At 34.7% G+C, this 72,089-nt stretch overlaps 2 protein-coding genes, 1 long non-coding RNA gene and 1 pseudogene across 3 annotated transcripts in view; 3 read left to right on the top strand and 1 right to left on the bottom strand.

The window, feature by feature from the left end:
• Positions 1 to 17,298: 17,298 nt before the first annotated feature.
• Positions 17,299 to 21,185, top strand: LOC112748539 (pentatricopeptide repeat-containing protein At2g02980, chloroplastic-like; annotated as a pseudogene).
• Positions 21,186 to 21,746: 561 nt separating this feature from the next.
• Positions 21,747 to 23,903, top strand: LOC140178927 (uncharacterized). The gene is made up of 2 exons (XR_011871976.1): positions 21,747 to 22,165; positions 22,608 to 23,903. It is a non-coding gene; the product is annotated as an uncharacterized lncRNA (long non-coding RNA).
• Positions 23,904 to 37,571: 13,668 nt separating this feature from the next.
• LOC112748540 (uncharacterized) lies at positions 37,572 to 40,155 on the bottom strand. Its single transcript, XM_029292945.1, has 4 exons — positions 39,860 to 40,155; positions 38,679 to 39,596; positions 38,085 to 38,481; positions 37,572 to 37,973 (listed from the first exon to the last, which is right to left on the bottom strand). Exons 1-4 carry the CDS (start codon positions 40,153 to 40,155, stop codon positions 37,572 to 37,574), a joined length of 2,013 nt encoding a protein of 670 aa, XP_029148778.1.
• A 30,866-nt stretch (positions 40,156 to 71,021) lies between these two features.
• The window catches only part of LOC112750373 (ribonuclease 1), a 2,834-nt gene continuing 1,766 nt past the window's right edge, over positions 71,022 to 72,089 (top strand). Inside the window, exons 1-2 of the mRNA XM_025799078.3 lie at positions 71,022 to 71,447; positions 71,600 to 71,755. Of these exons, the coding sequence (XP_025654863.1) occupies positions 71,340 to 71,447; positions 71,600 to 71,755 (264 nt within the window). The 5' untranslated portion in view covers positions 71,022 to 71,339. The remainder of the gene's footprint in view (positions 71,448 to 71,599; positions 71,756 to 72,089) is intronic.

Genomic DNA, 72,089 nt, shown 5'->3' with positions numbered 1-72,089 from the left:
TTTTTAGTGAATTTTGGCCCAAGTGCACCTCCCAGGGACGGCTCAGTTGGAAAACCAAACTGAGCACCCAACTTGCCTTGCTTGCCAAATTTTGTGTGCGCGTCCCAGCCTTGGCTGTGTCAATTGCACTAGAGCTCAGTTGAAATTTTGAACTGAGCTCTATGTCTTGGCCATGTCAACCTTGCGCAAGGCTTGCTCCTTGTTGCTTTTTGTTGCGTGTCACAGCCCCTTGGTGCACTTCTTGTTGCGCCAAAATGTGGGGAGATGGGGGGTGTAGTGCTCAGTTGGAAAAACCAACTGAGCTTCCCAATTGTAGCGCCTAGCTTTGCACTCCAAGCTCCCAGGTTCGAATCCTGGTGGAGGAAAGTGGAGGCTATTTTTCTTGGAAGAGTTGGATGCTCCTTCCTTGCTTTTCATAGAGTTCCCTAGTTCGATCCTCTTGGAGTGCATCTTGGCTCATTTTCTTGCAAGCTAAGTAGCGCTCCTCCCTTATGTTCCAAAGAGTTCCCAGGTTCGAAACTTGGCCCAAGCATCTTTTGTTATTTTCCTTGCAAGCTTGGTAGTGTGTGGTTCCATGTTCGAACCTTGGAGGAAGCATTTTGGCTAATTCTTCTTGATTTTCCTTGCAAGGAGCATTCCTTGCCTCCCTTGGGTCATTGGTTCAAAACTTGGTGGCTTCCTCCCTTGGAATTTCATCTTGAATTAATTTTGAGAAGTCCCCGATAAAGCTCACTTAGTAAACTGAGCTTCATGTTGTTTCCTTGCTTTTTATAGTGCTCAGTTGACTAAGTGAACTGAGCTTGGTGCTTTGCTCTTTCCCATTTGTCCTTGTGAAGCTCAGTTTGCTTTTTCAACTTAGCTTTCACTCTTCTTTGATTTTTGCTACGCTTTTTCTTCCCTTGGGCACGCTTTTTGCTTCCTTTGGACACGCTCCCTAAGCCACGCTTTTCTTATTTTCTTCTTTCTTCACCTACAAGTAATCAAATCAACCAATCAAAGTATCACAAAATTCACAAGGTTTATAAATCAATTAATTATCAATTAAATCTAGCTTAAACCTCATAATTTTGTATCAATTAAAGGGTGGTTGATTGATTCTAAGAAACCATGCAATTCCACTCCAAATTACTTACTTACAATGCAAGAAAGTGCATAAAACCTAATAAAAACAAAGAAAAAGACTAGTAAAACTAGGCTAAGATGACTTGTCATCACAACACCAAACTTAAAACTTGCTTGTCCCCAAGCAAGAATCAAACATAAGAAAGATAGAATGAAGTAGATAACTAAGCATGTCCTTATTAAGCATATAGTTGAACTTGGTTTATGGGGTTTTATGCAGATCAATAGTAGCTTATTTATTACTTGCTGTTTAACAAACAATGCTTCTTCAAAGATTCACTATGGTTACTGCTACAATGCCTTACTTTTTGCTTACTTCCCTTGTTATCTTTTTCCTTCTTTCTCTTGCATTAGATCTTATTATTCATTGAAGCTTGGTGGCAAATGTTGTAGCAGCCTTTGGCTTTGTTTTGCTCAACATTTCTTCACCACAGACACATGACTCATATTCTCTTCCTAGGATCATTGATGCCCAGCATCTCTTTGGATTACTAAATGTTTTGTAGCTAGGTTGCTCTTTATTGTGGACTTTCAGTTGGCCATCCCAAATCAGTTGATCTAAGTGGCCAAGTTTTGAAATACTCCTTAGAACTTACTTGTCCAAGCATATCCCAGTACAAAAACACCACAGGCATGTGTCCTAGGGTCCAAACTATTGGTGTCTAGCCTTATTGTTTGTTTCTTTGCCATTTTCTTTGGCTTTTTCTATTTCTTTTTCTTTCTATTTTGATTCATTTTCAAGGGATTTTCATTGATTTAAGGATCATAGCAGCAAACTAGCTTAGGCTTCAAATAACATGTCATTATGCAGCAATTATTGTATGAGCTAACAATTGAATCAAACACACACCACCAGTAACTTCCATTCTAACTTTTGCAACATTGAACAATGAACTTTTCTAATTAAAACATCTCTCTTTTATTCAAACAGCAAGATGAACAAAGCAAAGTACTCAAGTTAATGAAGGATGACATTTATTATGCAAATAATTTTTAAGCTAAAGAGAAATTGCAGATAGCCTTCTTCAGCATGTACTTCCACTTGCAACTAAATGATCATTCCAGCCAGACATAAAGGAGTCTCTGAATTAAATCATTACATAACAACAAGAATCAAGTATAGATACAACCTGTGGGTTGCAGCTTCTCATTCTTCCTTCTGTTTGCTCCTTTTGAGTCATAATGCAAGTGTTCTTTGAATTTGTTGGCTATTTTCCTGCATAATCCTCAAAAGTGGCTTGCTTCTCAAGCCCTTAAGGTATCGGGTTAATTTGTAAAGCTTATTTGTGGGCTTTTGAACTTACTTTGGTGTATGAACACCAAACTTAGTTCCTTGCCAATGCCTCTTATGCAGCAAATTTATTGCCTGTGAAATCCTTTTTCCATGCTAAAGGTAATAAAACTAAAAACTCTGAGACAACAAACAGTTAACTAGTTTATCTAAATGTTTGAAGCTAGTATTATGCAGAAAGTGAGAATGCATTTTATGATAGTATTTTGGTGGAACACCAAACTTAGAATACTTCATTCTCCCTTATATTGTTTTGGTGTGCAACACCAAACTTAGCTTCTTGCAATATAGATAAAGCTAATTAACCTTTTTTTTTAAATAGTTATGAAAAGAAAACTACCTCAGGTTGGGTTGCCTCCCAACAAGCGCTTCTTTATTGTCATTAGCTTGACATCCTCTATGCTTACTTAGCTCAGATTCTGGACTTCCTTTTCCTTGTCCCATTGTCCTCCTAGGTAAGGCTTTGCCCTGTGACCATTTGCTATGAAATGACTCTTTGTTGCTTCATCTTGCAATTCAAGGCTTCCATAAGGAAAAACCTTTGTCACCAAATATGGGCCAGTCCACTTAGACTTAAGTTTTCCAGGGAAGATCTTAAGCCTTGAGTTATACAGGAGCACTTGTTGTCCTGGCTTGAACTCCTTCTTTATGATCTTCTTATCATGCCACCTCTTAGCTCTTTTCTTGTATATCTTAGCACTCTCATAGGCTTCTAGCCTGAATTCATCCAACTCATTTAGTTGTAACAACCTTTTCTCTCCTGCAACTTAGGAATCAAGGTTGAGGAGTTTAGTGGCCCAAAAAGCTCTATGTTCAAGCTCTACAGGGAGGTGGCAGGATTTGCCATACAATAGCTGAAAAGGTGACCTGCCAATGGGGGTTTTAAAAGCTGTCCTGTATGCCCATAGTGCATCTTCTAGCTTCCTAGCCCAATCTTTTCTTATGCTTCCCACTATTTTCTCTAGGATCTTCTTTAACTCCCTATTTGCTAATTCAGCCTCGCCATTAGTCTGAGGGTGGTATGGTGTGGCTACTTTATGGATTACTCCATATTTGTGGAAGAGTTTCTCCATCTGTTTGTTGCATAAATGACCACCACCATCACTAACAAGACCCTTGGGCACTCCATATCTTGTGAAAATGTGTTTCTTAAGGAATTGGAGGACAATCTGTGCATCACAGGTTGTTGTGGCTATGGCTTCCACCCACTTTGAGACATACTCTACTACCACCAAGATGTATCTAAAAGAGTAGGAAGGGGGAAAGGGTCCCATGAAATCAATGCCCCATAAGTCAAACAGTTCCACTTCCAGGATGAAATTTTGAGGCATCTCATTCCTTCTTGTCAATCCTCCATTTTTTTGACATTCATTACATTGGTGAACAAACTCTCTGGCATCCTTGAAGATAGTTGGCCAATAGAAGCCACTCTATAGTACCTTTGCAGCTGTTCTTTCTGGTCCAAAGTGTCCACCATAGGCTGAACCATGGCAATGCCACAATATATCTCTCATTTCGTTTTCAGGGACACACCTCCTAATTACCCCATCCGAACATCTCTTGAATAAGAAAGGTTCATCCCACAAGAACCTTCTTGCTTCATTGATTAGCTTCTTTACTTGTTGCTTGGAAAATTCTTGAGGTATTTTCCTTCCCACTTTGTAGTTTGCTATGTCAGCAAACCAAGGTGCTTGTTGAATCTGCAATATGTGTTCATCCGGAAAGCTTTCATTCACTGGATGAGATGCTTCACGAATTGTTTCCAATGGCAACCTTGATAAGTGATCAGCAACTTGATTTTCACTACCCTTCCTGTCTTTTATTTCAATATCAAATTTTTGTAGGAGCAATATCCACCTAATAAGTCTTGGTTTAGCATCCTGTTTTGACATCAAATACTTAAGGGTAGCATGGTCAGTATAAACTATAGTTTTGGACCCTATCAAGTATGATCTAAACTTATCAAATGCATAAACCACAGCCAATAACTCTTTCTCTGTAGTGGTGTAATTCTTTTGAGCTTCATTCAACACCTTACTTGCATAATAGATGACATGATGCAGATTTCCCTTTTTTTGTCCCAACACAGCACCAATTGCAATGTCACTTGCATCACACATTAGTTCAAAAGGTAGTCTCCAATCTGGGGGTGTGATGATTGGTGCAGTTGTGAGTCTGTTTTTTAGATTTTCAAAAGCATGCTGACAGTTTTCATCAAAAACAAAAGGATTATTAACCATTAACAGATTGCTTAATGGTTTGGCTATTTTTGAAAAATCCTTAATAAACCTTCTATAAAATCCAGCATGTCATAAGAAACTTCTAACAAATTTCACATTAGTTGGTGGAGGGAGTTTCTCTATGATCTCCACCTTTGCCTTGTCGACTTCTATCCCTTTTCTTGAAACTTTGTGACCAAGAACAATTCCTTCAGGCACCATGAAATGGCACTTCTCCCAATTTAGAACTAAATTGGTTTCTTGGCACCGTTTCAAGACAAGGGTAAGATGATGCAAGCAGGTACTAAAAGTGTCACCAAAAACAGAGAAATCGTCCATGAAGACTTCAATGAATTTTTCTACCATATCTGAGAAGATTGAGAGCATGCATCTTTGAAATGTGGCTGGAGCATTACATAATCTGAATGGCATCCGTCTATATGCGAAAACTCCATAGGGACATATGAAAGATGTCTTCTCTTGATCCATGGGGTCAACTATTATTTGATTATAGCCAGAGTACCCATCAAGGAAGCAGTAATATGTATGACCAGCTAGCCTCTCAAGCATCTGGTCAATGAAAGGGAGAGGGAAATGATCTTTGCGTGTGGCATCATTCAGCCTCCTATAGTCAATACACATCTGCTATCCAGTCACAGTTCTTGTGGGAATAAATTCATTCTTTTCATTAACAACAACTGTCATCCCACCTTTCTTTCGTACCACTTGAACTGGGCTTATCCATGAACTGTCGGAGATAGGATAGATGATCCCTGCATTCCATAGCTTCATTACCTCCTTCTGGACAACTTCTTTCATTGCAGGATTTAGCCTTCTCTGAGGTTGAACCACTGGTTTGGAGTTATCTTCCAAGAGAATTTTATGCATGCATATTACAGGGCTGATGCCTTTCAGATCATCAATGGACCATCCTAATGCACCCTTGTGAGCTTTTAGTACACTAATGAGTTCTCCTTCTTTTTTTTTTGTTAAGGAAGAATTGATGATCACCGGGAAGCTCTCTGATGTGCCAAAAAATGCATACTTGAGATGAGTGGGTAGAGGCTTCAGTTCTTGTTTTGGTACTTCTTCTTTCTCTTCTTCTTTCACCTCTTTTCCCATGGAAATCCCAGCTACTTGTTCGTTGATTATCTCCCGATCACCTTCTTCTTCTAGCTCATGCTGATTGGTCTCCAATATTTCTTCCACTAAACTCTCTATCAAATCCACTCTCATGAAGTATTCTTGTTCAGGAGGGTGTTGCATTGACTTGAAAACATTTATGACCATTTGATCATTGTGCACCCTGAAAATCATTTCTCCTTTTTTCACATCGATGATAGCTCTTGCTGTAGCTAGGAAAGGCCTTCCCAGAATGATTGAATTGTTTCCTTCCTCTTCAGTATCCAAAATCACAAAGTCTGCTGGGAAGATAAACTCCCCAACCTTCACCAACAGGTTTTCCACAATTCCGTTGGGTGTCTTGATTGATCTATCAGCCATGACCAATGACATTTTGGTGGGTTTAAGTTCTTCTATGGCAAGCTTTCTCATCATTGAGAGGGGCATTAAGTTGATACTGGCACCAAGGTCACAGAGGGCTTTGTTAAGAACTATTTTGCCAATGGTGCATGAGACTACAAAACTCCCTGGATCTTTGAGCTTAGGTGGGATGCCCCTTTGGATCACGGCACTACATTCCTCAGTGAGCAACACAGTCTCCTTCTCAAGCCAACTTCTCTTCTTGTTGATAAGCTCCTTCAAAAATTTGGCATATAGGGGTATTTGCTCCAATGCCTCAGCTAAGGGAATATTTATCTCCAACTTCTTGAAAGTCTCAAGGAACTTATGAAAATGTTAATCATTTGCTTCTTTATTGAATCTCTGGGGATATGGCAGTGGAGGTATAAAACTTTTCTCTCCTTGCTGCTTTTGTTCCTTGGTTGGCTCTTCCTTTTCTTTGAGCTTCTCTGGAATATTCTTGCTTGCTGTTACCTCCTCATCATTGGCCTCTTTTTCAACCTGCTTCTTGTCATCATCCTTTGGCTTCTTGGTTGCTTCTTCCTTTTTCACCATGATCTTACCACTCCTTAGCTGTATGGCTTTGCATTGCTCTTTTGGATTCGGAATGGTATCACTTGGTAATGAACTCAAGGGTCTCTCAACAGTAAGTTGCTTGGAAATCTGTCCAATCTGCCTCTCCATATTTTTCATGGAAGCCTCCTGATTCTTTGTTGTCATCTCTTAGTGCTTCATCAGTTTATCCATTAAGATCTCTAAATTGGTAATCCTCTGAGAGTCTTGTGAGGTTGGTTGGTTATGGGGTGTTGAGGGTTGAGGGTATGTGTTTTGGTTGGTGGCTTGGTTATTGGATGGGTGATGGTTAGAGTTGGGGTAAGTGTTTTGTGATTTTCTGTATGTGTTTTGGTTATTGTTTTGCTGGTTGTTATGGTTTGTGTTTTTCCAACTGTTTTGGTTTGAGTTTCTTTGCCATGGTTGTTGAGTTTGATTTTGATTGTCTCCCCCATCTGAGGTTGGGGTGGTTCTTCCAAGAGGGGTTATAAGTGTCACCATAAACCTCATTTGTCCCAGCATTTTGATTATGCATATACTGGACTTGTTCTTGCTGTTGATCCTCTTGAGTTTCTTCATTTGTTCCCCATGTGGATGATGGTTGGCTTGTGTTAACTGCTGCAACTTGGAGGCTATCCATCCTTTTGGCCATTTGCTCAAATTGTTGTTGAATTTGCTGCTGCATCATTTTGTTTTGAGCTAGGATTGAGTCCACTCCTTCCAACTCCATCACTCCTTTCCTCTGTGATGGTTGGCGTTGCCTTTGGTGAGCAAAGAAATACTGGTTTTTAGCCACCATATCAATGAGATTTTGGGCTTCCTCTGCAGTTTTCATGAGTTACACAGAGCCTCCTGCTGAATGATCCAAAGCCTCTTGAGATTTCAATGTCAAGCCTTCATAGAAATTCTGCAATCTGTCCCACTCACTGAACATTCCAGGAGGACACTTCCTGATTAGAGCTTTGTATCGTTCCCATGCCTCATACAAAGGTTTAGCATCTATTTGTGTGAATGTTTGTACTTCAGTCTTCAATCTAATAACTCTTTGAGGTGGGTAAAACTTGGCAAGGAACTTGCTTACTAGATCATCCCAATTGTTGATGCTGTCTCTTGGGAAAGATTCCAACCATTGAGTAGCTTTGTCTCTGAGAGAAAATGGAAATAATAATAGCTTGTAGATGTCAGGATGCACTCCATTAGTTTTGACAGTGTCACAAATCCTCAAGAAAGTAGACAAGTGTTGGTTTAGATCTTCAAAGGGGCCTCCTCCATAAGAACAATTGTTTTGAACCAAGGTGATGAGTTGTGGCTTTAATTCAAAGTTATTTGCATTAACATTTGGGGTAAGAATGCTACTCCCACAATGTCTAGGATTTGCAAATGTGTAGGAAGCCAAAACTCTTCTCTGTGGTGGATTATTGTTGTTATTGGCTGCTCCTTCTGGTGGATTTGGTGGATTTGTTAAGTGTTCCTCCATATCTTGGAACTCCTCTTCTGAATCCTCTTCTCCAACAATGTTTTTCCCTCTTTTAGCTCTTCTTAATCTCCTGAGGGTTCTTTCATCTTGTTCGCAAAAAGTGGGTATAACTCTCCTTGTACCTGACATACAACCAAAGCATCAGAATCACACAACACCAGAAAGGCAATTACACTTCAATCCATTGCTGAAGTGAAATGCTAATTGGCTTAAGCAAAAATTCAAACAGTTAGTGTGTTAGACAAAAATTAAAGAAAAAAAAAGAAAAAGTGCTTGATCTAGATCTCCACTTCACTTAATCATTGTCAATCTAATTCAAACCCCGACAACGGCGCCAAACACTTGATGTGTGGAAAATGATCCAACACAAAACTCACCAGCAAGTGTACCGGGTCGCATCAAGTAATAATAACTCACATGAGTGAGGTCGATCCCACAGGGATTGAAGGATTGAGCAATTTTAGTTTATTGGTTGATTTAGTCAAGCGAATCAAGTATTGGTTGAGTGGTTTGTATTTGGCAGAAACTAAATTGCATAAATTGTAAAGGGAGAGGGAAGAATTGCAGTAAATTAAAGAGAACAAGAAGTAAAAGTGCTGAATCTTAAAGTGCAAGTAATGTAAATTGCAGAAACTTAGATTGCAAGAAATGTAAATGACTGAATCTTAAAGTGCAAGAAATGTAAATTGATTGAATTATAAAAGGGATTGGGAGCTGGGATTGCAGAATTTAAACAAGCAGAAGCAGATTGCAACAAATAGAAGAACTAAAGATGAATTGAATTGCAATAGATTTCAAACATAAAAGTAAAAATGCTTGAGGAACGAAAACAGAAAAACTGATGCTTAATTTGCAGCAATTAAAAGGATGTTGAAGATCTCAGGAGTGGAAGAGACTAGAAAACAAGTCTAGATCTCAAATCCTTCATTGATCTAACAAGAACAATTGCAAAATGAAAATATAAAAGTAAATTGCAGAAGAAAAGAAGTATGGAAGCAGTAAACAGAATCGAAATTTAAGTTCTAGAATTATGCAGAAAGTAAACAAGATCAAGGTGAGATTGAAACAGAAGCTCTTCAATTCTCCACCCAAGATCTAAGACAAGAAGTAAAGAATGCTCAAGCAAGAACAAGGAAGAAGAGAGATCAATCTCCTTCCCAATTCTCTAAGATCCAAATTCAAAGTAAAAGCTCAAAATTACAAAAATGGAAATCAAAAGAAAGCCAAAAGTGAAAGTAAAAAAATGCTAGATGTCAAAAGTCCTTCCTAAATCAAACTAACACCTATTTATACACTTCCTAATTTGGATCTAAGAATTTGGGTAGGCTCTAAAATTTGGTGAAGAAATGAATTAAATTGGATCTTTAGTGAATTTTGGCCCAAGTGCACCTCCCAGGGACGGCTCAGTTGGAAAACCAAACTGAGCACCCAACTTGCCTTGCTTGCCAAATTTTGTGTGCGCGTCCCAGCCTTGGCCGTGTCAATTGCACTAGAGCTCAGTTGGAATTTTGAACTGAGCTCTATCTCTTGGCCGTGTCAACCTTGCGCAAGGCTTGCTCCTTGTTGCTTTTTGTTGCGTGTCACAGCCCCTTGGTGCACTTCTTGTTGCGCCAAAATGTGGGGAGATGGGGGGTGTAGTGCTCAGTTGGAAAAACCAACTGAGCTTCCCAATTGTAGCGCCTAGCTTTGCACTCCAAGCTCCCAGGTTCGAATCCTGGTGGAGGAAAGTGGAGGCTATTTTTCTTGGAAGAGTTGGACGCTCCTCCCTTGCTTTTCATGGAGTTTCCTGGTTCGATCCTTTTAGAGTGCATCTTGGCTCATTTTCTTGCAAGCTAAATAGCGCTCCTCCCTTATGTTCCAAAGAGTTCCCATGTTCGAAACTTGGCCCAAGCATATTGTGTTATTTTCCTTGCAAGCTTGGTAGTGTGTGGTTCCATGTTCAAACCTTGGAGGAAGCATTTTGGCTAATTCTTCTTGATTTTCCTTGCAAGGAGCATTCCTTGCCTCCCTTGGGTCATTGGTTCGAAACTTGGTGGCTTCCTCCCTTGAAATTTCATCTTGAATTAATTTTGAGAAGTCCCCGATAAAGCTCACTTAGTAAACTGAGCTTCATGTTGTTTCCTTGCTTTCTATAGTGCTCAGTTGACTAAGTGAACTAAGCTTGGTGCTTTGCTCTTTCCCATTTGTCCTTGTGAAGCTCAGTTTGCTTTCTCAACTTAGCTTTCACTCTTCTTTGATTTTTGCTACGCTTTTTCTTCCCTTGGGCACGCTTTTTGCTTCCTTTGGACACGCTCCCTAAGCCACGCTTTTCTTATTTTCTTCTTTCTTCACCTACAAGTAATCAAATCAAGCAATCAAAGTATCACAAAATTCACAAGGTTTATAAATCAATTAATTATCAATTAAATCTATCTTAAACCTCATGATTTTGTATCAATTAAAGGGTGGTTGATTGATTCTAAGAAACCATGCAATTCCACTCCAAATTACTTACTTACAATGCAAGAAAGTGCATAAAACCTAATAAAAACAAAGAAAAAGACTAGTAAAACTAGGCTAAGATGACTTGTCATCATGAGGTTGGGTGTTTAAGGATTTTCCACTCCTCAGTTGAATAGCCTGGTATTCCTCTGTTATCTGCTTAGATAATGCTGCCTTGTTTAACTTAGCTGGGCTTCTACATTCCTGTTAGAAGCTTGAGTTTCTCGCAAAGCCTCTTGCAATTCCAGTAGTTGTTGGGCAAGGGCGTGTAGTTGCTGAGTCAATAGGCCATCCTGTTCTGGAGGGTTAGGTTCAGTAGATATTACCTTAACCTCTCGTTTTATAGATGTCTCAACAGATGAGTACAGATGCTGATTAGTGGCAACTGTCTCAATAAGCTCGCGAGCCTCTTCAATGGTCTTTCTCATATGTATGGATCCACCAGCAGAGTGGTCCAAAGACATTTTTGCTATGTCTGAAAGTCCATAGTAGAAGATGTCTAATTGTACCCATCCTAAAAACATTTCAGTGGGACATTTTCTTAGCATCCTTTTATATCTCTCCCAAGCATCATAAAGAGATTCACTATCTCCTTGTTTGAAGCCTTGGATGTCCAGCCTCAGCTAGGTCATCTTTCTTGGAGGAAAGTATTGATTTAAAAACTTGTCTACTAACTATTTCTAAGTTTTCAAGCTATCTTTGGGCTGGTTATCCAACCACCTCTTTGCTTGGCCCTTTACAGTAAAAGGGAAGAGTAATAGTGGTCTACTCCCTCATTGTATATTATGTCAGCAAATTTTAAGAAATCTACCAGGAACTCAGTTGGTTCTTTCTGTGGAAGTCCAGAGTACTGGCAGTTTTGCTGCACTATAGTAATGAGTTGAGGGTTTAGTTCAAATCTACTTGTTCTGATGTGTGGTATGCTAATACTTCTTCCATAGAAGTCAGCAGTGGGGTTTGTATAGGACCCCGGAGTTCTTCTGAACTCCTCATTCCCATTTGAGTCCATGATGAAGAAAGGTAGAAGAAGAGAAAGAAGAATGAAGATAGAAGAAGTAGAAGAAGAATTCGAATAAAGAAAGGTGAAGAATTAGAAGTAGAAAAGATAAACAAGAATTAAAATATTTTTTTGTTTTTATTTTATTTATTTATTTATTTCAAAAATTAAGGTTAATTAATTAAAAAGAATTGAAAATTAGTTAGTGAATTTCGAAAATAGAAGAGAGATAAGAAGAAGAAAATTTTTGAAAATTAGAAGAGAGAGGAAATAGTTAGGAAGTTTTGAAAAAGAAGAGAGAGAAGATAAGTAACTAAATTAGAAAGATTTGAAAACAAAATAAGATAGAAGATTAGAAAAGATTTGAATTTAAAATTTAAAATTTAAAAATTAAATTTTAAATTTTGAAATTTGAATTTGAAATTTGAATTTTGAAATTTGAATTTGAGATTTTTAAATTTTTAAATTTTAAATTTTGAATTTTGAAAAAGTCAACAAGATAAGATAAAGATTTGAAAAAGATTTGATTTTTGAAAAGGTTTAATTTTTAAAATTTGAATTTGAAATAAGATAAGATAAGATTTTTAAATTTTAAAGAAAAACAAAAACACTTTGAAGATTAAGAAGAACACCAAGAACAAAATTCAAAAAATTCAAAAAATACAAGAAAATGTAAAAGACACCAAACTTAAAATTTTCGAAAATTAGAAAAGAAAAACACAAGACACTAAATTTAAAGATTGACACAAAAATTAAATAAAAGAAACTATTTTTGAAAAGTTTTTAAAAGAAAGACTCAAAAATTCAAAAATTACCAATAAGAACAAAAACAAAAGACTCAAACCAAGAACAAAGATTAAATAAAGAAAAGAAATTTTTTTTTGAAAAAGGTTTTTGACTTTTTTTTCGAAAATAAAGAAGAAAATAAAAATAAAAGACTAAAACAAAATTAAAGACAATACCTGATCTAGGGAACAAGATAATCCGTCAATTGTCCAAACTCGAATAATTCCCGGCAACGGCGGCAAAAACTTGGTGCACGAATCCCCACGCTTCGTACAACTGAACTAGCAAGTGCACTGGGTCGTCCAAATAATACCTGAGCGAGTCAGGGTCGATCCCACGAGGATTGTGGTTTGAAGCAAGCTATGGTTATCTTGCAGATCTTAGTCAGGTGAGTAGGAATTTGTTGGATTTGTGAGATCTAAACTAGGTTAATATGTTTAATTGCATAAAAAGAAATAAAGAAAAAGGGTAACAGAACTCAGAAGTCGTGTAAACTATAATAAGAAGATGATTAAGGCTTGGAGTTGCTTTGTCCTTCTGGATTAACTCTTGTCTTACTGTCTTCTTCAATTGTGAATGATTTCTTCAATGGCAGCCTGTATGTGATTAACACTGGTTTGAGCAGCCGCCAATACTCCTCCAGATCTGAACACCAGGGTTAGTGCGCATCCAATCTGATTGAGGGTGAAGCTTCTGCAGTCCATTCTCTTTAATGATCCTACTCAAAACTCCACAAACAATGTCGAATCTTCCGTATCAGAGAATGCTGCGCCTTTGGGTTCTAGCCTCTACCACAAAGACCCTAATCTCCCTATACCTCGGCTAAACTAGTGTCTCAAGAAGTCCCCAACGAGGTCGTGGATTAGCCGTCTGAGAGATGTATAATCAAGCTGGTGGTTTGATGCTTTCCAGTCACGTATTCACACGAACCCAAGAAGACACGGATGGTTGTCAGGCATGCGGTCTTAGTATGAAGAACGGAGCTGATTGTCACGGATCATCCCATTCATCAAGTTGAAAAACGAATATACATCTTAGAATTAAATCACACATGGATTGAAGAGAAACAGTAATACTTTTATTAATTCATAGAACTCAGCATACGCTAGCAAAGAGGGTTTCAGATCAGAGATACCTACTCCAACAGGGAAGAACTGAGCCGAACAGCGGAACGAATCAGGATAGAAGTGACAGCAGTGGGATTGGCGGCTCCGATGGTGGCGCACGACAGAAAAACTCGCAGTGACCATATATCCTGACACTGACAACCTCAGCAACCACACTCACAAGAAAAAACAACTTAACAGACAAAGAAGCTGAAGCAAGCTTAGAGCTTACCACATAGATACAGGCTTCAGTGGTGGTTTCAGGCGGCAGTAGCAGCGGCGTCGAACTCCAGTGACGCAGCAGCAAGCATAAACAGTGGCGAGCAAATCGGCGAGGGCGACCTCCTTCCAGCAGTGGCGACGGGACACAAACGGCCATCCTCTCCCAACAAACTCTCTCCTCCTCTTCACCCATGGACGACAGCAGCAGTCAACGGCGGCGAGCTTCAACCACGACGAGGAACAGTGGAATGGTGTCGTTCTTCTTTTCCTCTGGCTCCTTCCTCCATGTCACACTAGCAACGATGGCGGCGAGTAGCTCGGCGGTGACGGCGAGGTCTATCGACGCTGGCTTGTCCCTCTCTTCCTCTCCCTTGGTTCCCCCTCTCCTCTCGTCCCTTTCTTCTTCCTTGAGCCCCCTTCCCCGATCCCCTTTTCTTTTTCTTTCTTTCTTTCTCTGACGGGTGTGTGCGTGTGTATTGGGTGTGTGTGTTTGAGTTTTGGGAATGGAGGTGGCAGCTAGGGTTTCATTTGGATGAAGGAAAAATTGTGATTTAATTTGGGTTAGGGTTTGTATTTGGAATAATGGATTTTAGGGTTTAATTTGAAAACTAATTGAATCCTTAGAATTACTTTGAAAATATTATTTGTTGTATCAAATTGCTATTTGATTTTCACTCAAATACTCTAATTGAAAATATAATACAATATAATTAATTTTCTTTATTAACAAAGCCTAAAGTATTTATTTATAAAAATATTATCATATAAAAATCTTATTATTTTACAACTATTAATTTTATAATTTAAATATGGGAAATAATTCAATAATTATAAAATTAGATAAAATTCTAATTTAAATAGCCAAACATAATTATTTTTGAATTTCTAAGACTTTAAATAGTAAATAGAAAAATAATCCAGAATTATAGAGTCTGGATAAAAACCTTAATTTATTTCAAATCCAATTAATCAAAACTACCTTTAATTATCTTTAATAAAATAATTTATGAACTTAAAACTATAAATAAATATATATATATAATTTAAAATTAGTTCATAATAACTTTTCAAAAGTTCCGAGTCTTACACTTATCCAGGTGGTGTTATAGTTCACAACCTGGAGCAAGCGGTTTCATAACTCAACCCTTGCATCTTACCAGGAGTCTCAAACTCTTATCCGGAGCAAGTGGATAACACCACTGCATCTTACCCGGCTTTCTCGCCTCTTACCCGGAGCAAGTGGATGACACCACTGCATCTTACCTGGAGGCATAACACAATCAATTTCAATCTCATTATCATTATAATTCATTTATAATCCTTCAATTTCACAATCAAATTCAGTTTTCATCATCCTGCCATATATCACTTTTCTTCAAAATCACTTTATTTTGAAACCAAAATCCTATCTCTTTATAACATTCTTTTCCACACAATCAAATTTTTCCCCAAACCAACTTCAAAATCATTTCATTCTTAAACCATCTACTTACCCACTTTAAATTAGGAGTTATTAATTAATTACCGCAACAAAGTCTCAAGATTTTGAGAGAGAAGCTACCAAATTTCAATTTCTTAAATTCATCAAAGATGCTTAGAAATCATTATTTTCCTAATTTGAATCAAAATCAAATAACAAGAATCAGAAGTCCTAAACAATTTTCAAAGCCGAATCACTTATAACAAAACCAGTCCATTGAAATCAAAACCACCTTCAAGTTCACTTTTAAAACCAAAATGTTTTCTTGGTTTGAATTAATCAAGTGAAATCCAAATAAAAACCAGATCATTTAAAACCAGAAACCAACCCGTTTGAACCAAAAACGTTTTTCAAATTTCATTCCTTAAAACCAATTCTTTGACTTTTCCAAAACATTGCGTACAGAGTCATTCGATCAAAGTCCATTTTCTTTCAAATTCACTAAAGCTCCTCTGAATGAAATTTTAATTCAAATTCAAAAACATGAGCCCTTCTCACAATTGAAACGGCCTCAAAACATAAGTCTTTTCTGAATTACTTTTACTCAACCAAACCATTTTGCAATCCTTTACAACGGGTTCAAAACCGAATCAGTTCAAAATCAAGCTGATTCCAAAAGTGCATATCATTTTCATATTTCAAGAAAACCGATTCAAACTCAAATCAATTTTTCAACGGATTAGACTCATTTTCAAAACTTTAAAGAAACACTTCAAGGACCATTCGTTTAACAAACCAAATAATAATCGAGTCAAACAGACATTCATATCCATCCAAGACAACCAAACAATACATAAGACTTATTCAATCACTAAAAGTACATTTCTCACATCAATATCTATTTATAACAATTCCAAATTATAAAGTTTAGTTTTCTGAAAAAAAAGCTCCTACCTCGACAAGTCGAAACCATAACCCAAACGCGTCAACCGAACTCTTTTCTCTCAGCCCGAAATCAACAGCAACTTCAATTACATCTCCGCACACTTTCACAATAGCATAAACAACTTTAAAACACAACATGCAACCTTGGTTACTAACTCCTAAAACCATTAATATCGCAAAAACTTTAATACACATAACAGAACACTAACGCGGGGGTTATTGAAACATAAATACTTAATGTAATAAGAAAATGGAGCAGCGGCAGTCTTTCAACTGGTTTGGCGGCAGCCCCGGCAACCATCCCAAGCGACGGTAGTGACTAGAACTCCCGTGACGACAACTGAAACCAATATGCAGTAATTGTAACATTTCCCCGAAAATTCAAAAGAACTGAAATCAACTCAAAACCCTTTACCGGCAGTGCGTTCTCCGGCGGCAGAGGCAGCTTCGTCCCCTCTCATCCGTAACCAACCTCGACGGAGATAGAAGCTGGCAGCCACGACGGCGGTTCAGATGAACAGCGACTGGGCGCGGCGGCGACAGCTCGGTGGCGTGGTCTCCCTGATGACGACACGACGGTGGCGGTGAGGCGCGGTGCAGCGGCGACACGACTTCTCTTCCTTTCCCCCTCTCGGACCTGGGACTCGAACCAGGAACCTTGTGCAAAAGCTTCAACACCCTTGCCACTAAGCCAGACATTTTTCTTTTATTATTATAGGCTAATAACAAAATATATAATAATAAAGTTCACATGAGAATGCTCTAAATTTACAACTATACACTAGTTCATATGTGCAAGATTAATTTTATTTATATGTAACTTTTTTTAAGCTTTTTTTTTTAAATTAGACCTATTAAATTAAAGGCTAATAATTTATATATATATATATATATATATATATATATATATATATATATGTATATATATATATATATATCATATTAAAGTAATAAATTGATGAAATTTATATATAATTTATTTAAATTTAAATAATATAAAATATTAAACACTCATTTTTATTTTTCAATAAATATTGTATTATAATTTTATATATTTATTTAATTATTACTGGGTTAAATGGTTCGATCACTGACCCATCGGTTGAACCATTAACCCAGTAATTTCACCGGGTCGATTGTTGGTTCGGTTTTGATAACTATGGCGGCGGCGATGGTGGCAGTGACACCCACCGCAGTAGCTTCCGTTCTCCCCCCTCTCCTTCCTTCTTCAGTTCCCTTCCTTCTTCCCCTTTCTTTCTTTTTCTTTCTTTCTTTGTGGGTGTGGGTGTTTGTGTGTGGGTGAAGGTGAACCGTGGGTGAGGGGTGGGGTGCGGCTGTTGTTTGTGTGTTAGAGGGTTAGGGTGGAAAATTAGGTTTAGATAAAATTAGGGTTAAATTAAGATTTTAGTTTAGAAAATTTTGGATATGATTTGAGTTGGTGTTAATTTTAATCAAATTAGAATCTAGAGTACTAATTTAAAATATAATTTAATCCTTAGAATTACTTTAAAATATTATTTGTTGTATAAAAATTCTAATTTGATTTTCAATCAAATACTCTAATTGAAAATATAAGATAATATAATTAATTTTTTTATTCCTAAAACTTAAAGTATTAATTATACACATATAAATTATTTAAATCAATTCAATATAAAATTCTTATTAATTCATAACTACCAATTTTATAATTTAAATAGCCAAACATCATTATTTTTTAATTTCTAGGATTTTAAATTGTAAATAGAAAAATAATCCATAATTATAGAGTTTTTATAAAAATCTTAATTTATTTCAAATCCAATTAATCAAAAATGCCCTTAATTATCTTTAATAAAATAATTTTTGAAATTAAAACTGTAAATAAATATATAATTTGAAATTAGTTCATAATAAGACTTTTTAAAAGTTCTGGGTCTTACCGCCTTTATGTTAACGATGTCGAACCTCTAGAGCGGCAGGAGGTGGTATCTGCAAAGACACTCTAATACTCAAGTTAAAATAGATCTAAGAGGCATAGGTAAGTGTTGAGAATGTGTGACGTATCTGAGTGAGCCTTTTGCTCTCTTTATATAGTATATATCTTATTGATCCATCACCTTATAACTCAGTCTTTATTATGCATTATGAGTTATAACTCGGCGTTAACTATCATTCATTCTTTTGCTTGTAATTGACACATTCATTACCGACTTAATGACCATCATTTCTATCTTAATGACCAAACGGTCATAACATCAATTCTATTCATCAATTTTATGCCTATAAAAAGAACCTTCTATATCTAATCTCAATAATACATTCTATATTCATAGAATTATTATAAACACAACATAACACATGATAACTTTCATTTCATATCTTACATTCTATATTCATAGAATTATTATATACCTCTTAAACACTTACTGACTTGAGCGTCGGAGTGTCTTTTGCAGGTATCCACCCCCTTGTTTTCTTATTGCCGACGTATAACTCATCTCGACGAGAAGCTTGAAGACATTCATCGACGGACGAGCTATACACCGGCCAAACTCAACAAGAACACTTATCTTATTTGCTAAGATAAGAGAAGTATTTGAATTTGAATATTAGTTAGGGATTTGTGGTTACCTAGCCAATTTGAGCTGTGGTGGTAGCCTGAGCCTGGATAATTGAATTGTTTTTGCTCCACTAGGGATTCGGAGATCGAGTCCGAAACAGTTAAATTATTTTTGAATAAATATTTAAAAAATATTAAAATTTTATTCATAATATAATATTTAAAAAAATAAGTAAGAAAAATTAAGAGAAGGTAACTCGACAACACTACTCAAGTACGCCAGTCGTTTCTGTTTGTTCCACTGCTCCACGTTGTCATGTCGCAGTTCCACAATTTTCGGATTCACTCGCAAACACCGAAACACTTCAATGCAAAACAAGCAGCGAAATTGGAAGATTCACAATAATAGAAATGGCATCTTCATCCTCCATTCTTGGACTCCCACCACAATTTCCCTCGTACAGAGACACACCAACAACAAAAAGGACTCACTGTCATCACCAAAATCATCAATTCATGCACCGCCAGACCTACACCAGCTTCATTGGTCCATGCACACCACCTGTTCGACCAAATTCCCCCACTAGATATTCTCCTTTTCAACACCATTGCACGTGGGGTCGTGCGCTCTGATGACCCCTTAAGAGCAATTCTGATGTTTTCCCAAGTGTTTCGTTACGGAATCCTTCCTGATGGTTACACATTTTCCTCGCTCTTCCAGGCTTGTGCAAAGGTTAAGGCTTTGCAGGAAGGTAAGCAATTGCATTGCCTTGCTATGAAGATTGAGGTAAGTGAGAATACTTATATGTGTCCAACATTGATAAACATGTACACTGTGTGTAATGAGGTTGATACTGCTAGGACAGTATTTGATAAGATTGATGAACCATGTGTGGTAGCTTATAGTGCTATCATTACTAGATATGCTAGGAATAGCAGGCCCAATGAGACGTTGGCTCTGTTCAGGGAATTGTAGGGGAGTGGCCTTAAGCCGAATGATGTCACCATGCTTCTCGTGCTATTGTGATGCACTTTGGTTGGATCATTGGACTTGGGAAAGTGAATACATGAGTATGTCAAGAAGCACGATTTTAATCGGTATGTAAAGGTGAACACAACACTTATTTATATGTTTGCCAGGTGTGGGAGCATGGACGATGCAATTTTGGTGTTTAGGCAAATGCGCAGGAGGGACACACAGACTTGGTCAGTGATGATTGTTGCGTATGCAATGCACGGACATGGTTCCCGTGCTGTATCAATGTTGGAAGAAATGAAGAAGGAGAAAGTGCAGCCTGATGAGATAACATTTGTAGCAGTATTGTCTGCTTGCAGTCACAATGGATTGGTAGAGGAAGGCTACATTTCCATAGTATGACTAATGAGTATGGGATTGTTCCTCATATGAAGCATTATGGTGGTATGGTAGATTTGCTAGGCCGAGCCGGATGCCTAGATGAAGCCTATAAATTCATAGACGAACTCCCAATCGAGCCCACGCTGATTCTCTGGAGGAGAATGCTATCTACTTGTAGCAGCCATGGCAATGTTGAAATGGAAAAGCAAGTAATTGAGAGAATCTTTTAGCTGGATGATTCACATGGTGGGGACTACGTTGTTCTGTCAAACTTGTGTGCAAGATATGGAAAATGGGAAGATGTGAATTTCTTAAGGAAAAATATGGTAGACAAAGGAGCGGTGAACATTCCTGGTTGCAGCTCTATAGAAGTCAACAATATTGTGCATGTATTCTTCTCTGGGGATGGTGTTCATTCAACTTCGACTGCATTGCACCATGCACTTGACAAATTGTTAAAGGAACTGAAGCTGGCTGGGTATGTACCTGACACCTCTCTAGTTTTTCATGCAGACATGGATGATGAAGAGAGAGAAATTATTCTCAGATATCACAGTGAGAAACTAGCTATTACTTTCAGGCTTCTAAATAGTAAATACACCTCCTGGAACTACTATTTGTTGTCATGAAGAACCTTCGGGTCTGTGGAGATTGCCACAATGCTGCTAAATTTATATCATTCATATTTGATAGGCAGATCATACTTAGAGACGTGCAGCAATTTCATCATTTCAAAGATGGGGAATGTTCCTGTGGGGATTACTGGTAATGGATTTTATTGATTCGTCTGCAATATTGAAATGATAGGTTGATTCATGACCAAAGAATTTAGTGCTATTATTTGTGCTTGGAATACCAACTCTATGCAGCCGAAAAGAAGAAAGAGTTGTTACTGTAACATTGTGAGAGGAATAGGAATAGGAATACTATCATCATCTTGGGCAAATTAGGTAATTAATCAACAGAGTTGTACACTTGTACACACGGATATTATAAATCACGTAATATAATGGACTTTGGATAGTTTAGAACCTCAGATTCATTCTAATCTAACTTATTGTTAGTATATTTTGACACTCGTGTTTATGTAAATGATGATTTTTGTATTTCAGCTTATGAGATATGATAGTTTTCATGGAATTAGTAATTTGAATTAGTGGAAACTAACATGACTAATTTTTAGTTGTGCAAAAAGTTAATTAGTATTTATACTCATAAATTTTGTAAGATCCTGGACAGTGGCACAAAGGTGGTGCTTGGCTACTGGCATTAGCTGACATATAGAAAATAACGATAACGGAAAGTAAAGAGAAAATATCAGGAAGATAAATAATACTATAATAGTGTTTGGATGAAATGCCTGTTGTATGATTTATGAGCATGTTTTAAGTTCACATTGGTATAAAAGAATAGTATAATATATTAGTTACCATGTAGTATAACATCTACCAAAAAAATCAGCGTCGAATATATACACGTAATAATTATAATTTATACAAATTAAATTTGGTTCTCTTATCGTTTTTGGCACAAGGAAAATCAACTTGTATATATATAATATAGGAAATTGTCTATGGTGGAAAAAGTACAAACGGATTCTTTAAGGTCATGGTGGAATATTCTATTTTGTGGTTGTTATTTATTTTTGGTACAACTTTATTAATTTATATTAATAACTAACCAAAGGGTTAAATTAAAATTTGTCAATTGCTAAATGATCCCGTCATTTAGACATAGACCCTCTTATTCTTCTATCCTCTGCATCTCATTTTGGTATTAGACCATCGCAGCAAAGATTCAACTTCATAGATCCGGATCATGAAACTCCATCCGTTCTTCGATTTTGGTGGTCTAGTCGCCACCACGCCACCGCTTGTGATCTATGAATGACGCCACGCCGGTGTTGGAGTAGCAGGGCCTTTGGAGTCAAGATAGACAATGTGGCAGACGTAGGCGAAGAGGAGGGTGGCGACATATTTGGGGTGCAGTTTCGGAGGAAGTCGAGGGCAGAGTGGATGGGGATGAGGCCAGCAATGGAGGCATAATGGAAGGATATGTTGTGTTGGATGGATCGTCTCTCTTGCGCACTCACCAACAGTGGCGAGCAAGTAGCCGAACGTGAACAAGGTGAGCAATGAGTAAGGGTTAAAGAAAATATAGGAGAATTTGATAAAAAGTAACTGATAGAAAATTCATTCATTAAAAGAATTGAACTATGCATGGCTTCACTAACTGAAATATATACTAGTTAAGGTAGTGACTCAGTCAAAAGCACCAAGAATCAAGAATTCTTCTAACAAACTTAGCCACTAAATCTTAACAACTACTACCACTGATATCTGACTAATCTTAGTTTATATTTTCCTTAACACAGCAAATTCAACAGTTATAATGAGATGCAAATTTTCAACGGAAAGAGTTATGGCTGTGATGCGTGAACATTTTGTACCTTTTTTCACAGTATTTTTATAGCGTTTTTGTTATATTTTATTAAGCTATAGTATGTTTTAGTGCAAAATTCACCTTTTGGATGCTAGTTTGAATTTTTGTATTATTTCTATAATTTTAGGTAATTTTTGGGCAAATTTGGCAGAATCTTGTTCAGAGACGAAAAAAGGATAGCAGATGTTGTCAATCCTGACCTCCGTGCATTCCAACAAGCATATCATGAGTTATAGAGGTCCAATTGACACAGTCTTAATGGCGTTGGAAAGCTAAATTCCAGAACTTTTTAGAAATATATGATAGTCTATACTTTTTTTCCAGAATGACTGCCAAAACTAGCGTTAAACGTCCACTTCTGATGTTTAACGCCCAAGAAGGACCAGACCCCAGCGTTGAATGCTCAAAACTAGCATTCAACGCCAGATAGGGAGCAGAAGACAATGAGCTCAACCCCTAATGGGCGTTCAACGCCCATATCCCAAGTTGAACGCTAGGCTTGACCGAAGCACATAACCAAAGTGGGACCAAAGTGGATTTTAGCACTCCTTATCTTATCAAGTCTTATCTTTGTAACTTTTAAATTTAAATTAACATCTTTTAGGGTTAGTATTTACTATTGATGAGCAGATAATTTATACGCTTTTCGGCATTATTTTTAGTATGTTTTTAGTAGAATCTGGTTACTTTTAAGGATGTTTTCATTAGTTTTTATGTTAAATTCACATTTCTGGACTTTACTATGAGTTTTGTGTTTTTCTGTGATTTCAGGTATTTTCTGGCTGAAATTGAGGAACTTGAGCAAAAATCAGATTCAGAGGTTGAAGAAGGACTGCTGATGTTGTTGGATTCTGACCTCCCTGCACTCAAAGTGGATTTTCTGGAGCTACAGAACTCAAAATGGCGCGCTTCCAATTGCGTTGGAAAGTAGACATCCAGGGCTTTCTAGCAATGTATAATAGTCCATACTTTGACCGATTTTAGACGACGTAAAAGGGCGTTGAACGCCAGTTCTACGCTGCTGTCTGGAGTTAAACGCCGGAAACACGTCACAAACCAGAGTTGAACGCCAGAAATACGTTACAACCTGGCGTTCAACTCTAGAAAGAGCCTCTGCACGTGTAACATTCAAGCTCATCCCAAGCACACACCAAGTGGGCCCCGGAAGTGGATTTATGCATCAATTACTTACTTCTGTAAACCCTAGTAACTAGTTTATTATAAATAGGACTTTTTACTATTGTATTAGACATCCTGGATTGTATTTTTGATCCTGTGATCTCGTTTTGGGGGCTGGTCATTCGGCCATGCCTGGACCTTTCACTTATGTATTTTCAAATGGTAGAGTTTCTGCACTCCATAGATTAAGGTGTGGAGCTCTGCTGTTCCTCAAAGATTAATGTAAAGTACTACTGTTTTTCTATTCAATTCATCTTACTTCGCTTCTAAGATATTCATTCGCACTTCAACCTGAATGTGATGAACGTGACAATCATCATCATTCCCTATGAACGCGTGCCTGACAACCACTTCCGTTCTACCTTCGATTGAATGAGTATCTCTTGGATCTCTTAATCAGAATCTTCGTGGTATAAGCTAGATTGATGGCGGCATTCATGAGAGTCCGGAAAGTCTAAACCTTGTCTGTGGTATTCCAAGTAGGACTCTAGGATTGAATGACTGTGACGAACTTCAAACTCGCGAGTGCTGGGCGTAGTGACAGACGCAAAAGGATAGTAAATCCTATTCCAGTATGATCGAGAACCTCCAGATGATTAGCCATGCAGTGACAGCGCATCGGACCATTTTCACAGAGAGGAATAGGACGCAGCCATCGACAAAGGTGATGCCTCCAGACGATTAGCCGTGCTGTGACAGAGTATTTGGACCATTTTCCAGAGAGGATTAAAAGTAGCCATTGACAACGGTGATGTCCTTACAAAAAGCCAGCCATGGAAAGGTGTAAGACTGATTGGATGAAGACAGCAGGAAAGCAGAGGTTCAGAGGAACGAAAGCATCTCTATGCGCTTATCTGAAATTCTCACCAATGATTTACATAAGTATTTTTATCCTTCTTTTATTATTTAATTTTCGAAAACTCCATAATTATTTTATATCCGCCTGACTGAGATTTACAAGGTGACCATAGCTTGCTTCATACCAACAATCTCCGTGGGATCGACCCTTACTCACGTAAGGTTTATTACTTGGACGACCCAATGCACTTGCTGGTTAGTTGTATCGAAGTTGTGATAAATTATGAATTGAGATTAGAGCACCAAGTTTTTGGAGCCATTACCAGAGATCACAATTTCGTGCACCAAGTTTTTGGCGCCGTTGTCGGGGATTGTTTGAGTTTGGACAACTGACGGTTCATCTTGTTGCTCAGATTAGGTAATTTTCTTTTTGTTTTATTTTCAAAAATTAAAAAAAAAACTTTTCAAAAATTTCTCCTTTGTTTTTGAAAAAAATTTTAAAATAAATGTTTTCAAAAATATATTTTTCTTCAGAATTTTTAAGAATGAATTCTAGTGTTTCATGAAGCATGTTGAAGCCTGGCTGGCTGTAAAGCCATGTCTAATTCTTCTAGGTAGGGCATGTCAGGCGTGTCATGTCTGAGTTACATACTAAAGCTTGGCTGGCTATTAAGCCATGCCTGACCCTTTGATTGGAGCTTTAGACTAAAGAGCATAAGATTCCTGGAATTCATATTAAAAATTTTGGAATCCTTATTTTTCTTTTTCAATTAATTTTCGAAAAATACAAAAAAAAATTAGAAAATCATAAAAATAAAAAATATTTTGTGTTTCTTGTTTGAGTCTTGAGTCAGATTTTAAGTTTGGTGTCAATTGCATGTTTTAAAGTTGCATAAAATTTTCGAAAAATTCATGCATTCATAGTGTTCTTCATGATCTTCAAGTTATTCTTGGTAAGTCTTCTTGTTGGATCTTGATGTTTTCTTGTTTTGCATCTTTTCTTGTTTTACATGTGCATTTTTGCATCCATAGAGTCTAAACATGAAAGATTTCTAAGTTTGGTGTCTTGCATGTTTTCTTTGCATATAAAATTTTCAAAAATAAGTTCTTGATGTTCATCTTGACATTCAAAGTACTCTTGGTGTTCATCTTGACATTCATAGCATTCTTGCATGCATTTATTGTTTTGATCTAAAATTTCCATGCATTGAGCATTTTTAGTGTTTTTCTCTCTCATCATAAAAATTCAAAAAAATAAAAAAAAAATATCTTTTCCTTTTTCTTCTCTTAAAATTTCGAAAATTAGATTTGACTTTTTCAAAAAATTTTTAAATCTAGTTGTTTTCATGAGTCAAATCAAATTTTCAATTTAAAAATCTTATCTTTTTCAAATCTTTTTCAAAAATCAAATCTTTTTCAATTTTCTTAGTTATTTTCGAAAATTTTAAAAATATTTTCAAAAATCTTTTTCTTAATTTTACATCATAATTTTTGAAAATAACATCATCAATTAATGTTTTGATTCAAAAATTTCAAGTTTGTTACTTGCTTGTTAAGAAAGATTCAAACTTTAAGTTCTAGAATCATATCTTGTGATTTCTTGTGAATCAAGTCATTAATTGTGATTTTAAAAATCAAATCTTTTTCAAAACTAATTTCAATCATATCTTTTCAAATATATCTCTTTATCTTATCTTTTTCAAAATTTGATTTTAAAATATCCTTTCTAACTTCTTATCTTCTTATCTTTTCAAAATTGATTCTCAAAATTTGTTTTAACTAACTAACTAACTTTTTGTTTGTTTCTTATCTTTTTCAAAACCACCTAACTAACTCTCTCTCTCTAATTTTCGAAAATATCTTCCACCTTTTTCAAAATTTCTTTTTAATTAACTAATTATTTTCATTTTTTATTTTAATTTTCGAAAATTACTAACCTTTTTCAAAAACTATTTTCGAAAATTCTCCCCCTCTCTCATCTCCTTCTATTTATTTATTCATCTACTAACATCTCCTCATCTCACATCACTGCTCCTATCCTTACCCTTGTGTTTGGATTCTTCATTCTTCTTCACCCTTATTCCTTTTCTTCTTCTACTAACAATAAGGAACCTCTTTACTGTGACATAGAGGATTCCTCTTCTTTTCTTGTTCTCTTCTCTTTCTTATGAGCAGGAACAAGAAAAAAGGCATTCTTGTTGAAGCTGATCCAGAACCTGAAAGGACTCTGAAGAGGAAACTAAGAGAAGCTAAGTTTGGTGTCTTGCATGTTTTCTTTGCATATAAAATTTTCAAAAATAAGTTCTTGATGTTCATCTTGACATTCAAAGTACTCTTGGTGTTCATCTTGACATTCATAGCATTCTTGCATGCATTTATTGTTTTGATCTAAAATTTCCATGCATTGAGCATTTTTAGTGTTTTTCTCTCTCATCATAAAAATTCAAAAAAATAAAAAAAAATATCTTTTCCTTTTTCTTCTCTTAAAATTTCGAAAATTAGATTTGACTTTTTCAAAAATTTTTAAAATCTAGTTGTTTTCATGAGTCAAATCAAATTTTCAATTTAAAAATCTTATCTTTTTCAAATCTTTTTCAAAAATCAAATCTTTTTCAATTTTCTTAGTTATTTTCGAAAATTTTAAAAATATTTTCAAAAATCTTTTTCTTAATTTTACATCATAATTTTTGAAAATAACATCATCAATTAATGTTTTGATTCAAAAATTTCAAGTTTGTTACTTGCTTGTTAAGAAAGATTCAAACTTTAAGTTCTAGAATCATATCTTGTGATTTCTTGTGAATCAAGTCATTAATTGTGATTTTAAAAATCAAATCTTTTTCAAAACTAATTTCAATCATATCTTTTCAAATATATCTCTTTATCTTATCTTTTTCAAAATTTGATTTTAAAATATCCTTTCTAACTTCTTATCTTCTTATCTTTTCAAAATTGATTCTCAAAATTTGTTTTAACTAACTAACTAACTTTTTGTTTGTTTCTTATCTTTTTTAAAACCACCTAACTAACTCTCTCTCTCTCTAATTTTCGAAAATATCTTCCACCTTTTTCAAAATTTCTTTTTAATTAACTAATTATTTTCATTTTTTATTTTAATTTTCGAAAATTACTAACCTTTTTCAAAAACTATTTTCGAAAATTCTCCCCCTCTCTCATCTCCTTCTATTTATTTATTCATCTACTAACATCTCCTCATCTCACATCACTGCTCCTATTTCTTCATTCTTCTTCACCCTTATTCCTTTTCTTCTTCTACTAACAATAAGGAACCTCTTTACTGTGACATAGAGGATTCCTCTTCTTTTCTTGTTCTCTTCTCTTTCTTATGAGCAGGAACAAGGAAAAAGGCATTCTTGTTGAAGCTGATCCAAAACCTGAAAGGACTCTGAAGAGGAAACTAAGAGAAGCTAAATTACAACAATCCAGAGACAACCTTATTGAAAATTTTGAACAAGTAAAGGAGATGGAAGCCGAACCCAACAACAATAATGCAAGGAGAATGCTTGGTGACTTTACTGCACCTAATTCCAATTTACATGGAAGAAGCATCTCCATCCCTACCATTCGAGCAAACAATTTTGAGCTGAAACCTCAGCTAGTTTCTCTGATGCAGCAAAACTGCAAGTTTCATGGACTTCCATCTGAAGATCCTATTCAGTTTTTAACTGAATTCTTGCAGATCTGTGATACTGTTAAGACTAATGGAGTAGATCCTGAAGTCTACAGGCTCATGCTTTTCCCATTTTCTGTAAGAGACAGAGCTAGAGTGTGGTTGGACTCTCAACCCAAAGATAGCCTGAACTCTTGGGATAAACTGGTCACGGCTTTCGTAGCCAAGTTCTTTCCTCCTCAAAAGCTGAGCAAGCTTAGAGTGGATGTTCAAACCTTCAGATAGAAAGAAGGTAAATCCCTCTATGAAGCTTGGGAAAGATACAAGTAGCTGACCAAAAAGTGTCCTTCTGACATGCTTTCAGAATGGACCATCCTGGATATATTCTATGATGGTTTATCTGAGCTATCAAAGATGTTATTGGATACTTCTGGAGGTGGATCTATTCACCTAAAGAAAACACATGCAGAAGCTCAAGAACTCATTGACATGGTTGCTAATAACCAGTTCATGTACACTTTTGAGAGGAATCCTGTGAGTAATGGGACGCCTATGAAGAAGGGAGTTCTTGAAATTGATACTCTGAATGCCATATTGGCTCAGAACAAAATATTGACTCAGCAAGTCAATATGATTTCTCAGAGTCTGAATGGAATGCAAGCTGCATCCAACAGTACTCAAGAGGCATCTTCTGAAGAAGAAGCTTATGATCCTGAGAATCCTGCAATAGCAGAGGTAAATTACTTAGGTAAACCTTATGGAAACACTTATAATCCATCATGGAGAAATCATCCAAATCTCTCACAGAAGGATCAGCAAAAGCCTCAACAAGGCTTTAATGATGGTGGAAGATACAGGTTTAGCAATAGCAAGCCTTTTCCATCATCCACTCAGCAACAGACAGAGAACTCTGAACAAAATACCTCTAATTTAGCAAACTTAGTCTCTGATCTATCCAAGGCCACTGTAAGTTTCATGAATGAAACAAGGTCTTCCATTAGAAATTTGGAAGCACAAGTGGGCCAGCTGAGTAAAAGGATCACTGAAATCCCTCCTAGTACTCTCCCAAGCAATACAGAAGAGAATCCAAAAGGAGAGTGCAAGGCCATTGAATTGATCACCATGGCCAAACCTGTAAGGGAAGGAGAGGACGTGAATCCCAAGGAGGAAGACCTCCTGGGACGTCCAGTGATCAATAAGGAGATTCCCTCTGAGGAACCAAAGGAATCTGAGACTCATCTAGAGACCATAGAGATTCCATTGAACCTCCTTATGCCATTCATGAGCTCTGATGAGTATTCTTCTTCTGAAGAGAATGAGGATGTCACTGAAGAGCAAGTTGCCAAGTATCTTGGTGCAATCATGAAGCTGAATGCCAAATTATTTGGTGTTGAGACTTGGGAAGATGAACCTCCCTTGTTCACCAATGAACTAAGTGATCTGGATCAACTGACATTGCCTCAGAAGAAACAGGATCCTGGAAAGTTCTTAATACCTTGTACCATAGGCACAATGATCTTTAAGGCTCTGTGTGACCTTGGTTCAGGAATAAACCTCATGCCCCTCTCTGTAATAGAGAAACTGGGAATCTTTGGGGTGCAAGATGCTAAAATCTCATTAGAGATGGCAGACAATTCAAGAAAACAGGCTTATGGACAAGTAGAGGACGTGCTAGTAAAGGTTGAAGGCCTTTACATCCCTGCTGATTTCATAGTCCTAGATACTGGGAAGGATGAGGATGAATCCATCATCCAAGGAAGACCTTTCCTAGCTACAGCAAGAGCTGTGATTGATGTGGACAGAGGAGAATTGATCCTTCAAATAAATGAGGACAACCTTGTGTTTACAACTCAAGGATCTCTCTCTGCATCCATGGAGAGGAAGCATAAAAAGCTTCTCTCAAAGCAGAGTCAAACAAAGCCCCCACAGTCAAACTCTAAGTTTGGTGTTGGGAGGCCACAACCAAACTCTAAGTTTGGTGTCAAACCCCATATCCAAACTCTAAGTTTGGTGTTGGGAGGTCTCAACAAAGCTCTGCACATCTGTGAGGCTCCATGAGAGCCCATTGTCAAGCTATTGACATTAAAGAAGCACTTGTTGGGAGGCAACCCAATATTTATTTATCTAATTTTCATTGTTTTTCATGTTTTATTAGGTTCATGATCATGTGGAGTCACAAAATAAATATAAAAATTGAAAACAGAATCAAAAACAGCAGAAGAAAAATCACACCCTGGAGGAAGACCTTACTGGCATTTAAACGCCAGTAAGAAGCATGTTTTGGGCGTTCAACGCCAGAACAGAGCATGGTTCTGGCGCTGAACGCCAGAAATGGGCAGCATCTGGGCGTTTGAACGCCCAGAACAAGCATGGTTCTGGTGTTCAACGCCAGAAATGGGCCACAAATGGGCGTTCAACGCCCAGAACAAGCACCAATCTGGCGCTGAACGCCCAGAGTTGTGTGCAAGAGCATTTTGAATGCCTAATTTTGTGCAAGGTTGTAAATCCTTGAACACCTCAGGATCTGTGGACCCCACAGAATCACCTCAGGATCTGTGGACCCCACAGGATCCCCACTTACCTCCACTCACTTCTTCTCACCCCTCTTTCACATAATCCCATAAACACTCTTCCCCAAAAACCCTTCACCAATCACCTCAATCTCCCTTCCCCATCACCTCTTCACCACTCACATCCATCCACTCTTCCCCATAAACCTACCTCATAAACTCCACCTACCTTCAAAATTCAAAATCAATTTCCCACCCAACCCCACCATAAATGGCCGAAACTTACCCCCCTCCCTTCCCTATATATAGCCCTCCATTCTTCCTCATTTTTACACAACACAACCCTCTTTTCTCTTCTTGGCCGAAACACACCTCCCCCCTCCTCTCCATATTTTTTTCTTCTTCTTCATCTATTCTTTCTTCTCTTGCTCGAGGGCGAGCAAAATTCTAAGTTTGGTGTGGTAAAAGCATAAGCTTTTTATTTTTCTATTACCATTGATGGCACCTAAGACCGGAGAATCCTCTAGAAAAGGGAAAGGGAAGACAAAAGTTTCCACCTCCGAGTCATGGGAGATGGAAAGATTCATCTCCAAAGCTCATCAAGACCACTTCTATGATGTTGTGGCCAAGAAGAAGGTGATCCCCGAGGTCCCTTTCAAGCTCAAAAGAAATGAGTATCCGGAGATCCGACTGAAATCCAAACAAGAGGTTGGGAAGTCCTAACAAACCCCATCCAACAAGTCGGCATCCTAATGGTTCAAGAGTTCTATGCCAATGCATGGATCACTAGGAACCATGATCAAAGTAAGAACCCGGACCCAAAGAATTATCTCACCATGGTTCGGGGGAAATACTTAGATTTTAGCCCGGAGAATGTGAGGTTGGCGTTTAACTTGCCTATGATGCAAGGAGATGAACGCCCCTACACTAGAAGGGTCAACTTTAATCAAAGGTTGGACCAAGTCCTCATAGACATATGTGTGGAAGGAGCTCAATGGAAGATTGACTCCAAAGGCAAGCCGGTTCAACTAAGAAGACTGGACCTCAAACCTGTGGCTAGAGGATGGTTGGAGTTCATCCAACGCTCCATCATCCCCACTAGCAACCGATCTGAAGTTACTGTGGATCGGGCCATCATGATCCATAGCATCATGATTGGAGAGGAAGTAGAAGTTCATAAAGTCATCTCCCTTGAACTCTACAAAATAGCCGAAAAGCCCTCCCCTGGGGCAAGGCTAGCTTTTCCTCATCTTATTTGCCATCTATGTTACTCAGCTGGAGCTTTCATAGAAGGAGACATTCCCATTGAGGAAGAGAAGCCCATCACTAAGAAAAGGATGGAGCAAGCAAGAGAGCCCATTCATGGAGCTCAAGAGGCGCATGAAGCTCATCACCATGAGATCCCGGAGATGCCTCAAATGCATTTTCCTCCACAAAACTGTTGGGAGCAAATCAACACCTCCCTAGGAGAATTAAGTTCCAACATGGGACAATTAAGGGTGGAACATCAAGAGCACTCCATCATCCTTCATGAAATTAGAGAAGATCAAAAATCAATGAGGGAGGAGCAACAAAGACAAGGAAGAGACATAGAAGAGCTCAAGGACATCATTGGTTCCTCAAGAAGAAAACGCCACCATCACTAAGGTGGACTCATTCCTTGTTCTTACATTCTCTGTTTTCGTTTACTCTATGTTAAAGTGCTTATCTATGTTTGTGTCTTCATTACATGATCATTAGTAGTTAGTAACTTTGTCTTAAAGTTATGAATGTCCTATGAATCCATCACCTCTCTTAAATGAAAAATGTTTTAATTCAAAAGAATAAGAAGTACATGAGTTTCGAATTTATCCTTGAACTTAGTTTAATTATATTGATGTGGTGACAATGCTTCTTGTTTTCTGAATGAATGCTTAAACAATGCATATATGTTTTGTTCATGAATGTTAAATATGTTGGCTCTTGAAAGAATGATGACAAGGAGACATGTTATTTGATAATCTAAAAAATCATAAAAATGATTCTTGAAGCAAGAAAAAGCAGCAAAGAACAAAGCTTGCAGAAAAAAAAGAAAAAAAAAGTATAAGCGAAAAAAAATAGAAAGAAAAAGCAAGCAGAAAAAGCCAAAAGCTCTTAAAACCAAGAGGCAAGAGCAAAAAACCAGTAACCCTTAAAACCAAAAGCCAAGGGTAAATAAAAAGGATCCCAAGGCTTTGAGAATCAGTGGATAGGAGGGCCTAAAGGAATAAAATCCTGGCCTAAGCGGCTAAACCAAGCTGTCCCTAACCATGTGCTTGTGGCGTGTAGGTGTCAAGTGAAAACTTGAGACTGAGCGGTTAAAGTCAAGGTCCAAAGCAAAAAAAAAAAGAGTGTGCTTAAGAACCCTGGACACCTCTAATTGGGGACTTTAGCAAAGCTGAGTCACAATCTGAAAAGGTTCACCCAATTATGTGTCTGTGGCATTTATGTATCCGGTGGTAATACTGGAAAACAAAGTGCTTAGGGCCACGGCCAAGACTCATAAAATAGCTGTGTTCAAGAATCATCATACTGAACTAGGAGAATCAATAACACTATCTGAACTCTGAGTTCCTATAGATGCCAATCATTCTGAACCTCAATGGATAAAGTGAGATGCCAAAACTATTCAAGAGGCAAAAAGCTACAAGTCCCGCTCATCTGATTGGAGCTATGTTTCATTGATAGTTTGGAATTTATAGTATATTCTCTTCTTTTTATCCTATTTGATTTTCAGTTGCTTGGGGACAAGCAACAATTTAAGTTTGGTGTTGTGATGAGCGGATAATTTATACGCTTTTCGGCATTGTTTTTAGTATGTTTTTAGTAGAATCTGGTTACTTTTAGGGATGTTTTCATTAGTTTTTATGTTAAATTCACATTTTTGGACTTTACTATGAGTTTGTGTGTTTTTTTGTGATTTCAGGTATTTTCTGGCTGAAATTGAGAGACTTGAGAAAAAATCAGATTCAGAGGTTGAAGAAGGACTACTGATGCTGTTGGATTCTGACCTCCCTGCACTCAAAAGTGGCTTTTCTGGAGCTACAGATCTCAAACTGACGCGCTTTTAATTGCGTTGGAAAGTAGACATCCAGGGCTTTCCATCAATGTATAATAGTCCATACTTTGACCGAGTTTAGACGACGTAAAAGGGCGTTGAACGCCAGTTCTATGCTGCTGTCTGGAGTTAAACGCGGGAAACACGTCACAAACCAGAGTTGAACGCCAGAAATACGTTACAACCTGGCGTTCAACTCCAAAAAGAGCCTCTGCACGTGTAACATTCAAGCTCAGCCCAAGCACACACCAAGTGGGCCCCGGAAGTGGATTTATGCATCAATTACTTACTTCTGTAAACCCTAGTAACTAGTTTATTATAAATAGGACTTTTTACTATTGTATTAGACATCCTGGATTGTATTTTTGATCCTGTGATCTCGTTTTGGGGGCTGGCCATTCGGCCATGCCTGGACCTTTCACTTATGTATTTTCAAACGGTAGAGTTTCTGCACTCCATAAATTAAGGTGTGGAGCTCTGCTGTTCCTCAAAGATTAATGCAAAGTACTACTGTTTTTCTATTCAATTCATCTTACTTCGCTTCTAAGATATTCATTCGCACTTCAACCTGAATGTGATGAACGTGACAATCATCATCATTCCCTATGAACGCGTGTCTGACAACCACTTCCGTTCTACCTTCGATTGAATGAGTATCTCTTGGATCTCTTAATCAGAATCTTCGTGGTATAAGCTAGATTGATGGCGGCATTCATGAGAGTCCATAAAGTCTAAACCTTGTCTGTGGTATTCCAAGTAGCACTCTGGGATTGAATGACTGTGACGAACTTCAAACTCGCGAGTGCTGGGCGTAGTGACAGACGCAAAAGGATAGTAAATCCTATTCCAGTATGATCGAGAACCTCCAGATGATTAGCCATGCAGTGACAGCGCATCGAACCATTTTCACAGAGAGGAATAGGACGCAGCCATCAACAAGGGTGATGCCTCCAGACGATTAGCCGTGCTGTGACAGAGCATTTGGACCATTTTCCAGAGAGGATTAAAAGTAGCCATTGACAACGGTGATGTCCTTACAAAAAGCCAGCCATGGAAAAGAGTAAGACTGATTGGATGAAGACAGCAAGAAAGCAGAGGTTCAGTGGAACGAAAGCATCTCTATGCGCTTATCTGAAATTCTCACCAATGATTTACATAAGTATTTCTATCCTTCTTTTATTATTTAATTTTCAAAAACTCCATAATTATTTTATATCCGCTTGACTGAGATTTACAAGGTGACCATAGCTTGCTTCATACCAACAATCTCCGTGGGATCGACCCTTACTCACGTAAGGTTTATTACTTGGACGACCCAGTGCACTTGCTGGTTAGTTGTATCGAAGTTGTGATGAATTATGAATTGAGATTAGAGCACCAAGTTTTTGGAGCCATTACCAGAGATCACAATTTCGTGCACCAACTATTTAAAAAGGAGATCACTTAGGATTATGAGGAGGATTGATCACAGAACATTATTTTCAGATCTTCTTTTACTTTTGTAAAGCATGAGTAACTAAACCTCCTAGTTAAGGTTAGGAGCTCTGCTTGTTTTTATGGATTACTACTATTACTCTTCTACTTCAATTAATGTTTGATTCAATTCTAAGGTGTTATTTTCGTTCTTAATCTTATGAATCTGAGGTGGAACGACAGTATGGCCCCTTATTCTACATGAGCACTTGTGATTCTCGACAGAGTTATCTCACTTGGGCTACAGCCTACAGCTTGAAAGCACTCCTCCTAAATCGTCAATTATCTGGGCTAATTAGATATGTGACATATAATCTGGTTAGTTTTGGGTACTTAGGGTTTTTGTGGCGCTAAACTAGATTTCTGAGCTTCACCTTCTGATTTGAAAGAATTGATCTTGTCTATGGCATTTTAGTAAGGTCAGAGGAGATTAACTTGTTAAGATATTAGGCTTTAATCACTAATGGTTTGCCATGAAATGAATCACTCATTGTTAGAATAGTAAGTAAGAAGGATTAATGCGGAAAGATGAGCATCTCCGAAGCCTTAACTGTTTTCATATATTATCTCTTTATCAACCTTTACTGCTTTTTTTATTCATCTTGTTTTATGCGAATTCAACAACAGCAACTCCTTTTCTATTTGCCTCACTAAGTACAACAGGATAACTATTGCTCGCTCAATCCAACAATCCTCATAGGATCGATCCTCACTCACCTGAGGTATTACTTGGACGACCCGATGCACTTGCCGGTAAAGTTGTGCGAGTCAATTGCCGCGCACCAAATTTTTGGCACCGTTATCGCGAATTGTTCGTGATTGACAACTACCAGTTATCTTGTTGTTTAGATTAGGTACTTTTATCAGTTTTTGACCATGTATTTCCTTTTTAGTTTCTAACTTTTGGGAATTTACTTATTTCTCTATTTTTTTCCAAAAATTTTCATTATTCATTTTCTCTTATTTTCAAAGTTTTAAATTTGGTGTTTCTTAGTAGTTTTTGTTTAATTATTGTTCTTCCTGATTTTTTAAAATTGATCTTGTTTGTTTTTTTTTTTTGTTTGAATTTTTTAGTTATTTTCTCTTATTTGATTCCAAAATTTGTTTAATTTGGTGTTCTTTTAGTGTTTTTCTTTTATTTTTTTTTAAATTTAATATTGTTTATCTTTCCTTTTTTAATTTTCAAATTTTTCTTGATATCTTATTTTGATTTAATTTTAAATTTTAAATTTGGTGTCTTTTAATTTCAAAAATTTCAAATCTTTTCCTTTTTTTTTAATTAATTTTTTTTTAAAAATTTTCAAATCATATCTTGTTTATCTTTCTTGATTCTTGATCTTTATTTTTATCTTATTTATCTTTTCCTTGATTCTAGTTTTTCTATTTTTCATTTAAATTCAAATTTTAAAATTCAAAATTTAAGTTTAGTGTTTCTTTAGTTTATCTTTTTCTCTCTTTTTGAAATTTGAAAACTTTTAAAACCCTTTCTTTTGAATTTTCGAAAATCTTTAATTAAATTTTTCATCTTTATCTTATCTTTATTTAATTTCAAATTTTAAGTTTGGTGTCATTTTAGTGATTTTCTTAGTTATTTAGTTTTCTTTTAAATTTCGAATCGTATCCTATTTAATTTTCTTGATTTTTTATTTTCCTCTTATTTACCTTTTCCTTGATTTTCAAAATTTTGTTATCTTATCTTATTCATTTAAATTCAAATTTTAAAGTTTGGTATTTGTTTAGTGTTTTCTCTTTCTTTTTTTGAATTTTGAAAATTTTTAAACCCGTTCTTTCTAATTTTTTTTAAATTTTTCGAAATTTCTAGTTATTTTTTTTCTATTTTATTTTCGAATTGGTATTCTTTTTTTATTATTTTCGAAATTTAATCAAGAAAATTTTTTTTGAAAACTTTCAAAACCTTTCCTTTTAATTTTCGAAATTCTTTGAGTTAAATCTCCCATCTTTATTTTCAATTACTTTTGTTTACTTTATCCTACTTCATTTCTTTATTAGAATTTCTTACTGGGAGCTCTCTATACTCTGATATAGAGACCAAGGTAGTGAACTCGTAGTTTTTACCTCGACTCGTTAAGCTAACTCAAAATCGTAATTCGTTGAATCGTAAGACGGAACGTAAATATGACTCGTAAATTATAAAAATTTAGAAAAATTTAATAGCAAAAATTAATTTTATAGAGAATAAAATAAATCTCAAATAAACTAAATTACCCATAGAATTATAACTAATATATATACCATAACAAGTTAAAAGTCACAATCAAACACAAATTCACAAATCAAAACACAAATTCACAACTCACAAGTTCATACGACACTAAAATAAATTCAAGTAGCAAATAAACTAACCAAACTATTAGAATGAACAACTAATTAACTAAAATCTAAATAAGTTATTTAATAATCATTCTATTCTTCATCAGTCATAAAATCTTCACGAGTTTCACAAACTTCTGCATTACCATCTTCATCATTATCAGGAGCAGGAGGAAGAGGTCCTTGGAGAAGTTCTTCAAACTCATCATCATCGAGATAAGGAATTGCCAAAGGATCCTTAGAGGCACCAACAACTCTATTACCACTTGCTCCATCATTTAAATCAGGATCTGAAATTAGAGCATCTAAATCTTCTTCTTCTCCATCTTCGTCAGCAACAATCCACTCTTCATCAGAGTCCAACTCATCAAGACTATAGTCATAATCAAGACTTCTTCTAGTTTGTTTTTTCTTTGCTAATCTTGAGTTTGTCATCACAAACACAACATCATTCATGGTTTTAGCTTTCAAACGGTTTCTCCTTTTCGTGTGAACCTTTCAAAAGTAGATAAAAAATATTAGACATTAGTCAAACAACAAGATAGAATTGAAGAATTAACAACCAAATTTATAAAAGTAAAATGCAACTTATATTTAATTACTAACCATCTCAAAAGCGCTCCAATTACGTTCACATCCAGATGAACTACATGTCAAATTCAAGACACGAATTGCAAATTGTTGGAGTTCTGGATGCTGATCTCCATAAGAATCCCACCATTGAGCTGGAGTTTTAGTATAAATTGCATTTTGAGCTACTTTACTACCAAAAAACTCTTTTCGAGTCTTAAAATCTTCAAGTTGAACATCCATCTTAGTGATTAAATCTGGATTTCCTGTCATCCTTTCCATACAAGCATAAAACTGCTTCTTAAGCTCATAAGCAATTTTAAAACCAGAGCTATAATGAATTTGAGGATTCAAATAATAGCCTGCAGCATGCAATGGCCTATGAAGTTGGTTGCCCCATCTTGCATCAATAATGTCCCAAATAGGTATATAACTAAAACATAAAAAAAATTAATAAATTAATTACAAAATAAACAATATTTTCAGAATTCAAATTTTTCAACTCTCTCTGGCTTTTACTTTTCTACTTCTGCCGTTATTACATTTTACAATTACACTTTACACGTATCATTCAACATTATGTACAACTCTTATGCATTAATTAAAAAATAAAATAATTAGACACTTTACCTTGTCTCAACTCCTTGAAATGCATCTCGTATTTTTTCCTTTGCACTTGTCATTTCTTCATAAATAAATCCCATTGCCGGCTTTTCTTCTGAATCCACCATACGAAGCACATGAAGAAGAGGGTAGGCAGCCCTCAAGCAAATTACGACTTCCTTCCAAAACATCTTATCTAACACTACACTTGCAATTATCTTTCCATCTTTTGTCTTTGCAAATTTACTAGAAGTCAATTGATCAGAAAGAAACATTCTTATTAAGGAACCTTTGTTGTCATTGAGACATCCCAAAGTAAGGTAAGAAGTTGCAAAACGGGTCATACCCGGCCTCACCAAATCTTTCCCCTTAGTGTGGATGTGTAGTAGTGCAATAAGAGCAGTTCTAGCATATATGTAAGTAGTAATCTTTCTACTTTTATAAATTGTATCCTTGTGAAGTGTTACTTTTTTTTCCAAGTCTTCTAACATTAAATCAATGCAATGTGCTGCACAAGGCGTCCAAAATAACTTTTTCCTCTTTTTCATTAGCATTTCTCCTGCAGCTTTGTAGTTAGCCGCATTGTCGGTGACAACTTGGATGACATTTTCTTCACCAACCTCTTCAACCACATCATCTATCATTTTAAAGATTTTATCAGCTGTCTTAGTAATGTGAGAGGCATCAATGGATTTCAAAAAAACAGTCCCTTTAGGACTATTAACCAAAAAATTTAGGATGGTCCGTCTTCTCTTATCTGTCCAACCATCAGTCATTATTGTGCAACCAACCTGCTTCCAATATTCTCTATGTTCCTCTAGTGATTGTTGAACAAGCTCCACGTGTTTCTTCAAAAGAGGCACCCTTAATTCATGGTAGGATGGTGGCTTGAATCCTTGTCCGTATCTTATAGCTTTCTCAAACATTCTACTGTATTCCTCGCTCCTTGAAACATTAAAGGGGATGCCATTGTTGTAGAAAAAGCACTAATCTCTAAACATATTTCCTCTCTCAAATTCTTCTTAAATATATTGTTGATTGTTGTTTGAGTACTAATGCGTGTTTTCTTGAATATGTTGCCATCTAGTTCTTTTTCCTTTCTTTTTTCACCGGTAGTGTCAACTTCTTTAGTAGCTGCTCCTAGACTTGCCCCACCCATGTTTGTTTTCTTCATCAAATTTACTTGCAACCCACTCACAACATCCTACATTTGCTTCTTAACTTCATCACTAACAGTTGTACAAGCCCCAACATCTTTTTGAGTTCCTGCTAGGTGGTGTTTCAATCTATAAACTCCTCCTGAAAAAATTTTATGACAGTATTTACATTGTATCTTCTTTCCATCTTCTCCAACAGATATCCCGTGCTCCCATCCTACATCAGTTCTACTTCCAAGAGCATTCTTAGCAACTTTTCTTTTACAAGCGATTCCAGCTGTACTTCCTGACTGAGAAACTGGAATGTTAGTCGGATTTTCACTTGCATTAGCTTGAGTCGATGCCATTCCTGTTCAGAAAAAAATGAAAACAGTAAATATTCAATGAATCAATTCAATATCATAGCAAAAATTCAACAATTTAACAAAAATTACAGAATTGTGTTCAATTTCAAGTACAACCATCCAAGTTCAATAACAAAAATTTAACAATCCAATTTGAACAAAAAATACCAACATAACAAAAATTCAAGAATTATATTCAATGCCACAATAATTCAGAGATATAGATAGTTATAAAATTATTGGGATATAGGTGAAATAATGAAGACATTAGTGTAGTAGTGCTTATTGCTGCACAACTATTAGTACCGTCATAGTTGCTTATGGTGAAGAATTAAAGATTGAACACATTAGTGATATTGAGTAATAACATTCATAATAATGATATTGAGTAATCACTTCACATTCAAAATCATTTCTACTATTTTCTAAATTTAACTTCAAAAAAATCCGGACTAGTTCTTTTAAGGCAATTTAAAATAGATGAAATATACATTGTTTCATGTGGTATATTGCATATTCCTACCATTGAGGAACATTAGAGAACAAGACAGAATTATACTATTAGAGTGGTGTTTTAGTACCTGAAGTCTTCAATGTTTACTTTTTAGAAAGCTTGGTTAATATTAGTTAATAGTCTATGGTGATGTAATTTTTTGTTTTCCACTGAAGGCAAGTTTCCTTCTGTTTCTTGAGCTTTTTCTTTTCTTTAAGTGAATAAGGAACATTTTATTTATTTTAATTATCTTAAACTGAGATTCACGTGAATATGCACTAATAACTTATAACTTATAAGGTTTGCTTCTTTTATATATCATATTTGTTATATCTACCTTTTAAAAAAGCTTATAAAGTTTGCTAAAGAAAATTAATGGTTTCAGATAAAGGGATAATATATTAGTGTACACGCTGCCAATTGCAGCTTCTTTTTCTATGAACAGAGAAGTCCATGTTGTACTAGCTAATTGCAGCTTATAAGGTTTGCTAAAGAAGATTAATGATTTCTAGAAATTATTGTCTAGTTTCCTCGAAGAACTTGGCTTTGAATTAACATGATGTCTTATTATTAGTCCTGTTTTCATTGATCAAAATCAAAGCTAAAGTCAAAAGCTTCTTGTCAAGTAATTTGAATTGTTCAACAGTACAACTTCAACATATATAGCATCTTCATATACAGTGCTTCACCTTCATCATTCAACAAGTAATATGTGAATTATTGATAATTAACAATAACATAAAGATTTTGCTGTACTAGCTAAGTCCCACTTCACATGATGCCATGTTACTTGTTTAGGGACACTTCTAGTTTTTGAATCTAAGGATTAATTTAATTTAATTTTAAAAAAGGGGATTCTAGTTCTAGATTATTGAAATGGAAGTAAAGGACCCTGTATTTAGTGGATCTAAAAAATTCTGATCTCATGGATTTTTGTTGAATCTTTCATATATGGCTCTGTTAAGATTAGGAATTTAGGATACTTTAACTCAGAATTGGATAGTTACTAACATATATATAAGAGGCTGTGAAGAATAATATGGTTCCTTTGTTAACTAAATTGTTTTCATAGAAACTGAAAGAAGTTTATCTTTAAAATTTTGCCATCACCAATTTGGTCAAGAACAACACTTCATCAATACGGTGACATAAAATTAACCAATTCTTAATTCACATATGTCATGCCTTACAAAAAATTCAAGTAAAGAATGAAAGGTCTTTTGTACGGTAATATGAAATACATGTTTCCAATAAACATGAACAGATAAATTAACCTCAATTTAAAAACCTGCTATAATTCGTATAAAATTATAATCTAAATTGAACAATATAATTAATCTGCAATATAATCAGGAAACCAATAAAGATAGACAATAGCAATTCAACCTGCAATATAATCCATAATAAACAAGTACAACAACAGATTGAACTGACATTGAAGAGGATAAAAATTAAAAAAGTTTTAACATACCTGAACTACCAGTGAAGGGAGGAGAAGAGCAGCAGCAATCCAGATTCCAAAAATAGAGAGGGAGAGCCAGAGAACCAGATTGGAGATTTTGGTCGCGCGAAATTCAAACTTCAGAGAGATAGAGAGATAGAGTCAGAGCAGAGAGTCAGATATTGAAAGACTTGAGAAAGGTAAAATTTTGAAATTTTGGCCATGGAGATAAACTGTAAAGTGAGGAAGGTAAAGAGATTAGGGAATTTACTGTCTGCTAGGGCTCCTCCATCTTCCATGGTCTCTATTCAGATTGGACCATTGGGTTGGACTGGGCTTCAATCAGGATCAAGAAAAGAGCCTCTTCAATCTTGAACGCAACATCGGGGCAGAAACGCGATTCCAGCGGCTCTGCGTTTTTGCACGGCGATTCCACACGAAGAAGCTTGGTCTTGGACGAGAAGCAAAACCAAGACTGAGGGAGGATGCAGAAACGTGAAATCGTGCGTTTCTACGAGTTGAAACGCGATTTTGACTACCTTGATAGAGACTCTCACTTTTTCTTTGTTTCTCGTTTGTGTGTGTGAGTAGAAACAGGAAGGAGTCATGGAGGTGTACTCCTTAGATACAATTCGTGCTCAGAACGAGCTTATACGTCAACAGATAAGTCTTCTTACTCAATGATTGGATCGCATGCAGAGCTGGTACACAAAATTGTAATCACACTTTTCACAACTCCGCACAACTAACCAGCAAGTGCACTGGGTCGTCCAAGTAATACCTTACGTGAGTAAGAGTCGATCCCACGGAGATTGTCGGCTTGAAGCAAGCTATGATCATCTTGTAAATCTTAGTCAGGCGGCTTCAAATGGTTATGAGGTTTTGATAATTAAAAGATAAATAAAACATAAAATAAAATAAAGATACTTATGTAATTCATTGGTAGGAATTTTAGATAAGCGTTTGGAGATGCTTTGTTGCTTCTGAACCTCTACTTTCCTATTGTCTTCATCCAATCATGCATGCTCCCTTCCATGGCAAGCTGTATGATCCTCTCAGTGAAAATGGTCCAAGTACGGTTTCTACACGGCTAATCAACTGTCGGATTTCTCGTCTCGGATGAAAACTACCACGCACAGCTACCACACGGCTAATCATCTGTCAGTTCTCACTTGTGTTGGAATAGGATCTCTCGATCCTTTTGCACACTGTCACTGCGTCCAACATTCGTGAGTTTGAAGCTCGTCACAGTCATCCCTTCCCAGATCCTACTTGAAATACCACAGACAAGGTTTAGACTTTTCGAATATCAGGAATGCTGCCAATTGGTTCTAGCCTATACCACGAAGGTTCTAACCTCATGGACTCGGTCCGTGGATTAGAGACCCAAGAGAATATACTCCGGCTATCGTCCAATGACTACGTTGAACATCATGTAGACCGCTTGTGGTTGTCAGGCACGCGGATCTTGGCTAAGCGAGTAACGAAGATAGTGGGTGATTGTCACGGGTTACCCCTTCATTCTGACTTAACTGAATTAATACGAGAGTATATCTTGGAGAATAAGTAAGCGTGAATTGAAAGAGAAATAATAGTACTTGCATTAATTCATGAAGAACAACAGAGCTCTGCACCTTAATCTATGAGGTGTAGAAACTCCACCGTAGAAAAAACATAAGAGAAAAATGTCTAGGCATGGCCATGTGACCAGCCTCCAAATGTGAAAAATGGTATAAGATCCCCCGATTACAATAGTAAAAAGTGCTATTTATAAAAAACTAGTTACTAGGGATTACAGAAAATAAGTAACTAAGTGCAGATAGTGCAGAAATCTACTTTCGGGGACCACTTGGTGTGTGCTTGGGCTGAGCATTGAGTTTTACACGTGCATAGGTCTTTTCTAGAGTTAAACGCCAGCTTGGATGCCAGTTTGGGCGTTTAACTCCAGTTCTGGCGTTTTACGCCAGAAAATGGTCTCTGGCTGGCGTTTGAACGCCAGTTTGGGCCATCAAATCTCAGGCAAAGTATGGACTATTATATATTTCTGGAAAGCCCAAAATGTCTACTTTTCAACGCAATTAAGAGCGTGCCAATTGGACTTCTGTAGCTCCAGAAAATCCACTTCGAGTGCAGGAGGGTTAGAATCCAACAGCATCTGCAGTCCTTTCTCAGCCTCTGAATCGGACTTTTGCTCAGATCCCTCAATTTCATCCAGAAAATACCTAAAATTATAGAAAAACACACAAATTCATAGTAAAGTCCAAAAATGTGATTTTTGCATAAAAACTAATAAAAATATAATAAAAATTAACTGAAACATACTAAAAACTATTTAAAAACATTGCCAAAAAGGGTATTAAATATCCGCTCATCACAACACCAAACTTAAATTGTTGCTTGTCCCCAAGCAACTAAAAACAAAATAGGATAAAAAGAAGAGAATATACAATAAATTTTAAAATATCAATGAAGCTTAGTTTTAATTAGATGAGCGGGACTAGTAGCTTTTTGCTTTTGAACAGTTTTGGCATCTCACTTTATCCTTTGATGTTCAGAATTATTGGCATCCATAGGAACTCAGAATTCAGATAGTGTTATTGATTCTCCTAGTTTAGTATGTTGATTCTTGAACACAACTACTTTATGAGTCTTGGCCGTGACCCTAAGCATCTTGTTTTCCAGTATTACCACCAGATACATAAATGCCACAGACACATAACTGGGTGAACCTTTTCAGATTATGACTCAGCTTTGCTAAAGTCTCCAGTTAGAGGTGCCCAGAGTTCTTAGGCACACTCTTTTTGCTTTGGATCACGACTTTAACCACTCAGTCTCAAGCTTTTCACTTGGACCTTCATGACACAAGCACATGGTTAGGGACAGCTTGATTTAGCCGCTTAGGCCAGGATTTTATTCCTTTGGGCCCTCTTATCCATTAATGCTCAAAATCTTGGATCCTTTTTACCCTTGCTTTTTTGTTTAAAGGGTTATTAGCTTTTTGCTCTTGCCTTTTGGTTTAAAGAGCTATTGGCTTTTTTTGCTTGCTTTTTCTTTTTCTTTCTTTTTTCTTTATTTTTTGCCATATTTTTTTCGCAAGCTTTATGTTTTTCACTATTTTTTCTTGCTTCAAGAATCAATTTTATGATTTTTTAGATTATCAATAATATTTCTCTTTTTTCATTATTCTTTCAAGAGCCAACAATTTTAACATTCATAAACTTCACTATAAAAAATATGCACTGTTCAAGCATTCATTCAGAAAACAAAAAGTATGGCCACCACATCAAAATAATTAAACTATTTTCAAGATAGAATTCGAAATTCATGTACTTCTTTTTCTTTTTCAGAAAATATTTTTCATTTAAGAAAGGTGAAAGATTCATGGAAAATTCATAGCTTTAAGACATAGACACTAAACACTAATGATCATGTAATGAAGACACAAACATAGTCAAAACATAAAGCATAAAAACTGAAAACAGAAAAGAAAATAAACAAGGAGATTAAAGAACGGGTCCACCTTAGTGATGGTGGCTTCTTCTTCTTCTTGAAGAACCAATGGAGTTCTTGAGCTCCTTTATGTCTCTTTCTTGCGTTTGTTGCTCCTTTTTCTAGAGGTTTCTCTGGCCTTAGGTGCCATTAGTGGTTATGGAAAGCAAAAAGCTGAGCTTTTCCACACCAAACTTAAAAGGTTTACTCGTCCTCGAGCAAAATAAGATAGAAGGGACTAGAAGAAGAAAGATGCAATTAATTTTAAAAACTTATTACTATATGCAAGAAAAATTAAAAAGAGTTGAAAAGAATTTGAAAAGATATGTAAGTTTTGAAAATGTTTTGGAAGGAATTGAAAAGAATTAAAAAGAATTGGAAAGATTATTAATTTTTTGAAAACAGAAATTGAAAGATGAACGTTTAAAATATGTTTGATGCAAAAAATTATGAATTAAAACATGAAAAATTAAAAAAAAAATCGAATTAAAAACAAAATTACCTCCCTTGTGTCATCCTGGCGTTAAATGCCCAGAATGCTATCCATTCTGGCGTTTAACGCCCACTTGACTACCTCTTTGGGCATTTAACGCCCAGCCAGAGACCCTGGTTGGCGTTAAACACCAGGAATCTTTTTTTACTGGGCGTTTTTCTGAACGCCCAGAATGCTGCCTGCATGGGCATTAAACGCCCATTCTGCTATCCTTACTGGCGTTTAAACGTCAGTACGCCAGTCCTCCAGGGTGTGCTATTTTTTATGCTATTTTTGATTCTGTTTTAATTCTGCAGCTATTTTTATGACTCCACATGATCATCAACCTTAAGAAAACATAACAATAGAAAACAAATAAATATAATTAAATAACATTGAGTTGCCTCCCAGTAAGCACTCTTTAATGTCAATAGCTTGACAGTGAGCTCTTATAGAGCTTCATAGACACTCAGAGCATGATGATTGCCTCCTAACACCAAACTTAGAGTTTGAATGTGGGGGCTCTGCTTGACTCTGTATTGAGAGAAGTTTTTCATGCTTCCTCTCCATGGTTACAGAGGAAGATCCTTGAGCCTTAAACACAAGGTAGTCCTCATTCAGTTGCAGGACTAACTCTCCTCTGTCCACATCAATCACAGCTCTTACTGTGGCTAGGAAGGGTCTTCCAAGGATGACGGATTCATCCTCATCCTTTCCAGTGTCTAGGATTATGAAGTCAGCAGGAATGTAAAGGCCTTCAACCTTCACTAAGACATCCTCTACAAGTTCATAAGCCTGTTTCTTTGATTTGTCTGCCATCTCTAGTGAGATTCTTGCAGCTTGTACCTCAAAGATCCCTAATTTCTCCATTACAGAGAGTGGCATGAGGTTTATACCTGACCCCAGGTCACACAGAGCCTTCTCAAAGGTCATGGTGCCTATGGTGCAAGGAATTAAGAACCTTCTAAGATCCGATTTCTTTTGAGGTAATTTTTGCTGAACCAAGGTATTCAGTTCCTTAATGAGCAATGGAGGTTCATCCTCCTAAGTCTCATTACAAAATAACTTGGTATTCAGCTTCATGATTGCTCCTAGATACCGAGCAACTTGCTCTTCAACAAGATCTTCATCTTCATCAGAGGAAGAATCTTTATCAGAGCTCATGAACTGCAGCATTAAGTTCCATGGAATCTCTATGGTCTCTATATGAGCCTCAGATTCCTTTGGTTCCTCAATAGGGAACTCCTTATTAGTCAGTGGACATCCAGCAAGGTCTTCCTCACTGGAAATCACTGCCTTTTTACTCTCTCCAGGTTCGGCCACTTTGGATATAGTTATGGCCTTGCACTCTCCTTTGGAATTCTCTTCTGTACTGCTTGGGAGAGTACTAGGAGGAGTTTCAGGAACTCTTTTACTCAGCTGACCCACTTGTGCCTCCAAATTTCTGATGGAGGACCTTGTTTCAATCATGAAACTGAGAGTGGTCTTAGATAGATCAGAGACTATGGTTGCTAAGTCAAAGAGGCTCTGCCTAGAATTCTCTGTCTGTTGTTGAGATGATGATGGAAAAGGTTTGCTATTGCCAAACCAAATTCTCCCACCATTATTATTATTGAAGCCTTGTTGAGGCTTCTGTTGATCCTTCCATGAGAAATTTGGATGATTTTTCCATGAAGGATTGTAAGTGTTTCCATAGGATTCTCCCATGTAATTCACTTCTTCCATTGCAGGATTCTCAGGGTCATAAGCTTCTCCTTTAGAGGAGGCTTCTTTAGTACTGTTGGATGCAGCTTGCAATCCAGTCAAATTCTAAGAAATCATATTGACTTGCTGAGTCAATATTTTGTTCTGAGCCAATATGGCATTCAGAGTATCAATCTCAAGAACTCTTTTCTTCTGAGTCATCCCATTATTCACAGGATTTCTTTCAAAAGTATACATGAACTGGTTATTTGCAACTATTTCAATGAGTTCCTGGGCTTCTACAGGTGTTTTCTTCAGATGAAGAGATCTACCAGCAGAGTGGTCCAATGACATCTTGGATAATTCAAACAGACCATCATAGAATATACATAGGATGCTCCATTCTGAAAGCATGTCAGAAGAACACCTTCTGATCAATTTCTTGTATCTTTCCCAAGCTTCATAGAGGGATTGACCTTCCTTCTGTCTGAAGGTTTGGACTTCCACTATAAGCTTACTCATCTTTTGAGGTAGAAAGAATTTGGCCAAGAAAGCATTGACTAACTTTTTCCAAGAGTTCAGGCTTTCTTTAGGTTGTGAGTCTAACCATATCCTAGCTCTGTCTCTTATAGCAAAGGGGAAAAGCATAAGTCTGTAGACCTCGGGATCAACCCCATTGGTCTTAACAGTGTCACAGATTTGCAAGAATTCAGCTAAGAACTGATGAGGATCTTCCAATGGAAGTCCATAAAATTTGCAATTCTGCTGCATTAGAGAAACTAATTGAGGCTTAAGTTCAAAGTTGTTTGCTCCAATTACAGGAATTGAGATGCTTCTTTCATAGAAGTTGGAAGTTGGTGCTGTAAAGTCACCAAGCATCTTCCTTGCATCTCTAGCATTGTTGTTGGGTTCGGTTGCCATGTCTGCTTCTTTTTCAAAATTTTCTGTTATGTCCTCTCCGGAGTGTTGTGCTTTAGCTTCTCTTAGCTTCCTCTTCAGAGTCCTTTCAGGTTCAGGATCAGCTTCAACAAGAATGTCTTTATCCCTGTTCCTGCTCATATGAAAAAGAAGAGAACAAAGAGAGAAGTGAAATCCTCTATGTCATAGTATAGAGATTCCTTTATGTGAGTAGAAGAATAGAAGAATGAGAAGAGAGAGGAGATTAATAATTCGAACAGAGAGAAGAGAGAGGGGTTTGAATTATGAGTAGAAGAAAAGTGTTAGTAATTAAATAAAATAAATAGAAAGAGATGAGAGAGAGAGAGGGAATTCGAATATTAATTAAAAGAAAAGAAAAATATTTTTATTTTTATTTTAATTATAAGTTAGAATTCGAAAATATTAAAAGAAATAAAATAAAATTAAAATTTAAAACAATTAGTTAATTAAAAAGGTTTTTGAAAAAGTGGTTAGTGGTTTTTGAAAATGAGAAGTGAAAAAGTAGTTAGGTAGTTTTGAAAAAGATAAGAAATAGTAAAATTTTAAAATTAAAACAAACAAATCAAGTAATTATTTGAAAAAGATTTGAAAATAAATTTTGAGAAGATAAGAAGTTAGAAGAAGATTTTGAAATTAAATTTTGAAAAAGATATGATTTGAAATTTATTTTGAAAAAGATTGAAAAAGAAATTAAAAAGATTTGATTTTTGAAATTAAAGTTGATGACTTGACTAACAAGAAACTAAAAGATATGATTCTAGAAATTAAGGATTGAACCTTTCTTAACAAGAAAGTAACAAACTTGAAATTTTTGAATCAAAATATTAAATGCTAGCAAAGATTTCGAAAATTATGAAATAAAATTAAGAAAAAAATTTTGAAAATTTGTTTAAAGATTTTCGAAAACATTAAAAGAAAAATGAAAAAGATTTTGAAAAATTTTAAGAAAGAATTCGAAAATATTAAAAGAAAAAATGAAAAAGATTTGATTTTGAAAAAGATTTGAAAAGATAAAATTTTTAAATTGAAATTTTGATTTGACTAACAAGAAACAACTAAATTTTAAAAATTTTTTACCAAGTCAAACCAAAATTTCGAAATTTATGAGAAGAATAAGAAAAAAATTATTTTTTATTTTTGAATTTTTAATGAGGAGAGAGAAAAACAACAAAATGAAACAAAACATAAAAAGTTAAGATCAAAACAAATAATGCATGCAAGAACACTTTGAATGTCAAGATGAACACCAAGAACACTTTGAAGATCATGATGAACATCAAGAACATACTTTTGAAAATTTTTAAGAAAAGAAAGACATGCAAGACACCAAACTTAAAAATTTTTAATGTTTATACACTATGAATTCGAAAATGCATATGAAAAACAACAAAAGACACAAAATAGGAAAATGTAAAGATCAAACAAAGAAAATCATCAAGAACAACTTGAAGATCAAAGAAGAACACAATCCATGAATTTTCGAAAATCTAAGAAAATTTTAAAAAGAATGCAATTGACACCAAATTTAAAATTTGGCACAAGACTCAAACAAGAAACACAAAATTTATTTGGTTTTTATCACTTTATTGATTTTTTGTATTTTTTTTTCGAAAATATATTTTTTTTTGGAAAAAAGAAAAAGAAAAAATTTTTTGAAAGATTTTTGAAAACTTTTTGAAAATAAAATAAAGGTTGAAACAATAAGAAAATTACCTAATCTAAGTAACAAGATGAACCGTCAGTTGTCCAAACTCGAACAATCCCCGGCAACGGCGCCAAAAACTTAATGCACGAAATTGTGATCACACTTTTCACAACTCCGCACAACTAACCAGCAAGTGCACTGGGTCGTCCGAGTAATACCTTACGTGAGTAAGGGTCGATCCCACGGAGATTGTCGACTTGAAGCAAGCTATGGTCATCTTGTAAATCTTAGTCAGGCAGATTCAAATGGTTATGAGGTTTTGATAATTAAAAGATAAATAAAACATAAAATAAAATAAAGATACTTATGTAATTCATTGGTGGGAATTTCAGATAAGCGTTTGGAGATGCTTTGTTGCTTCTGAACCTCTACTTTTCTATTGTCTTCATCCAATCATGCATGCTCCCTTCCATGGCAAGCTATATGATCCTCTCAGTGAAAATGGTTCAAGTACGGTTTCTGCACGGCTAATCAACTGTCGGATTTCTCGTCTCGGATGAAAAATACCACGCACAGCTACCGCACAGCTAATCATCTGTCGGTTCTCACTTGCGTTGGAATAGGATCTCTCGATCCTTTTGCACACTATCACTGCGTCCAACATTCGCGAGTTTGAAGCTTGTCACAGTCATCCATTTCCAGATCCTACTCGGAATATCACAAACAAGGTTTAGACTTTCCGGATCTCAGGAATGCTGCCAATTGGTTCTAGCCTATACCACGAAGGTTCTTACCTCACAGACTCGGTCCATGGATTAGAGACCCAAGAGAATATACTCCGGCTATCGTCCAATGACTACGTTGAACATCATGTAGACCGCTTGTGGTTATCAGGCATGCGGATCTTGGCTAAGCGAGTAACGAAGATAGTGGGTGATTGTTGGTGCACGAATTATAAATCACACTTTTTACAACTCGTACCACTAACCAGCAAGTGCACTGGGTCGTCCAAGTAATACCTTACGTGAGTAAGGGTCGATCCCACGGAGATTGTTGGCTTGAAGCAAGCTATGGTTATCTTGTAACTCTCAGTCAGGAAAAAAATAAAACAATTCACTTATCAAATTTGATTGCAAGGAATAACAGAGCATGAAATAAATACTTGTTATGCAGTAATGGAGAATGTGTTGGAGTTTTAGAGATGCTTTGTCTTCTGAATCTCTGCTTTCCTCTGTCTTCTTGTTCACGCACGCACGTCCTCCTATGGCAAGCTGTGTGTTGGTGGATCACCGTTGTCAATGGCTACAATCCATCCTTCCAGTGAAAAGGGTCCGGGTGCGCTGTCACCGCACGGCTAATCATCTGCAGGTTCTCAATCATACCGGAATAGGATTTACTATCCTTTTACGTCTGTCACTACACCCAGCACTCGTGAGTTTGAAGTTCGTCACAGCCATTCAATCCCAGAATCCTACTCGGAATACCACAGACAAGGTTTAGACTTTCCGGATTCTCATGAATGCTGCCATCAATCTAGCTTATACCACGGAGATTCTGATTAAGGAATCTAAGTGATATTCATTCAATCTGATGTAGAACGGAGGTGATTGTCAGACACAGGTTCATGGATTGAGGAAGGTGATGAGTGTCACGGATCATCACCTTCTCCATAATTAGGCGCGAATGGATATCTTAGATAGGAACACGCATGTTTGAATGGAAAACAGAGATACTTGCATTAATTCATTGAGACACAGCAGAGCTCCTCACCCCCAACAATGGAGTTTAGAGACTCATGCCGTCAAAGAGTATAAAGTTCAGATCTAAAATGTCATGAGATACAAAATAAATCTCTAAAAGTTGTTTAAATACTAAACTAGTAACCTAGGTTTACAGAAAATGAGTAAACTATGATAGATGGTGCAAAAATCCACTTCTGAGGCCCACTTGGTGTGTGCTGGGGCTGAGACTAAAGCTTCTCACGTGCATATGGCTGTTTTGGGCGTTCAACGCCAGCTTTGGATCCATTTCTGGCGTTGAACTCCAACTTTTGACTTGTTTCTGGCGCTGGACACCAGACTGCAGCATGGAACTGGCGTTGAACGCCAGTTTACGTCATCTATCTTTGAGCAAAGTATGGACTATTATATATTGCTGGAAAGCCCTGAATGTCTACTTTCTAACGCAATTGGAAGCGCGCCATTTAGACTCCGGTAGCTCCAGAAATTCCATTTTGAGTGCAGAGAGGTCAGAATCCAACAGCATCAGCAGTCCTTTTTCAGCCTGAATCAGATTTTTGCTCAGCTCCCTCAATTTCAGCCAGAAAATACCTGAAATTATAGAAAAACACACAAACTCATAGTAAAGTCCAGAAATATGAATTTTGCCTAGAAACTAATGAGAATAAACTAAAAACTAACTAAAATATACTAAAATCTATATGAAATTAACCCCAAAAAGCGTATAAAATACCCGCTCATCAATTGTCACGGGTTACCCCTTCTTTCTGACTTAACTGAATTAATACGAGAGTATATCTTGGAGAATAAGTAAGCGTGAATTGAAAGAGAAACAATAGTACTTGCATTAATTCATGAAGAACAACAGAGCTCCGCACCTTAATCTATGAGGTGTAGAAACTCCACCGTAGAAAATACATAAGAGAAAAAAGTCTAGGCATGGCCGTGTGACCAGCCTCCAAATGTGAAAAATGGCATAAGGTCCCCCGATTACAATAGTAAAAAGTGCTATTTATAATAAACTAATTACTAGGGATTACAAAAAATAAGTAACTAAGTGCAGATAGTGCAGAAATCCACTTCCGGGGCCCACTTGGTGTGTTCTTGGGCTGAGTATTGAGCTTTACACGTGCATAGGTCTTTTCTAGAGTTAAACGCCAGCTTGGATGCCAATTTGGGCGTTGATGAGCGGATAATTTATACGCTTTTTAGCATTGTTTTTAGGTAGTTTTTAGTATGATTTAGTTAGTTTTTACTATGTTTTTATTAGTTTTTATGCAAAATTCACATTTCTGGACTTTACTATGAGTTTGTGTATTTTTCTGTGATTTCAGGTATTTTCTGGCTGAAATTGAGGGACCTGAGCAAAAATCTGATTCAGAGGCTAAAACAGGACTGCAGATGCTGTTGGATTCTGACCTCCCTACACTCGAAATGGATTTTCTAGAGCTACAGAAACCCAATTGGCGCCCTCTCAATTGTGTTAGAAAGTAGACATCCAGGGATTTCCAACAATATATAATAGTTCATACTTTGCCTGAGTTTTGACGACGCAAACTGGCATTCATACGCCAACTTTCTGGCCTATTCTGAAGTTAAACGCCAGAAACAGGTTATAAACCAAAGTTAAATGCCACAAACAGGCTGTAACCTGGCGTTTAACTCCAAGAGAAGCCTCTACACGTGTAAAGCTCAATGCTCAGTCCAAGCACACACCAAGTGGGCCCCGGAAGTGGATTTCTGCACTATCTGCACTTAGTTACTTATTTTCTGTAACCCTAGCTACTAGTTTAGTATAAAAACAACTTTTAGAGACTTACTATGTATCTCATGACATTTTCACGTTTTACATTGTATCTCTACGGCATGAGTTTCTAAACTCCATGATTGGGGGTGAGGAGTTCTGCTGTGTCTCGATGAATTAATGCAATTACTTCTATTTTCTATTCAACACGCTTGTTTCTATTCTAAGATATTCACTCGTACTTAACCATGAAGAATGTGATGATCCGTGACACTTATCATCATTCTCAACCTATGAATGCGTGTCTGACAAACACTTACGTTCTATCTGTAATAGCTTGAGTATATATCTCTTGGGTTCCTGGTTCAGGAGTTTGATTGCCTCTCCTGACAACAGAGCGTTCAAATCAATGAATCCAGAGTCTTCGTGGTAAAAGATAGAATCAATTGGCAGCATTCCTGAGATCCGGAACGTCTAAACCTTGTCTGTGGTATTCTGAGTAGGATCCGGGAAGGGATGACTGTGACGATCTTCAAACTCACAAGTATTGGGCGTAGTGATAGATGCAAAAGGATCAATGGATCTTATTCCAACACAAGTGAGAACCGACAGATGATTAGCCATGTACATGGACCTTTTTCACTGAGAGGACGGATGGTAGCCATTGACAACAGTGATCCACCAACATACAGCTTGCCATGGAAGGAGCCTTGCGTGCGTGAAGAAGAAGATGGGAGGAAAGCAGAGACTCAGAAGACAAAGAATCTCCAAAACCTCAATCTGTTCTCAATTACTACATAACAAGTATTTATTTGATGCTCTTTTACTTTTTACTATTGAAATTAAGAATTATCATTGATCTCCTGACTAAGAATTACAAGATAACCATAGCTTGCTTCAAGCCAGAAATCTCCGTGGGATCGACCCTTACTCACGTAAGGTATTACTTGGATGACCCAGTGCACTTGCTGGTTAGTGGCACTGGAGTTGTAAAAAGTGTAATTCACAATTTCGTGCACCAGGCATTTAACTCCAGTTCTGGTGCCAGTTTTGGCGTTTTACGCCAGAAAAGGGTCTCTGGTTGGCGTTTGAATGCCAGTTTGGACCATCAAATCTCGGGCAAAGTATAAACTATTATATATTGCTGGAAATCCTAAGATGTAAACTTTCCAACGCAATTGAGAGTGCACCAATTGGGCTTCTGTAGCTCCAAAAAATCCACTTCGAGTGCAGGAGGGTCAGAATCCAACAGCATCTGCAGTCCTTTCTCAGCCTCTGAATCAGACTTTTGCTCAGATCCCTCAATTTCAGCTAGAAAATACCTGAAATTACAGAAAAACACACAAACTCATAGTAAAGTCCAAAAATGTGATTTTTGCATAAAAACTAATAAAAATATAATAAAAAGTAACTAAAACATACTAAAAACTATATTAAAATAATGCTAAAAAGGGTATAAAATATCCGCTCATCAAGAGCCCAGCTACAAAGATTCTGAATACTTTTCCAGATAGTCTATATGGTATGAAAGATGGCTCCCCTCAAGATGAGCCTTACAACTATGGCCAGTGAATACCAAAGAAGGTTAATTACACGAGCAACCCCTCCAGTAACCCCGATATTACTCCTTGGTTTCAAAGGTGGGGGAGTTTCTCAAGCTTTGGGAGGAGAGAGCGGCCCCATGGTCAGCAACTGAATTATGCTAATAGCTTTCAGGGAAGGCTTAATCAAAATCCAGTCAACAACCTTCCTCCTCAGCCCCCACAACCTAACACTACACCTGACCTGGCATCTATACTTACAGAAGTATTACAGGAGACCCGAGCTTCCCGTAAGATTATGGAAGCGCAATTGAGCCAGACCAAACAGCAAATAGAGACGTCCTAGCAAAGCCTCTCTGACCTAGCCACAATAGTTTCTAACCTCTCCAAGACCACTCATAGTTTCATGCAAGAAACCCAGTCTTCAATTAGGAACTTGGAGATACAAGTGGGTCAGTTAAGCAAAAGGATACCTGAGGAACCCTCCAACACTCTTCGAAGCAACACAGAGGTAAATCCAAGGGAAGAGTGCAAGGTTCTCACTATGGGAGAGGAGGCCGAAACCAAGGAGGAGCAAGCTGCTGAGGTTCTGAAAGAAAACAAGACTCAAGAGGAGACTAGGAGTGCACTTATACACGCCCCTATGGAAATGGAAGAGCTTGAAGCACAACACTCCCTAAACATGCAAAAGGAGACCAAGGACGAGAAATATTCACAGTTCTTGGAAGACTTTAAAAAGCTGCAAGTCAATAATCCTTTTGCTGAGATTTTGAAGCAAAGGTCTCCCTCTACTGGAAGGAACCCCAGTGATGGTGACATAGGCAAATTGGTGTCAAGGTTACATAAAGATTGAATGATTTTCAAGATCTTTAAACCTCCACTACCCCCTGATAAAGGACGTATTTATATGCAGAGTACAATGCTGAAGCCTCTTCCTTTGGTGAAAACTTATACAATTTCTCTAGACATCAAACCTAAGTTTGGTGTTGGACAGTCACCACCCACCAAAGAGGAAGGTCCCAAGAGAAAGATGCCTAGGAGATGGATAACCAAAAAGATTTCTATTGAAGGTTTCTCACTAGGGATGAGGTTGGTATCCACAGCAAGTTCAATCCTGCCTCATACTGTGAATAGGACCCTATCTCCTGAGTATATTGAGCTGATCTATGAGAGCACTGGAAAGAAGCTCACAGTGAGGAGTGAGGATTTAAGCCTCTATGACTATCTTCCTCCTTGAAGAAGCTGACCATCAAGCTAGTGACGGTAAAGAAGCGCTTCTTGGGAGGCAACCCAACCATAAGTACCCTTTTGTTTAATTCTGTTTTAATTTCATTTTTCTTTAGTTTGAGTTTCATTTAGTAAATTTTTATTTATCGTTGATTTTCATAGTTTTCTTAGTTTTTCTAACGTTTGTGATCATGTGTAGCCATTAGAACAGAAACAGGAATGCGTAAGAGAGAAATAGACACCCTGGAAGGTGTCCCTTACTGGCATTCAACACTAGAAGGGAGAAAAGAACATGGGCGTTCAACGCCCATAAGGGAAGCAGTCTTGGCGTTTAAATGCCAACAGGGGACTAAGTTTTCTTTGCTTGGGGACAAACAAACTTTTTAAGTTTGGTATTGCAGAGCAAGCTCTGGGATTATGTTATCATCAAAGGCACCAAAGGAAGTTGAATCATCTTCATGAAAGATCAGCAGCCACCATAACTGAGGTAGTTAAGTTTCATTATCCCTTCCTTTATCTTATTTCCTGCTCGTATTCTAGCTTTTGCATGATCACTATTAGGATTTCCTTTGCTTTCTAGTCTAGTGGTTCAAATTTTCAAAATTTTTATGGTTATAAGATGTCTCATGTATTGCCCACTAAGCTTAAAAGAAAACTTTTTTGAAAAAGAAAAAGTAAAATACATGAGATTTGAGTTATATATTATGAGTTATTCTAATTACTTTGATGTGGTGGCACTATCTTTATTTTTGAATGTATGAACTGAATGGTGCATAATTGATATTGAAGTTGAGCATATTGACTCTTGAGGAACAGAAATTTAGAGAAGTATTATTGATTCTCTGAAAAAAAAAATGATTGATTCTTGAAGCAAAAGAAACAACAAAAAGAATAAAAAAGAAAAATGAAAAGAAAAAGAAAAATCGAAAGAACAAGGGTCCAAGGCTTTGAGCATCAATGGTTAGGAGGGTCAAAATTGGCCTAAAAAGCTCAAAAGAGTTACTACCCCTAACTATATGCTTGTAGTGTGAAGGTGTCAAGAAAATCTTGAGACTGAGCATTTAAAGTCGTGATCCAATGCTATAAAGAGTACGCCTAAGAACTCTGAGCACCACTGCCTGGGAATTTAAGCAAAGCTAAATTCAAATCCTAAGGGTTCCCCCAGTTAAGTGCTTGTGGCGTTTATGTATCAGGTGATGATACTTGAAAATAAAATGCTTAGAGTCACAACTAGGCTCAAAAGGTGCAAAGCACCAAAAGAAAAAGTTGTGTTCAAGAATCAAGAAAAACTAAAAGAAAAGAGTCAATAATATCATCCGGATTCTAGTTCCAAGGGATGCTAATATTTCTGAGTTTCAAAAGAAAGTGAGATGCCAAGGCTGTTCAGAAATAAGGAAGCTAATAGCCCCATTCAATAATAGGAACTGAGCTTCATTGACAACTCTAAGACCTGATGTATTTTTCTCTTCCATTTAGTACTATCTTGTTTTTGGTTACTTGAAGACAAACTACAGTTTAAGGTTGGTGTTGTGATAAGTGAGCATTTTGTACCCTTTTTCACAGTATTTTTATAGTATTTTTTGTTATATTTTATTAAGTTTTAGTATGTTTAGTGCAAAATTCACCTTTTGGATGCTACGTTGAGTTTTTATGTTATTTCTATGATTTTAGATGATTTTTGGACAAATTTGGCAGAATCTTGTTCAGAGATGAAGAAAGGATAGTAGATGCTGTCAATCCTGACCTCCGTTTATTCCAACGAGTATATCTTGAGATATAGAGGTCCAATTGATGCGGTCTCAATGGCGTTGGAAAGCTAACTTCTAGAGCTTTCCATCAATATATGATAGGCTATACTTCTCTTCTGGCATTTAACGCCCAAGAAGGACCAGGCTCCAGCGTTGAACGCCCAAAACTGACGTTCAACGCCAGACAGGGATTAGAAGATAGCAAGCTCACCCCTCTAATGGGCGTTCAACGCTTATATCCCAAGTTGAACGCTAGGCTTGACCGAAACACATAACCAAAGTGGGCCCAAAGTGGATTTTGGCACTCCTTAGCTTATCACTTATCTTTGTAACTTTTAAATTTAAAATAACATTTTTTAAGATTAGTATTTACTATTTAAAAAGGAGATCACTTAAGGTTATGAGGAGGATTTTGATCATGGAACATTATTTTCAGATCTTCTTTTACTTTTGTAAAGCATGAGTAATTAAACTTCCTGATTAAGGTTAGGAGCTCTACTTGTTTCTATGGATTAATACTATTACTCTTCTATTTCAATTAATGTTTGATTATTCTAAGGTGTTGTTTTCGTTCTTAATCTTATGAATCTGGGGTGGAACGACAGTATGACCTCTTATTCTACATAAGCACTTGTGATTCTCGACAGAGTTATCTCGCTTGGGCTACAACTTGAAAGTACTCCTCCTAAATCGCCAATTATCTGGGCTAATTAGATATGTGACATATAATTTGGTTAGCTTTGGGTACTTAGGATTTTTGTGACGCTAAACTAGATTTCTGAGCTTCACCCTCTGATCTGAAAGAATTGACCTTGTCTGTGGCGTTTTAGTAAGGTCAGGGGAGATTAACTCGCTAAGACATTATACTTTAATCACTAATGGTTTGCCATGGAATGAATCACTCATTGTTGGAATAGTAAGTAAGAAGGATTAATGCGGAAAGATGAGCATCTCCGAAGTCTTAACTATTTTCATACATTATCTCTTTATCAATATTTACTGCTTTCTTTATTCATCTTGTTCTATGCGAATTCAACAACAACAACTCCTTTTCTATTTGCCTGACTAAGTACAACAGGATAACTATTGCTTGCTCAATCCAACAATTCTCGTGGGATTGACCCTCACTCACCTGAGGTATTACTTGGACGATCCGGTGCACTTGCCGGTGAAGTTGTGCGAGTTAATTTTCGCGTATCAGGCTGAGGTAAGGGAAGGAGAAAGAACGGGTAGTATTGAGGACCAAGATGGAGCATGAAGCAACAATGAAAAAGAATGTTCTCAGTATGAGGGCTGAATAACAGAAATAATTCTCAATTGCAAAATTTTAATAGAGTCCCAAATTTTTCAACAATTCAAAAAGTATCCAGGTCCTTCAAACACCAAAAGATACTTTCTCCACCATAGAAGCTTCCTATAATATAAGGTCAAAATTGTAGGTTAATTGGATGACATGTTTGGTATACATGATAACGAAGGGGAATTAGAAATATATAAAAAGGTTAATAAAATAGTATATATAACAAGTTTCTCATTATTTTGGTAGGTGTGTAAGACGAAATAAATTTTTATAATGGTTTCTGACATTGACGTTGTTATTTGGAATAGTTTTTGAAATTTAAATTTTTTTATAGCGATCTTTTAGATAGAGTTTCGGGTATTATAGTAATTTCTGTGTTATTTTTGTGCTGAGTCAGCTATTAGAGTATTGATGTAGTCCTTCTTTATCACGCTAGACAGTTCCAACAGCTAAATGACGTAGATTCATTTCAATTTGAGCCCAATTCAGTCCGTTTCCCAATTTATAATCCTAATTCAAAAAGTACAGAGCATCTTTTTCTGCATTTTTTAACTTCTTCCTCATCTCTTTCTTTCTTTTTCATCTTCTTCTGCAATAAAGACTCAACTTTTATCAATACCAAAAATCTTCAGAAAAAAAAAAAAAAACAAAGTACCTTGGTGGTCCACCCACCCACCATAATCACAACAACAACTTTTTTCGAGCTCCTCATGTCTTTAAAGCTTTGTTTGATCAAATTTTAGGATTTGAAGCCTTTAAATCAGCTTAAAAAATTTTTGAGTGAGAAAAAAGATAACTTAAAAGAGTTGCATTCATCACTTTAGATAAAAATATTGTATTGATTTATATTAATTAAGAACAAATTCTAAACGGCATTACTCTAGTTGAAATTTAAATTAAAAGAATAGAGATAAATTAATACCAAGTAAGAATAGAAAAATATAGAGTTCGAGAGCAGTAAGCAGTAGCAGTGTAGCACAGAAGAGAGGTTCGGATACAGATATACAAAAGTGGTGAAGCACAAACTATAATCTGCATTGTGATTGATTGCACTGCTACTGCATCTAACGAATCTGAGAAGAGAAGGATGAGGTTGGAAGGATAGGAAGAGTAGGAGTACGGGATTCTAAAAGTTTTGCACGAACTCTTTACAATTTCATCTGGCTCTGACTTTGTTGAGATCAATATCGAAGAAGAAAGAAAGAGATAGGAAAGAAGATGAAGAAGAAAATAACATATGAAAAAGAAGATAAAAACACAGAAGATATGCTCTGTATTTTTGGAATTAGAGTTATAAATTGGGAGAAGGATCAAATTGAATCCAAATTAAAATGAATTCACGTCATCTAACTATTAGAACTGTAAAGAATAGTCATATCAACACTCTGATGACGAATTTAGTACTGAAAATGATATAAAAATTACTGTAATATTCAAAGTTCTATATAAAAGATCAATATAAAAAATTTTAGATCTTAAAAACCATTTAAAATAATTACGTGAATTTCAGGATCATTATGGGTATTTATTAATCTAAGATGAGACTTTCAAGTTGAATAAAATATTTCGTGTGAACACATTTGCAGATCAAGTATGAAAGTTGATTAAAAATGCAAACAGTTCCGTTTGAGATCAAGCATAGTCACCTTCCCGTATGAATAGAGTTGCCTCCTCCTCTTCTTAGCTTCTAGCATTTGTCCAAAAAACAAAGCGGCACAATTTATTACACACCATTCTAGCAATCTTATTGGTCCCTAAGCCCTAATGTGAAACCATGGAAAAAGACCCATACTAACGTCTAACGATATTGCCCATAAAACACCTAGCTAGAACTTTTAAAATGGATAAGCGCAAGTTTCCCTTTTTAATTTTCCTTTTATTTTTTATGTTTTGATAGAAAAATTAAAAACAGCTAGAACTTGCCTTATTTAACATTAATTAATTGTCGCAATAATTAATAAATGTTAAATAAGACAAGTTATAGTTGTTTTTGGCTGATTTTCTTTGGTTACCAAATATTTTTGAATTAAAAATAGGAGACAATTCTTGTTTTTTAATGCACGTGGTTCGGTAGAGCATCACATTTTCCTTTAATAAAAATATCCAGAGTTTAAATTTAACCTTGGAGATGAAAAAATCCTTATAACTAACTATTTGCTTTTAAGTGTATAATTCATTTAAAAAAAAACATTATTACGTATTAGATACCTTGCCAAATAAAAAAGAACAAGATAGATTCCATAAATAAATAAGTTTTCAATATAAAATTAGTAAGACCAATTATTGTGTAAATAATTTTTTTTCAAAAAAAAAAAAACGTTTTCTTAATCAGTTTAAATTTCAAATAGATATAGCGTTATGACTTATGATTATCTTACCACATAACTGCATTAGGAATGCGAATATTACATATTACAAATAATTCAATTATATATATATATATATAGTAATGACGACTTCTACTACTATATGTTTTTAAAAGATATGTTTGAAAATTATAAATATTATAGTATATTTTATTAATGTATGTGTACACAATATAAACTTATTTATTTTAGTCTTAAATAAATTTAACTTCCAATACTTTTTTTTTTTATGATATTTCTAATTCAACTGACTAAAAACTAATTTTAAATTTTCGGTATTTAATGAGTGAGCTCATCAACCAATTAATTTAAATTAATTTCTCTATTACTTCTTTCTCTTAGTAAGCGAACACGGCAAACAAAAAATAATCCTCAAATAATAATAATCCCTAATTTAATTAACATTAGATTAGTAGGTACATCTCTTTTTCAATTGTTTCAATTTGAATATGAATGATAAAAAAAATTTAAATAAAATAAAGGGTTAAATCTTAAAATAATTTTTGGACTTGTACTCGAGTCTCAAAGTGATTCTTGAAATTAATAATTATTCATATTTATTTCTAAAATTGTCCTTCGAGACTCATAATAATACCTAAAATAATTTCCGTCCATCCTTACCATTAGAGAAGATTGAAACGACGTCGTTTTGTACTTAAAAAAATTCTTTTGAGTCTCCCTCTCCAATTCTACTCTCGCACACTCAACACTCAATACTACTCTCTGACTCACAAAAGCAGAGACAAACTTTCCTCAATTCTCTCTGTGGCTACCTTTTGCCGACCTCCGTCTCGGTGCTGTGCTGTTCGCCCCAACCTAGTCTTTCACATTTTTCAATCTGCTTTCCTTCACTACCACGAGATCAAGGTGCTCTCCAATCACGCCGTGCAGATTTCACACTTTTTCACTGTTTTTAAGCGCTCCATTAACCATCTCCACTCTTTCGTCGTCACCATCATCGCTCTCAAGCGCACCATCGTCGTCAACAATAACGGCAGCTTTTTGTTCCTCTCTACTTGTAGCCGTCTGCGCTCTTCTCTTGTCTTTTCTCTATGTTTCTCTGCATGCTTCTTCTTTTTTCTATGCCAAGGTGATTTTTTTTATTTTTTTTAGTTATTTAATCATTATTGTTTAATGTTTTGGGTGATTGTTGTTGTTGCTGATCCTGTTTTAATGTAGCTGCTATGGTTGAATTTTTTGTTATTTTTTATTCAGTAATTATTGTTAGTTTTTTTTTTTTTTTGTGATGGTTGCTATTTAGGTTGATTGAGGTTTGCTATTTAGGTTAATTGATCTTTTCTGATTGTTGCTGATTTTTTTATGATCTCTTGTGATTGTTGGTTTTCTTAACTCTGTAATTTTTGCTGGTTATGATGATGTCGTTGTTGTTGCTACTATGAAGTTGAAGAAGAAGAAGAATAGTGTGAAGAACAGAATTGGTGAAGATAATTGGGGATTATATTTTTTTTTATATAAATACAAAAAGACATCGTGTTGGGGATTAAGGATTTTTTTTTGTATAAATACAAAACGACGACATTTCAGTCTAATTCAGCTCTTCAATGACAAGGATGGATGGAAATTATTTTGGGGACTACTATGAATTTCGGAGGGCAATTTTGTGGACGAATTTGAGTAATTATTAATTTCAAGAATCACTTTGAGACTCGAGTGTAAGTTCATAGACTATTTTGAGATTTAACTCAAATAGATAGAACTATACAAGACCGTCACTAATATATATGCTCAATTTCATGAACAATTTTATATTTATTAATACATTTTTCATTCTCTTAAATCAATGGGTTTTTATATTTAAACTAAATAAATAAAAATTTACAAAAATACATAAAATACAACATAATTACATAAATATATAATTTGTCACATCTTGGTTACTGAGAAAGTTTTAAAAATTGAACATATTTTAGGTACTGCGACTCCAATCTGTGTTAGAAGTGTTAAATGGGGTCTCAGTATCCGAAATACATGCAAAAATAGAATACGAGCTAAGTACTTGGTGACTCAATATTTGAGACATGGTCATTTTTTATTCCAGTGATATTTTTAATAGAACATGTGAGTATGATTATGATCATGGTATTATGGCAGTTAGTTATAGTACAAATGAAACTGGTACTGATTATTGGATTGTTAAGAACTCACGGGACACTAAATGGGATGGGGAAGGGTACATAAAAATGAAAAGAGACATATGTGCTGGTTCATGGATGCTTCTTATCCCACTGCAGATATTTTATTTATGAATTTTTGAATGTGCATAATAATAATAATAATAATAATAATAATAATAATAATAATAATAATATGTTTCTTATTGAATTATTATTTCGATGAATTCAAGTTTTTTTTGAAGAATATGTTGTTTTTTTTAGGTTTCAATAGTATTTATATATTTATATATAAAATTTTTAAATTTTTATTATAATAATAAATAATAAATAAATTAATTTTTTTTAAAAAATAAAGTCTTTTTGATAAATAATAAATAGGTATATTTGTTTTTATTAAAATAAATTAAGTTATTAATTAAATATACTTGTATTATTATACTGATTATTTATGAATACTGGCAAATTATTATATTTAATTATTTATACTCATATATTTGATTATTTTAAAAGAGTACTATATTTAATAAAATTATTGTTTTCTAGATATTATTATTATAATCATCTAAATTTTAAATAAAATATTTTTATAATTTTAAAATTTAAAATTATTTAAATTAAATTAGACGAGCACATCTCGAGTACTGAGTCATCAATTCGCGCATTGCACATATCTAGGATACTGAAAAAATAATTTTTTTCATTTTAGTCAAATAACTATTTATTAAAGTGGATATATTAATTAATTTCTTCTCATATACAGTTTCTTTTTTTTAAGACATATTAGTAATTGATTGGGGCATTGATTGAGATAATTAAAGTTACTATTTCGTTAAATTTTCAATTTAAAGAAAAATCCTAATTAATTTTGGTATAAAAATTTTGAATTTAAAAACGTTGATAAAAATTATATTGAATTTTGATTTATTTTATTCTCATTTAAATTAATCACTACATAAGTTAAAGTTTTGTTTTGATGTTATATTCGAGCTTCAATCTAATTTTTAAAGTTTTAATTTATTTAGTTTGATTTCTAACTTAGCTATCCATGACTCAGATTAGGGTTTTAAGTGTTTTGTTAGAAAAAAAATTAAGGCAAAAAAAATTTAATTGTCACATCAAGTATTTGCTAGAACGTACAACGTAGCAGTCGTTAGTCCATCTCAGCATGACGTTAACGATTTTGTGAGACTGTGACAAAAATAAGATTAGGAACCAATGTAAATCATAACTATTAAGTTAGAAGACTAAATTGAGTAAATCAAAATTTTTGAAATTAGATTAAAATACGAACATAATTTCAGAGACCAATAATTATTATCTCTTTATTAACAATTAAGTTGTTTTAATGGTAATTAAGATCTAATAATGGTTTATAATAAAAAAGAAGCATACTTTTATAGCAATGAACCTATAGCAGTAGTTAGGGGTGTTCATACATCGAATCATATCCATAAATTCACAGTGTTTATTCGTACCTAATCTATAATTTGTGGATATGATTTGATCTGTAAGATGATCGAATTGGATTAGATCGAATCTGCTTCACACTCTAATCGGATAGAAGTAAATATGTTTAAAAAAGTAAACAAAAAAATTATTGACTTTTTTTATAAAAATAAAATTTTTTAATATTTTTTATATTACGGATATATTTGATATCCGATCTAAACATAAAAGTGCGAATATCGAATTCAATCTGATAAATTTAGTGCGGATCAGATCGAAATTTTAGTTATATCCGATCTACGAACACTTCTAACAATAATAATTAAAAAAATTATAATGATTATACTTTTAACTAAGAGGAAGTCCCAAAAAAAAATACTAAATACAAGAATAATTTAATCAAATATCAGACAAAAATTACTTTAAATTAGTTGGACTTTTTTTGCCCACTATATATATAATATAATAAAAATATGGTAATTATTTTATATGTCACACAAATATAAATATTTTTTCTGTGAATTTAAAAAAGATTTTGTAAGTCTCTAGTTCTGTTATCGATTTTTTTTATATTAGCCCTCCTATTATTGATTTGATTCATATATAATTCGGATGATAAATTATTTGGTGACGTACTTCTTTTTTTATTGTGACATACTTTATTTTTATTATTATTATTATTATTCATGAAGTATGATGAGTCCATATTTAATGATAATTTTTTACTTGAATTGAACGGATTTCATCACATAAATTCACACTTAATCGCCAAAATAGCATACTTTTGTGACTTCTCTCTGATTTGAACCTAAATGTGAAAACATGTGTTTTGTGCTTAAATTGATCATTTTAATTCCACTTTTATTCCATTCGATGCCATGATATGTTTTGTTAAGTGATTTCAGGTCAATTAGGCAAGAATGACTAGGCAAAAGTGGAAGGGAGCATGCAAAATGGGAGATTTCATGAAGAAAACAAAAGAGAAGCATACAGTCAAGTGTGCGTACGCGTACGCACAAGCGCAGAAATCAGCAAATGTATGTACGTACACATCTGTGTGTACACACGAGTCCCAGTGCGTGACTTCACTAATGAAGCACGTGGCTTGTGATTTTGGGGCTTCTTGGCCCAATTTTTGGTATTTCTGAAGCTACATGGAGTAGTGCTATATCAAAGGAACATCAACATATATCAAGGGGAAGCTCACTTTTAGATAAAAAAAAAAAAAAAAAACACATTAGGAGTAGTAGTAGTGTAGTTTTAAAAATTCTTTCTTAGGGTTTTACTTAATTTTCATTGTAGAATTTTATACTTTCAGTTTTGATCTTGGATTTTGCTCATCTTTATTGTAAGTACTCTTTAATTTTCTCTTTAATTACACTTTTCTTGCTACTTTGTCTTATGTTTCAAGTTATTTTGTTAATACATGCAATTTGATTTCTTGAATCTTTTGTTTATGAATTTGCTCTTTTATGATTTCTATATGCTTGATTGAGTTTATATTGTTGATATTATGAATAGTTGCTTATAGTTTTCATTTTTCTTTGCAATTTACCATATTTTGTTATTTTGCCCACAAGTGTTTGTGAAAATGCCAATTACGGATTTTAAGTAGATTTTCACATTTTGCCTTGGAAAATGAGTTCCTAGGATACTAGAGACATAATGTCGACATTTAGTGATAATTCTTGGGTTATTAGTTGGCTCTTGTTTCTATTGACGCTAGCTTTTTACTAAGTTAATTAGTAAGTTAGCTAGGACTTATGGATTAAGGTCAATTATGCTTGTTTGACTTCCTCCTCGATGTTAGGGGTTGACGAAGTGAGATTAACTTCATCATAGTTGCCATAGTTATGGTTATGACGATGATAGAATTCCTTAATTCTCATTTCCAAGTCAAGGTTCTTTTATGCTTTTATCGTATTTTCACTAAGTTTTGATCTTGTTTCCTTTTTAATTACATTAATATCTTTTTTTTTTATCATTTCTTAGTTCTCTTATTTCTTAATTCTTTTAATCTTTCGTTCCTTGATTGAGAAAACCCCTTATTTCACAACCAAGAGTGTGCCATCTAATTTGCATAGTCCGAAGGAGACGACCTGAGACTTCAAACTCTCGGTTTTTACTTGTTTTGAATTGTGACAAATTTTTATATTTTAAACTTTGATCGTGGGAGTTAATTGCCGGTTTGATCTATACTTGCAATGGAATTCTATATTTTTGTGGAAATTCTAAACCTGCATAAATCCCTAACATCAAAGTGAAATCATGACTTTAAAAATAACAGGGCTAAATTATTGCTATAATATAATCGAAGTATGGAAGTTTATCATTTTTCTCTAATGGACGAAACAAAATTCCATTCAATAGTTTATTTAATGTTTAGTAAAATAAAAATAAATTTTACCAGAATAAATTGCAGTACAAGTTTAATATTTTTATTCATCATAAAATATTTATAGAATTATTTATAGATAAATTTAAAAAAAGGAAAAAAGCATAATTTTTAATTTTATTTTTAAAAAACTTTTATTTTTAATTTTGAAAGAATTTTAGTTTAATCATTTAATAATATTAATTTTTTTATCGTATATAATTATTTAATTATTATTTAATTATATCTAAATAAATTAATTTTAATAAAAAAATTTTATGTTATTCAATTATCTTTTTTAGAAAATAATTAACTATTAAAATAATTAAACATTTCACAACAAAAATAATAAAAAATTATGAACGAAAAAATTAACCATCATAATAACTTTTTATATTTTTATTCGTATTTTAATTATAAACATAAATATAATTTGATTATATTATTTATGAAATGTGACTATAGATATAAATAAAATTTAATTATATTACTTATATATAATTTCAGTGTATTGCTTATAAAGTTATATTATAATTATGACGGGTTGATAATCAAATTAGTCTTTGAAAGATAAAATATTTTTTAAATTTATCCTTAAAAGATTTTTTTCAATCAAATTATGAAATTAATCATTTAAAAATTACAAATTAATTATATTTGTCCAGTCACTCCATTAACAATCTATCTATCTATTTTATTATATAAAAATCAAATTTCTGCATTTAATGATGGAGTTGAGGTGACATGGTTTTGAGAGTGTTCTCGATTTATTTCTTTTAACTCATTAAATACAAGTTATTACGATAAACTAACTATATTAATTAATTGATTGGATTAGATATTTAAATATCACATAATTTATTATAATTTATATCAATTTGATTTATTAGTATTTTCTAATTTATTTTTTTAAATGTTCTATTAGTATTGTTTTAATTTATTTTTTTTAATTTATTAAACCAAATTTATTATGTGTATTAATTAATTTAATTAATTTATTAGTCATTAAAATAATAAATCTATGAATAACATAAGCAACCGGAATATTTTTAACTAATAATTAAATCAAATCAAATTATATATATTTGAGCCAAATTTAAATCATATGAATTAAAGACTAAACTAAAATAAAATAATTTTTTACTTGTTTAGATTGAATTCAATATATACAAATTAATTTCATTAGATAATCATGGTATTTTGGTCTACTATATATAGATGGCTAAACAAAATTATAAGAATCATCATTTTTATCAGCTTGCTATTTCAACCCTTCTTTTCTTCTTTTTTTTTTCTTTATGTAAAATTTTTTTATGTATAAATATACTCAAAATGAGAAGGTTACGGATTTCTTAATTCGACAGGCCAAAGACTAATCCACCACATATTTATGCTCTATTTATTAATGGTCTGCTGCTAACTAATGAATTGTTATACACACAAGGCAAAATTCGAATTTCAAATATTTACTTAAATAGACAAATGAAATGATCATTCAACCAATCCAAATTGGTTAAGATAAATACTAATTATTTTTAATATTTTAAGTTATAAAATATTTATAATAATAATTACTATATTATTTTTGTTTAAGTTTTTAATAAGAAATTTATATAATTTTATGTATTATCCTTCAGAGCACGGAAACATACACTAGTTATTTTCAAAGATTGATGTTGTAAAACATTAATTGATAACATATATAATACTTGATATGTCTAATTGGATATTGATCAAATATGTTTATGAAAATTTATTAATTTGGTCATTTTTTTCAATTACAAAAATTCTATTCCTAATATGATTTAGTGACTAAATTGATAGATTTTCGTAAACATATTTAGTCAACGTCTAATTGAACATGTTATGTGTCATGTATGCTATCATTTAACATTTTACATCATCAATCGTTGACGAAGATAATGAGTGAAATAACTAGAGGACATATATGATTAATTCATAATCTTTGAAGGACCAATTTAATTGAAAAAATTTTACAGGGATAAATTTGAAGAATGTCTTATTTTTTAGGAACTAATTTGACTATTAATTTTAATTATGACTATAGAATTGTTCCAGTATTTTTGTATGTGTGGCTAATTGATGGTGTTAAAACATTACCCTTAATTATAAATAAGATTTATAATTTAAAAAAACAAAGACTCAATTAAAAAGATACGAAAAAGATAATGTTAAAATATTTTAATAAAATAAGAATATTCGAAATTCAGTTAAAAATTATTTAAAATTTAAACTCAACAAAAATTTATATTCAATGTGTTTTGTATTAAATATGTTTAATAACCTATTATATCATATTGGTTGAAATTAGCTTTTATAATGTTAATTTTCTAATAACACTTTATTAAAAAAACTATTTTTTCAGAATTTTAAAAATTAATTAATATTATATATATTTTGTTACACTACATCTAGTTATAAAAATTTTATTTATTTCTAATGCTTATATTAAAAATGAAAACAAATTTAAATTAGTGAATTTTAATCAATAATATAATAATAATAATATAGTAATTGTTTTATATATCACACAAATATAAATTAGTTATTTTTTTATTTGTAAAAATTTTAAGAGGTTTGAGTTTGTTATCGATATAACTCGTATGATAAATTTTACTTTAAAAAGAATATATATATATATATATATATATATATATATATATATATATATATATTTTGATTGATGAGTGTGACATATTTTTTTTATATAAACGATTTTAGAAAAAAAAATTAATAATTAATTTATTACCTTTTTGGTTTTAATCCAATTTAAATATTTTTTATTGTTTTTGGAAAGAAAATTTTTTAAGAAATTTAATAATATGTGACGAGTAATACCAAATAAATTATACAGAAACCAATTAAAATACAACATAAAAATATATATCTTTAACAAAAGATAAAATAAACATCTTTATTTGAGTGATCTCCAAACAAAAATATATAAAATAGAATAATAATAATAAAAAGTAGCCGACATGTGAAAAATAATGTGCTGCAGTTTCACACGTAAACCAAATCATAATTCATAGGCTGATTAGAAGGATCAGCATATACTGCGCAGATACGCTAAGGAGTAATACCTCAAATGGCATAGTCTTTTTATACTCAATTAAAAGGTTGCGGGTTCGAGTCTCATATCTTTGGTAAATATATATATATATACTGCGCAGATACTCTTCCTTGTTAGTCTCACTAACACTAGTAATTTAACTTGCTTTTTTCTGCCTATAAATTCATGCTTTGCATTTCCCCTTTAAAACCCACTCCACAGTTATAGTTCTACCCAGACAATCAACTTCAAAAATCAAAACCACCTTCTCTATCCCCAATTTCATTTGATTCTTTGTGATACGTATAAACAATATAATAATTGAGGCCACAATGGAGTTTAAAGAGTCTATTTTGATTAAACTTGTGGTGATGTTACAGTGTTTGACGTTAGTTCTATGTGCTTCACAGGATTTTGATTTCTTCTACTTTGTTCAGCAGGTAATATAACATGTCATGGGTTGAATTTGTGTCATATTATATTATGTTTTGAGGCTCAAAGCAATATTTTAGTAAAAAATTGTTTTCTTACGATGATGTGTGGGACTTACATTATTGAAGTTGTTAACATTTTTGGGATTTTGCAATTGTAGTGGCCAGGATCATACTGCGACACACAGCAGAGCTGTTGCTACCCAACAAGTGGGAAGCCTGATGCAGATTTTGGGATTCATGGTCTTTGGCCAAATTACAATGATGGTTCATACCCATCTAACTGTGATTCTAGCAACCCCTTTCAGCAATCTCAGGTAATGTAATTGTTTTTGTTTGATTCTATATTCTCACTGGACTCTAGTGTTGTCATTTTTATTGATGATCATACAACATTCTCATAAAATTCCAAGCTCATCAATTTACTAAACTAATAATCACCAAAACACATTTAAAGGTCTGTCTAGTTGGGGAAATTATAAATAATTTCTAAAAATTTTAAGATAGAAATATCATATTCTCATATTTAGTTCAAAATTTGAAAAGTTATTTCCAAGCAAGTTTGATTCTAGAGAATTAAAATACCATTATTTCAATTCCTACCTTTCTTCTGAATATATTTGATTTTTATAAAAATAAAATCTAATTAAC

This window comes from Arachis hypogaea, chromosome 15 (assembly GCF_003086295.3).
Source record: "Arachis hypogaea cultivar Tifrunner chromosome 15, arahy.Tifrunner.gnm2.J5K5, whole genome shotgun sequence".
NCBI classification, from domain to species: Eukaryota; Viridiplantae; Streptophyta; class Magnoliopsida; order Fabales; family Fabaceae; genus Arachis; species Arachis hypogaea.
Note: the sequence above shows the minus strand (reverse complement) of the source record. Positions and strands in the feature narration are given on the sequence as shown.

Excerpts from the sequence above, each read along its gene's own strand:
- LOC112748540 (XM_029292945.1), bottom strand. The coding sequence starts at position 40,155 with ATGGCATCGACTCAAGCTAATGCAAGTGAAAATCCGACTAACATTCCA. Across the intron at positions 39,597-39,859 it reads GATGAAGTTAAGAAGCAAAT|GAGCGAGGAATACAGTAGAA; the intron begins GTAGGATGTTGT and ends TAATGTTTCAAG. Across the intron at positions 38,482-38,678 it reads TTTCAAGGAGTTGAGACAAG|TTATATACCTATTTGGGACA; the intron begins GTAAAGTGTCTA and ends TTTATGTTTTAG.